At 41.5% G+C, this 72089-nt stretch overlaps 1 protein-coding gene across 1 annotated transcript; it reads left to right on the plus strand.

The window, feature by feature from the left end:
* Positions 1–6247: 6247 nt before the first annotated feature.
* prpf4bb (pre-mRNA processing factor 4Bb) lies at positions 6248–47763 on the plus strand. The gene is made up of 19 exons (XM_080752396.1): positions 6248–6326; positions 10367–10442; positions 11725–12532; positions 16072–16333; positions 19722–19847; positions 20736–20960; positions 22070–22258; positions 24058–24219; positions 26272–26353; positions 27152–27365; positions 28907–28980; positions 30773–30863; positions 34794–34941; positions 36407–36544; positions 39143–39296; positions 42012–42126; positions 44738–44889; positions 46465–46551; positions 47076–47763. The coding sequence occupies exons 1-19, from the start codon at positions 6265–6267 to the stop codon at positions 47277–47279; spliced, it is 3369 nt and encodes a 1122-aa protein (XP_080608522.1). The 5' UTR covers positions 6248–6264; the 3' UTR covers positions 47280–47763.
* The last annotated feature ends 24326 nt before the right edge of the window (positions 47764–72089 follow it).

A 72089-nucleotide genomic window follows, 5' to 3' on the forward strand; every position in this document is an offset into this window, starting at 1 on the left:
TGAATGTGCTATTCATAATAAAATGTAAGCTTTATACAGTGGTGAAAAAAATACTCAAATTCATTGCTTAAATAAAAGTATCAATACTGAAACATACAAATACTTTGTTAAAAGTAACCTTTTTAAATAGCAGATCTACAAGCTCACAACGTGTCGCATGGTGGCACGCTGTGAGCTTGTAAATCCATTTTTCACCAAAAAGCAGCAGGTACTCTGCCCTTCACCCGATGACACCTCCAAAAGAACTACATGGCCAAATACCATATCTGCTTCCTCCTCAAGCAGAACCGCCCACTTCCGCAAAGCATTGTGGGAAATGTATTCTTTTTTGGAACAGACTTTGACTGAACACACAACTTTGACTGAACTTGTGCGTAGGAGTGCGTTCCAGTGTGAGTGCAGCCATAAAGACACTCCCAGGTAAACACTGTGTTTGAGCTCCACACTGGTGCTTTTAGGCTGCAATCAGACTGGAACGCACAAGTTGAGTGAGAGTTGTGTGGGGGAGGCGGGGGGCAGAGACAGCACAATGCATTGCGGATGGAAGTCCAGTGGTTTGAAGTCTAGTGCGAGTCGTGAGCAAGTTGGACGCAACCACACAACACCACACGACTCGCACTCGACTTCAAACCACTCGACTCCCATCCGGAATGCATTGCGCTGTGCCTGCCCCCCGCCTCCCCCACACGACACGCACTCGTTTTTGTGCCTTTAGGTCTGTAGCCGGCCTTAGGGGCACCATACCATAGCTCAGGGGTAGAGAGACCGTCATTAGAGCACAAAGGGTTCCCAGTTCGATCCCGTGTTTTCAGATATGTAACCACTTGATCTGTCAATACTTAATAAACTTGACCTTTCACTCTGTACTTGGTCTGCACTTTTTTCCCCCTCTACACCAAACTAACCTCGCCTCACCAGGCTTTCCCCTCAGAGAAAGCCTGGTCTTCGTTTACTAAACGGGCCGTTTGATCCGGTCGGGAGCGGAAGAGCTCCTACGTTTTTCTGTAGTCCAAAACGGACTACACTTTGGCCGGAAACAACGACCGGAAACAGTTTCAACCCAGTTTAGCGCATGCGCAAGTAGTTAGCGCATGCGCAAATACGGGTTAAAACTGTTTCCGGTCGTTGTTTCCGGCCAAAGTGTAGTCCGTTTTGGACTACAGAAAAACGTAGGAGCTCTTCCGCTCCCGACCGGATCAAAAGCCCGAAATTGGAAGCCAGCCCAGGCTAACACCAAACCTCTTTGCCGAAAATAGCCGATCTACAAGCTCACAACGCCTCGCAGCGCGAGGCGTTGTGAGCTTGTAGATCGGCTATTTTCGGCTAAAGTTCTCCGAATATGGACACTAGGGTTCAGGTTGTTAATATGAAAAGGATTGGAAGATTTGGTCATTTGGAGGACCCCCTGTAGTAACTCTGAGGACCCCCTAGGGGTCCCGGACCCCCTGTTGAAGACCCCTGGCCTACTTTCCCCACCACTGACATTACAGTACCTCTCCGGTCCAGCAGGGGTCAGTCAGCCTCCACCCTCCTAACGCTCTGTGTTTGTTTGTCTGCTCGGTCACAGAAGAAGAGCAGGTAGAGATGGGATTTATGGCTCTTTGAAGTGAGCCGGATCTCTGGGATCCGTTCCTTTCAAAGAGCCGTTCAAAAGGGCTCATTCTAGCCTATGAATGTGCTATTCATAATAAAATGTAAGCTTTATACAGTGGTGAAAAAAAATACTCAAATTCATTGCTTAAATAAAAGTATCAATACTGAAACATACAAATACTTTGTTAAAAGTAACCTTTTTAAATAGCAGATCTACAAGCTCACAACGTGTCGCATGGTGGCACGCTGTGAGCTTGTAAATCCATTTTTCACCAAAAAGCAGCAGGTACTCTGCCCTTCACCCGATGACACCTCCAAAAGAACTACATGGCCAAATACCATATCTGCTTCCTCCTCAAGCAGAACCGCCCACTTCCGCAAAGCATTGTGGGAAATGTATTCTTTTTTGGAACAGACTTTGACTGAACACACAACTTTGACTGAACTTGTGCGTAGGAGTGCGTTCCAGTGTGAGTGCAGCCATAAAGACACTCCCAGGTAAACACTGTGTTTGAGCTCCACACTGGTGCTTTTAGGGGCACCATACCATAGCTCAGGGGTAGAGAGACCGTCATTAGAGCACAAAGGGTTCCCAGTTCGATCCCGTGTTTTCAGATATGTAACCACTTGAACTGTCAATACTTAATAAACTTGACCTTTCCAGTAATGTCATTACGTGCGCATCCCGCATCAAAAACTCATTCAAGTCACCCAGGGACTCATTCATGTCATGGTCCTGGGGTCCCGGGGATGCACCTCCATTGGAGTCCATGTTAAAATAATTTACTGCGTTGCGGTAAAAGAAAAAAAAATCGAACCTCTGTTCGAAGTGGAGCTGTGTGTGTGTGTGTGTGTGTGTGTGTGTGTGTGTGTGTGTGTGTGTGTGTGTGTGTGTGTGTGTGTGTGTGTGTGTGTGTGTTGCAGTTGAAAACAGCGCCCCTCCCTAAACATGTGTGGTCATAAAAGGTACTACACCACATTCTTGAGGCTACATACAGACCCACCCACCCACAAACATACCTACACACACGGCCACGTATAGGGTAGCTTGTGTTCCACACAGCTCCAAAAAGAAATTCCACAGACACCACCATTGTTCATGGGTGAAAGCATCCTACTTTACCCTACGTTAAAGGGGAGTTTCGGTCAAAAACGACTTTCCTACCTTTGAAATGATGATCCAGGAAGGCTCTGGGCTGATCCAGGTGTTGTTTTACCCAAAGCAGCATTTTGTTCATTTTTCGATTTTCTCCCCTGCACCCCACGGCTCCAAAACGGCACCTTTTGGGTCAACCCGTAATCCGGTTATTATTCTCGCTCAAAATTCACTTTTTTCGCTCGGTCTCAGTCCCTCATACTGTAGTTAGCATATCCGAGCTACATCAGCTCCTGGTCGCCGCCATGTTTGTTTACAACAAGCTCAACTCTGAACTCTCAGCCCAGGAGAGAAACTCTGGGAAATCCCGTTCCCGTTGGGAAACGCGCGTTCACGAGCTGCTGCTGCTGCTGCTGCTGCTCTCACAGCTCCACCTCCCTCCCCCCACAGCCTGTTACCTGTTGAGGCAGACAAGAGGCTACACCATACATCACTCTGCAGACTTTGTCGACATAGTTACATCTTTTTTCTTTGGCTAAGAGCATTTTTGTGTTTTATTGTTCGTCGCGCGTCGGGGAGTCACGCGATACAAAACGGGATTTCCCAGTGTTCTCTCCTGGGCTGAGAGTTCAGAGTTGAGCTTGTTGTAAACAAACATGGCGGCGACCAGGAGCTGATGTAGCTCGGATATGCTAACTACAGTATGAGGGACTGAGACCGAGCGAGAAAAGTGAATTTTGAGCGAGAATAATAACCGGATTACGGGTTGACCCAAAAGGTGCTGTTTTGGAGCCGTGGGGTGCAGGGGAGAAAATCGAAAAATGAACAAAATGCTGCTTTGGGTAAAACAACACCTGGATCAGCCCAGAGCCTTCCTGGATCATCATTTCAAAGGTAGGAAAGTCGTTTTTGACCGAAACTCCCCTTTAACACAAATAAAATCCACGTAGAAAGTCTTAAACAGGCGATAGAAACGTCAATGTTTTGATTCCACCGACGTCCGACGCCATTTGGCGCGCGTAAACTTTATATTGAGGACTCATAAAACTTTTCTGGGACCCATTTGAATGACCACCTGTGGGTCCCGGGACCCATTACATTGAAAACCTAGTAACATCACTGCCTTTCACTCTGTACTTGGTCTGCACTTTTTTCCCCCTCTACACCAAACTAACCTCGCCTCACCAGGCTTTCCCCTCAGAGAAAGCCTGGTCTTCGTTTACTAAACGGGCCGTTTGATCCGGTCGGGAGCGGAAGAGCTCCTACGTTTTTCTGTAGTCCAAAACGGACTACACTTTGGCCGGAAACAACGACCGGAAACAGTTTCAACCCAGTTTAGCGCATGCGCAAGTAGTTAGCGCATGCGCAAGTACGGGTTAAAACTGTTTCCGGTCGTTGTTTCCGGCCAAAGTGTAGTCCGTTTTGGACTACAGAAAAACGTAGGAGCTCTTCCGCTCCCGACCGGATCAAAAGCCCGAAATTGGAAGCCTAACACCAAACCTCTTTGCCGAAAATAGCCGATCTACAAGCTCACAACGCCTCGCAGCGCGAGGCGTTGTGAGCTTGTAGATCGGCTATTTTCGGCTAAAGTTCTCCGAATATGGACACTAGGGTTCAGGTTGTTAATATGAAAAGGATTGGAAGATTTGGTCATTTGGAGGACCCCCTGTAGTAACTCTGAGGACCCCCTAGGGGTCCCGGACCCCCTGTTGAAGACCCCTGGCCTACTTTCCCCACCACTGACATTACAGTACCTCTCCGGTCCAGCAGGGGTCAGTCAGCCTCCACCCTCCTAACGCTCTGTGTTTGTTTGTCTGCTCGGTCACAGAAGAAGAGCAGGTAGAGATGGGATTTATGGCTCTTTGAAGTGAGCCGGATCTCTGGGATCCGTTCCTTTCAAAGAGCCGTTCAAAAGGGCTCATTCTAGCCTACTAGTTACTTGTTTGTAGATTTTGATTATAATTACAAACAACTTCAACCCTATATACATTTATTTCGGACATTTAGGTAGCCTACAAACCTGCCATTTGAAAATAGCCGATCTACAAGCTCACAATGCGTTGCGACGCATTGTGAGCTTGTAGATCTGCTATTTTCAAATGATTTTTCTACATTTTACTCATTGGAAAACCGTTTTTTGCTGAAATCCTGCTGGCACGAAACCGCTTCACTCTCATTGAAATGCATTGGCGGAACGTGGATTCCACTCTCATAGGTATTTTGGCGTGAGGGCACCCCTAAGTAAGGTTTTCAAATACCGTATGTAGTGGCGTGAAAATACAATATTTGGATCTGAGATGCAGTGGATGAGTAGAAGTAAAAGTATTGTAAAGTGGAAATACTCAAGTAAAGGTACAAGCAAATACCTCAAAAGTGTACTTAAGTACATTATTCAAATAAATGTACTTAGTTACTTTAATTACACCACTACTTTTTACCATTTGTAATGCTTTTTCCCAGTGGCGTCAGTTCAGAAAAAGCTAAGGTATGGCAACATGACTGGTGTCTTCGCGCGTGCAAGACACCAGTCTTGGGCTGCATATGGCAGCCTGGAACGGTTGTTCAAGTGCAGCTAAACTTGGCATGTTAGTAAACGTGCCACAATTAACAACAATGCATTGCACCTGTGCAGCTGATCTGCGGAACCTGGGAATATACCATTCTGTCAAGATGGGGAGAATATAATTATAATACCTTGCTAAAGTGACCATTATGTTAAATTTTGCATTTGTAGTTATTTTATTGTAATTTAACAACACAATAACCATACACAAAGAGACATTCTGATGGATCCTGTTTGGTTAATATTATTAATATAATATATAGTAGTGTGTACCAATTTGTGTATAACGGTCAAATACTGTTACAGCCTTGACACTGTACAAGGCCTGATATTTAACTGGCAAACCATCTTTAAGTAAACAATCTTTAGCCTTATGGAGTGACGGCAGGAAGCTGTCAACAACAAGATTGAACTCTGTCAACAACTCTGTTGTGTTCTGACCACTGATAAAGGTCAGGTCAGCCGATGAGGTGACCACGGTCACCTATTACATCATACTGTTTTACAGTAACTATATAAAACCATGTCAACTGTCTAGTGTCTATTAGCCAGAGAGACGGCACTATGGGTGAATGGCTGTAGCCTACTGTACTGTACTGCTGTACTGTACTGTACGTTGACCTCTGCACTATTCTTTCAATACAACTAACAGAAAACGGACTTGCACTGTGTGTGGACTCATTTCTTGTGTGCGAGTACTTTAATATTTTGGGGGAAACTGTCTATTCATATTATGGAATATAACTGTCTTTCCATCACATTCATGGATTTATATTTAAAAGTAACTTTTATTCCCCCCCCCCCCCCCCCCCCCCCCCGGACCCAGGGTATGGCAGCTGCATACCCCTGCCATACCCAATTGACGCCCCTACTTTTCCCCCCCCCACACTATTGACATTACAGTACCCCTCCGGTCCAGCAGGGGTCAGCCTCCACCCTCCTAACGCTCTCTGTGTTTGTTTGTCTGCTCGGTCAGAGAAGAAGAGCACAGCAGGCCTCCATTGAAAGCAAAATGGCGGACGTGGAGATGGAGCTGAGTTCCAGCAGGATGAATAATGGACAGGAACACACGATGTAAGAACACTTTAACCTCATCATTACATCCTCTAATACAGCACAAACACCGCTCTGTCTCTGCTTTATCCCCCATTAAACTGTAGGCACCGTTTATTAGATGCTTCAGGCGTTAGCATTGTGGAAGCTAACGGGCTAGTTAGCACGTTAGCTTCCATAATGCTAACCAACCAACCAAGCGCTCGAGCCGTTAGCTTAGAAAGCCTCTTTTCCACTGTAGCTTTTAGCACCACACCACACCGCACCACGGGAATACACCACTCGTTTCCCAACGGGTCTGTGGCCTTAAGCTAGATGCAGAATAGACCGAAATCTAATCTTTACTTCTGGGGGTCCCTGGAACAAAATATTTTGCGATGGGGGTCCGTGGCCAAATACATATCATTCTGGGGGTCCCTGGAACAACATATTTTGTGATAGGGGTCCATCCGTGGAACAGAATATTTTGAGATGGGGGTCCACGGCCAAGAAAACACATTTTGGGGGTCCTTAACCACTGATAGGCACATTCTACAAATGTCTTCTAAATCGTAACAGTTATCCTAAAAAAACTTATGTTGCTATCAGTGTTTCTCAAACTTTGTCATGTGAAGGACCCCCAGAATGATATGTATTTGGCCACGGACCCCCATTGCAAAAATATTTTGTTCCAGGGACCCCTAGAAGCAAAGATTTCGATTTTTTCCCCCCAGAAAAGTAGATCGGCTATTTTCGGCAAAGAGCTTTGGTGTAGAGGGGAAAAAGAGCAGACTAAGTACAGAGTAAAAGGTCAAGTTTATTAAGTATTGACAGTTCAAGTGGTTAAATATCTGAAAACACAAATTGACATGAATCCAAAATACACTGATGATTGTGCTGTCAAACAATGAAACTATATGGAATCTATGAACAGGTTGTGGGGGTCCCTGCTTCATCTCTCTCTCAGCTAGGGGGTCCTTGGCCTGAACATGTTGAAGACCCCTGCTATAATGGATTATAACTGTGATTATAATAAACTATAAAGTATTAATGTATTACAATAATGACTATAATAGATTATAATAGTGGTTATAACACAATAGAATCTATTATCATGTATTACAACTATATCCTGGTGGTCTAAATGAAAAGTCAGTGAGTGATCAGTCATTATGAAGTGTTTGGCCCTGTTTGGCCCAGCTCAGACCTACTCTAGATTGGATACTTTTTTAGTACCACATTTAGTACCACTTTCACACCACTCTACCCAGGTCCTTGTAGTGGGAAAACCTGGCACAAGTGGGCTGTGTGGAGTGGTGTGGTGTTGGTCCATGTCAGTGGAAAAGGGGCTTTATTAGCCTAGCCTAGCCTAGCCTGCTTAGCGGTAGCTGCCTCCGGGAGCACACCGTGTACCGGAGGCTGGAGCCCGGCTCTCCGGGGGCTTCGCCCCGGGTGCCGCCGGACCACCGCTCCGTGAGACCCGGGCTGGTCCCGGCACGGTGTCCGGTGTCTTTATCCGCGTTAGAGCATCCTTATCCCGGTCAGACAGACAGTCTCCTCCTGTGAGGCTAACCAGGCTAGCTTACAGCTGTAGTTAAGCTGGAAGTTTGCCTTGCTAAATTAAACGGCTAGCTGGTCCTAAGATGCTCTCTCACGCTATAGGGCAGTGGGTTTCAACCTGTGGACCCCCCCAGGCCAGGAGGGGTCCCCACATTATTTTGGGGGGTCCCCAGATAATTAACTTAATGTGCAACATTGTTTTCTCCCTCAACAAGTAAACAAACCAACATAAAGTTTAAGTGTATGGAGGGTATCTGCACATTTCTAAAGTGAAAATTTAAGGACTTTTTAATACGTCTAAAATGACAAATTAAACATTGGCCAAATTGTCAAATATTAGAGGCAGAAATTGTGAAAATAGCAGATCTACATGCTCACGCGAGGCGTTGTGAGCATGTCGATCTGCTATTTTCACAATAGAACCGTCTTATACCAAATTCAATGTAATGCCTCAACTCTTAGTGCTCGTCAGGGTGGGGGGTCCCCAGTTAAAATATGATTATTTTGGGAGTCTGAAAAGGTTGAGAACCACTGCTGTAGGGACCAAACAAGAATAATCTAGTCAGTGTCTACTAGAGCAGGGGTTCCCACACTTTTTTGTCTCAGGGCACCCCATGAATATATTTTTTTAATTCAAGGCACCCCTACATTATCATTTTCACTCCCAGCACCTTATATTCATAGCATATCGTCGTTGTCAGGTGGAAACCTTGTATGTTCAAAACTGTTTTGTATTTATCATCTATTGAATGTACAGCCGATCTACAAGCACACAACGCCTCGCGACGCGAGGCGTTGTGTGCTTGTAGATCTGCTGTTTTCACTAGTTTTGTGCGACAGTCTAGTATGATGAAGCAGGGCTTTGCTTTACCAAAAGACGTACACATTTGAAGCTTGGAGATACAAGGTTTCTGCCTGACAGTGACGATATTTTAGTGATTATGTTGCGAGGAAAGCGTTGAGATAACAGCCATTTTGGTTAGAACTGACTGAAAATAACTTTTTACTTCAAGTTTAAAATTATACTATATATTTTTTCAAGTCTCCAAATAAATTCCAAATATTATCACATTATCTCGCGGCAATCCCTGGACTGCCGTCACGGCACCCCAGGGTGCCCCGTCACCCACTTTGAAAACCGCTGTACTAGAGATTAAACATAACTAGTTTAAATGACATGGCCAACAAGTTGTTAAAACACACAGTTAACATTCACCAAGCTCATCCACTACATGAGCTGTCTTGTCTTGTCTTGTGTGTTGTCTAGTGAGTTTACTAAAGCAATAAGCCACAAGAGGCGAGTGGTTACCGGGGTAGTATACACCTGCTGAGAGGCGTTGGGAAACACGAGGCGCCAGCCGAGTGTTTCCGACCCTCACGGTGATCGCGACGCACGGCCGCGGCGCGCATTTGTGTTTGTGTGTGTCTCTGTCTGTGCCAGTGACTGCTTCCACACAGAACTGTGACCAGAAACATGTAATCAACATTAACAGCTTGGTGAAATCGGCGCGCGCGTGTGTGTGTGTGTGTGTGCCTGGTGTGTGTGAACTTAGTTTGAATCGTTTCAACTGCTGCGTGGATTGGATATTCGTTAGACCCCTGCGCTCACTGGAGGAGCCACAGTTTTGTATCCAGATCCAGACCAGAGAAACGGTCCACTCTGAGAGTGGGCGGAGTCTATGGGCTGGAACCAGGCTAGTATGACGGGAGCATTTGCAAATCGCGGAGTCAACAGTCTGGCCACACGAGACTAAGGCCGGATTTTGAAAAACCACATTTGGTTCTCCGATTTGGTTCTCAAATCCGATCTTTTGGCCCGACTTTTCACACTGCATTTGCAAGTGACACAGATCTGATCTGTGCGTTCAGACTGATTTTAACAGCGTCAGCCCAAAGCTGCCCTGCGGCGACATATCTGCTTTAACAAAAACAAACACACGTTACAATATGTTTTTTCTCTCTTCTTTTCTTTACTCTTGTGTTTCGCTCTTCTCTCTGATTTTATCTATTTAGCTCACATGTTTTCTCTCTCCTCTCTTGTTTTTCTCATGTGCTCAGTGCACTGTAATCAAATAGTAAATACTTGCGCTCTGTAATGACGTCATTACAGCCGCGCTCGGGTCGCACAGCAAGTGACGCTTGGCCAGTTTGATGTGACTTGCATGTGACTTGCGTATAACTCTATGGGGTGGATGTGGTTACTGCTTTCAGACTGAGACAGACTGAGTCCTGAAATCCGTTATGGATCGGATTTGAAACCACCTCTGGATGTGGTTTTTCAAAATCGGATTTCATGTGACCTGCATGTGACCTGTCTGGATTTAGACTATTTAAAAAAAAAATCGGATTCCACTTTTGATGTGACTCAGATCTGATTCAGGCTAGATTTCAGTGGCAGTGTAAAGCCGGCCTAATAGACCTCGTATCGGAATTGTACTGTAATTTATTTTCCTATGGAAACTTCTAAAAGTATTCAATCAATCAATCAATCAATCAATCAAACTGTTCTTCTGTCTGCTCAGGAAACAGGACCTGGAGAGCCACGAGAGGAGCAACGAAGACAGTGGAGATGTTTCTGAGGAGGGAGAGGAGGAGGAGGTGGGATTTAAACTATCAATCATGTTTATGATTAGATTTAAACATATCAATAATGTTTATGATTAAATTTAACCCATTTAGGCCTAGAATTATTGAATGCTTTAACTATTGAAAAACAGCAGATATACAAGCTCACAGCGCGGCACTGTTATCTGCTATTTTTTTTTAAACCGTGATATACAGTATATATAAATATATATATTTTTTTTGGGCAAGTCTTTGAATATATCTTTTTGAAAGCGAACATTTGTAACTCAAATATTTGCTTCTGGGGGGTCCCTGATACAACCTATTTTGAGATGGGAGCCCGTGGCCAAATACATGTAGTTTTGGGGGTCCTTGGCATGAAACATTTTGAGAACCACTGACAGAAACATGGTTAAAAAAAAAAAGAAGAAAAAAAAACAAAAAAACGTAGGAATAAGAAGACACTTATAGAATCGGGTCAAAATATTCAAAGATTTGCACAAATTTTAAAGATTTTTCAAAAATAGCAGGTCTACAAGCTCGCAGCGCTATCTGATATTTTCTTTTCATATTTAAAGCATAAAATATTGCGTTATAATGTGTTCAGGCCTAAATGGGAATGTTTATGATTAGATGTAAACATATCAATAATGTTTATGACTAGCTGCTGTCTAGAGACACATTGTACAACACTCATAAAATATACCTGCCATGCCTCTGTTGATCTAAACAATGTTTGGTCACATGGGTTTAGATTCAGATTGATAATTCTTTAAAGATTTGTTTGATAGAGATCATCACTGATAGTGCAAGACAGAGTCAAGCAATTGGCGTTCTTTAGATATACCTTTCAGGGCATGACTTTAAGGCTTGTCCTGTTGTCCGGGACAACTAATACGTCTTCATGGACAAGTTCATTAAAAATGTACTTGTCCGTTGGACAAGTGGCTCTTTCTGTGACGCTCCTAGCAGCTTTGTCGTGTATGCAGACTGTAGAGTGGAGGGGGCCAAGGGGCGTCTTATTTATTTGTCAAATAAATAAAATAAACAGAAAAAAAAATGACTGTCAAATGGCAAATGTATATTCTCGACTTTTTGCCTGGGCAAGTGAATGGGAAATGTAGTGAATGGGAAATGTACTTGTCCAGAGGACAAGTGCCTCAAAAAGTTAATGTCAAGCCCTGCCTTTGCTACATTTAGAAACATTTAGAAAATTAATCTCACCATCATAGATTAAAACAACTGAACCGATGCATCATGTGGTAGCATAATAAAGAGCTGTCATACCTTTTTTTACGTTGTTTCTTAACTCCAGGAGGAAGCCGAGACCAACGAGACGAACGGCGGTAAACCCGAGTCGGCGTCCAAACACCACAGCAGCGGCGGCGGCGGCAAACACAAGCGCAAGAAACACAAGCACCGCAGCAAGCACAAAAAACACAAGCACGCGTCGGCCGGCGGCGACCACGACGACAACACCAAGGAGCGCAGCACCAAGCGCAGCAAGCACCGACACAAACACAGGAAACACAAGCGCAAGGAGTCCTCGTCCTCCTCGCCACCGCACGGAGGCGCCGCTGCCGGCACCGGCTCCACCGGGGGCGTCTCGACGGCCGCCGCGGCCGCTCTCCTCCTGGGCCTCAGAAAGACTCATGAATCGTCGCCCGGGGGGTCCTCGGGACATCCCAGCCTGGACGACCGGGCGCTCCTGGAGGACCTGGAGAAGCAGCGGGCGCTGATCAAGGCGGAGCTGGACAGCCAGCTGATGGAGGGCCGGGTGCAGTCGGGCATGGGCCTCATCCTGCAGGGGTACAACTCCGGCTCCGAGGAGGATGGAGGGGGAGGGGGAGGGGGGGAGGCCCGGGTACGCAACGGGGAGCAGAGGAACCAAAGGGGGGGAGGTGGGGGAGGGGCGGCAGGTAAAGCTGCAGCCGCGGCGTCAGCGTCGTCGGTGTCGCCCCGAGCCGGGAGGAGCAGCGGCGGCAAGTCAAGGAGGGACTCGACGACGGAGGCCAGCGGCGGGAAGAGTTCGTCTTCTAAAACGCAACGCCAAAGCAGGAGCAGGTCCAAGGACCGGACGGCAGCCAAGGAGGCCAAGCAGGTAGGCCACCGCAGTTTTCCCGGTGAACCTGATAGTCCAGTTCAATGTGTCCAAACCTGAAGGTTCGTTCAAATTTTCGGGGGATTTGTAAAACTATACATTTTTGGAGAGTATAACAAATCAGAAAATCCATGATTCCATTTGCAAAATCCCAAGGGGCATTTTTGACAGCTGCTGAAAGTTTGGGTCCCATCCACTTACTATACACTATACTATAAAGGAAAGAAATACCCCCCAAAAAATCTGCTTTAAGTAGCATGTGAGGGGTCAAACTAGTTTTTTTTTAAATTATTCTGAATCCATTGCAAGCATTTGTTTTGCACAAAAAACTTTAATTCTGCAAAAAACTGCCCCAACTAAACTATGGTTTGGTGATGAGTCATCACTTTTCACAGTCTTGTGGAGGCCTTTGTTTTACCCAAGGAATGTTTTTCATGCAAAACGGATGCTTGCAATGGATTCAGAATCATTAAAAAAAAAACCTAGTTTGACCCCTCACATGCTACTTAAAGCAGATTTTTTGGGGGTATTTTTTTCCTTTATAGTATAGTAAGTGGATGGGACCCAAACCTTCAGCAGCTGTCAAATGGAATCATGGATTTTCTGATGCGTTATACTCCGAAGTCTCCAAAAATATATAGTTTTCATAATCCCCCAAGAAATTGAACAAAATTACACAAGCGACTTGACTATGAGCGCAACGGTGGGGGTGCGGCAGTGTGGGGAACACACACCACTGACTGTTACCGATGATGGAGAGGTTATGTATAGCTTTATGTATTGAGAGGAACTCTTGCCAATTTCATAAGAGACTCGTTGCCAATTGTAAGATATTTAAAAGTGATTTGGGCCATGATGATTGATAACCCCTTCTTCCCACTACTAGACTAATAAGGATTTATATTGTTTGTGTTAAAGTTGTCACACATGTCAGTAATTTCTTTTTATATTTAGGTTATGTGTCATAACTGCCATGTGCAACTTCAGAGCCTAAAAGCCAAACAGAAATGTAATTGTCAACAACAAAAACACAATTAAATCGCTAATCGCAATTATTTGAGTGACAGTTAATCGTGACAGCCCTAGGTTCCCTGCCGATTGATAGTGCTGAAAGGTTTTTTAAAAGTTTTGGAAATTCCTTGGTAAAAATGTGTGGGAACCCTGTATGTAGCTCTGGTCCTGACAGGTGGCTGTCTCAAAGACTACACCAGGATTTCTCTACCCCAGGGGTTTTCAAAGTGGGTGACGGGGCACCCTGGGGTGCCGCGAGATGATTTGACAATATTTGGAATTTATTTGGACACTTGAAAAATTATTTAGTATCATTTCAAGTACAAAGTTATTTTCAGTTCTAACCAAAATGGCTATTATCTCAACGTTTTCCTCGCAACATAATCACTAAAATATCGTCACTGTCGGGCAGAAACCTCGTATCTCCAAGTTTCAAATTTGTACATTTTTTCGCAAAGCAAAGCCCTGCTTCATGTTACAAGGCCGTCGCACAAAACTAGTGAAAACAGCAGATCTACAAGCACACAACGCCTCGCACCGCGAGGCGTTGTGTGCTTGTAGATCTGCTGTTTTCACTAGTTTAAATCATTTTTTAAATGATAAATCCAAAACAAACGGTTTTGGACATACACGTTTGTGAGCTTGCAGATCGGCCACCTTCCAGAGGACGCTGAAACTTGCAGGATGAGCACTGTGCAGCGACGCGACCGCGGTTTTCCCGGTGAACCTGAGCGCAACGGTGGGGGTGCGGGAGTGTGGGGAACACACACCACTGACTGTTGCTGATGATTGAGAGGTTATAATATAGCTTTATGTATTGAGAGGAACTCTTGCCAATTACGTAGGAGACTCGTCGCTAATTGTAATATATTTAAAAGTTATTTGGGGCCATGATGATTGATAACCCCTTCTTCCCACTACTAGACAGCGACCGAGTCACAGCAGTCAGCCGTGCAGTGCTCAGGTTCGGTCTGAAAAAATCAGCCCGATCAACTCATGCGACCGTCGCTAATTCGAATGACACCCGCAAATGGAAAAAGGCTAAAGTCGCTTCCCTAATTCGAATAAGTTTATGGAAACATGGCTTTATACCAGGGGTCTTCAACGGGGGGTCCGGGACCCCTAGGGGGTCCTCAGAGTTACTAAAGGGGGTCCTTCAAATCTTTGTGTGATAGAAACCTTTTTTTCTCCTTTTTTATGTTAACCACTTGAACCCTAGCGTCCATATTCGGAGAACTTTAGCCAAAAATAGCCGATTTACAAGCTCACAACGCCTCGCGCTGCGAGGCGTTGTGAGCTTGTAGATCGGCTATTTTCGGCAAAGAGGTTTGGTGTAGAGGGGGAAAAAGAGCAGACTAAGTACAGACTGAAAGGTCAAGTTTATTAAGTATTGACGGTTCAAGTGGTTAAATATCTGAAAACACACATTGGCATGAATCCAAAATACACTGATGATTGTGCTGTCAAACAATGAAACTATATGGAATCTATGAACAGGTTGTGGGGGTCCCTGCTTCATCTCTCTCTCAACTAAGGGGTCCCTGCTTCATCTCTCTCTCAACTAAGGGGTCCCTGCTTCATCTCTCTCTCAACTAAGGGGTCCCTGCTTCATCTCTCTCTCAACTAAGGGGTCCCTGCTTCATCTCTCTCTCAACTAAGGGGTCCCTGCTTCATCTCTCTCTCAGCTAAGGGGTCCCTGCTTCATCTCTCTCTCAACTAAGGGGTCCCTGCTTCATCTGTCTCTCAACTAAGGGGTCCCTGCTTCATCTCTCTCTCAACTAAGGGGTCCCTGCTTCATCTCTCTCTCAACTAAGGGGTCCCTGCTTCATCTCTCTCTCAACTAAGGGGTCCCTGCTTCATCTCTCTCTCAACTAAGGGGTCCCTGCTTCATCTCTCTCTCAACTAAGGGGTCCCTGCTTCATCTGTCTCTCAACTAAGGGGTCCCTGCTTCATCTCTCTCTCAACTAAGGGGTCCCTGCTTCATCTCTCTCTCAACTAAGGGGTCCCTGCTTCATCTCTCTCTCAACTAAGGGGTCCCTGCTTCATCTCTCTCTCAACTAAGGGGTCCCTGCTTCATCTCTCTCTCAACTAAGGGGTCCCTGCTTCATCTCTCTCTCAACTAAGGGGTCCCTGCTTCATCTCTCTCTCAACTAAGGGGTCCCTGCTTCATCTCTCTCTCAACTAAGGGGTCCCTGCTTCATCTCTCTCTCAACTAAGGGGTCCCTGCTTCATCTCTCTCTCAACTAAGGGGTCCCTGCTTCATCTCTCTCTCAACTAAGGGGTCCCTGCTTCATCTCTCTCTCAACTAAGGGGTCCCTGCTTCATCTCTCTCTCAACTAAGGGGTCCCTGCTTCATCTCTCTCTCAACTAAGGGGTCCCTGCTTCATCTCTCTCTCAACTAAGGGGTCCTTGGCCTGAACACGTTGAAGACCCCTGATTTAGACTGTTATTTGTCTCAGGTGCTCATATGGTGATATTGTATCTTTCCGTATCCTCCCATCCCTACAACCAGGACAAGACGGTGAAGAGTGGCAAGGAGGGCTCTGGCAGGGACCGGAGCGGCGGCGGCGGCGGTACGCGAGGCAGGAGCAGATCTAAGGAGAGGAGGCGCTCGTCACGAAGCCCTGGAGGGGGAGGGGGAGGGGGAGGGGGGGGGGGGAGGAGGAGGAGGAGGAGGAAGATCCAAAGACCGAGGCGGGAGGTCCGGTTCCCCCTCTGGACGCAGAGCAGAGCGCACCGCCAGCCGCTCTGACAGCAAGCCTGACGACACCAAACCCAACCAGGACAGAACCACAGCAGGACACAGGTCCAGGTCAGTGTTGTTTTTGACAGCAAATTCTGATTTAGATTTAGTCATAGTCTTTTGAATAAAATGCCATTTAGTTTTAGTCTAATTTTTGTCCACTAAATATAAGATTTTAGGTGACTAAATCTACGGTTAATTTAGTCAACTGAAATGTATTTTGGCAGGACTTGATGGCATCGTAATGACTGATTTTAGAATTGGTTGTGTGCTGAAAATAGCGGATCTGCGACACGTTGTGAGCTTGTAGATCTTGCTATTTTCAACACATAACACCTGAGAGCAACCAAACATAAAATGACTCTCTTCTCCACCAGTCCCTCCCTAACGTTTTAGTCTAGTTTTTATTTTGTTGACGAAATTGTCAATATATTTAGTCTTAGTCATCACAGCTTAGTTTTTATTTAGTTTTCGTCAGTGAAAAAACGCAGTCGACAAACATTTTTCGTCATCGTTTTAGTCGACGAAATCAACACTGGTCCAGGTCAGTGTACATTTAGACCAGGGGTTCCCAAACTTTTTTGTCTCGGAGCACCCGATAAAGATTGTTTTAATCCGAGGCACCCCTACATTATAATTTTTCACTCCCAGCACCTTATATTTATAGCATATCGTCGTTGTCGGGTGGAAACCTTGTATGTCCAAAACCGTTCGTTTTGTATTTATCATCTATAAAATGTACTAAACTAGTGAAAACAGCAGATCTACAAGCACACAACGCCTCGCATCACATGGATATTTTAGTGATTATGTTGGGAGGAAAACGTTGAGATAATAGCCATTTTGGTTAGAACTTGTGTGTCCAAATAAATTCAAAATATTATCAAATGATCTCGCGGCACCCCTGGACTGCCGTCACGGCACCCCAGGGTGCCCCGTCACCCACTTTGAAAACGCCAAACCAGGAACAAACCAGAACAGCAGCGGGACTTAGGTCCAGGTTAGTGATCATTTAGACCAAGGGTTTTCAAAGTGGGTGACGGGGCACCCTGGGGTGCCGCGACGGCAGTCCAGGGGTGCCGCGAGATCATTTGATAATATTTGGAATTTATTTGGACACTTGAACAAATATTTAGTCTCATTTTAAACTTGAAGTACAAAGTTGTTTTCAGTCAGTTCTAACCAAAATGGCTGTTATCTCAACGTTTTCCTCACTAAACTATTGTCACTGTCGGGCAGAAACCTCGTATCTCCAAGTTTCAAATGTGTACGTCTTTTGGTAAAGCAAAGCCCTGCTTCATCATACAAGACTGTCGCACAAAACTAGTGAAAACAGCCGATCAGCGATGCGAGGCGTTGTGTGTTTAAATCTGACTCATCAAATGTAGACCAATTAACCTGTACAGCAAGTGTGTGCAAAATGCGAATCAATTTGGGCCTGCACTTAGGCATTACACTGTGATTGTGATTTAATTCTGGCGAGGCTTTTACAAAGCTGTTACGAGCCGTAAAAAACAATAAAACTGCGTCCCCGGCCGCTCCTCCTCAGTCAGTCAACGGCAGCATAAACCACCGACGCACTGACTGCAGTCACACAGCAGGCAGGCTGGCTAACTAAACATGCTTAAAAAGTTTGTTTCAACCGATCTGATCAATTACTTTTTCTAGACGGTCGGAACAGACACATGTACCATACGCATCCCGGGACTATATTCCTTTTGATACATACAGAAAAAGGTGTTCACTTTCGTTTCAACACAGGACCGGAGTCAATGCCTATAGTGCAGCTTTAGCTTAGCGCTCTGGACGGGATGATGATGATGATCACACAGATGGCGACTAGATTATAGATGTTGGATCGTGATAAACATTATCTGCTATTGTCACTATTTTCAGTTGTCGGCTATTTTTGCAGTTGCCGGTTATATTCACAACGCCTCGCGACGCGTTGTGAGCTTGTAGATCGGCTATTTTCGCATCGCAACGTGACGCGTTGTGAGCTTGTAGATCGGCTATTTTCGCATCGCAGCACGACGCGTTGTGAGCTTGTTGATGGACTATTTTCAAATAACCACGGTATAAAATAGGGCTAAAGTTTGCAAGTAAATGTACTTATAATTTACTTTACACCACTGAACTGATGTTCAAAAAGCAATTCAATTGCTCTTCTAAGGTGTACAGTATGAGTATTATCAAAGCTCATCATAGTGGCAAAAAAAAAGAAAAAAAGACAATATATTCGTCAATCGCGATTATTTTGTATGGCGATTAATCGTCTCCAGAAATTCCTAATCTCGACAGCCCTAGCCTGGTCTCACAACCTCTGCTGTCAAGTCTGGATACTAAAACTTGTGTCTGCAATATGTTTAGATCACCAGTCAATCAATGACATTTGAAACGTGAGTTCATTCACACTCGCTACCTGATGTGCCCACAGCGACAAAATGCATCTAATTATCAGAATATAAAAAAGAAAGGGGCACGGTGGGGCAGTGGTTAGCGCTTCGCCTCACAGCTAGAAGGTCCTGGGTTCGATTCCCGCCGGGGGACGCTGGGGGTGTGTTCTTCCCTCCGCGTCATCAGCGCCCACACCCTAGGTGGGGTTGGCGATAGCCAGGGCCTTTCTGTGTGGAGTTTGCATGTTCTCCCTGTGTCTCCTAGGGTTGATACCCTGACAAAAACATGCAGTAGTCCTGGTTTCTATACTACCTCCCCCTAGCCAGCCAAGTGCTCCCCAATTCCCCTGGCGCGGCAGGGGGAGAGCGGAAACCAGGACTACAGGTTAGGTAGTTGGTACTGGGTGAGAAAATGGGTGGCAAAAAACGTGGGATAAAAATATTTTAGAAAAAAAAAAAAAGAATATAAAAAAGACTGTCTATAAAAAAAGTAAACTTCGATGTGTGCGTTTCGCTTACCAGGCTAGTGTTTCGCCACATCCTTGGTGAAAACCGAGCTGGGCTAGTAACTGTCTGCTTCAACTATTTTTGAAAAATCATGATTTGTTTTTGCAAGTCTTTGAATATATCTATTTAAAAGCGAACATTTGTAACTCAAATATTTGCTTCTGGGGGGTCCCTGGAACAACATATTTTGATATGAGGGGGTCCGCCGCCAAATACGTGTGATTTTGGGGGTCCTTGACATGAGAAGGTTTGAGAACAGCTGATTTAGAGGAAGGATTTTAGAAGTCGGGTCAAAGATCGGGTCAAAGATATTCGAAGATTTTTCAAAAATAGCAGATCTACAAGCTCGCAGCGCGGCACTCGGTGCCGTGCTGTGAGCTTGTTTATCTGCTATTTTTCAATAGTTAAAAGCATAAAATAATGATACACATGATACACATGTGTACCCATTCTGAATGGCTTTAATAGTCCTCAAATAATATCCTATGGAATGGAAGTGATGAACTAAAACCTTTCTGACTAAAACGTAATGACACATGTTGCTGTGTCTCCAGGTCACCTGGACCCGGCGGTAGGGAGCGACCGGGCCGGTCGGAAGGTGCAGAGCGGGGAGACAAGCGACCGGCCAAGTCCCCGTCCAAGGATGCCTCGTCTGGGAAGGAGAACCGCTCCCCTCACAGGTAGGGATGTTAACAATAAATCTAAAATCGATGAATTGCCGGTAAGAAATATTCCAATAAAATTAAACAATTAAGAGATTGTTACAGTTATGGTGTGTGTGATTGTGACCATCAGGTCGCAGTTACTATCAAAACCTCCACCGCCTGTCAGTATGTCCGCCACGTCACACTTTTGCCCTACTCAAATCTCCGCCACCGTTGGCCCGATCCATGCCAAACTTTGCACACACACTCCTTGGCTGCCAAACCACAACCTCCACCCCTCATCTTCTAGTGCCACCATGAGGCCGATTCTGGCAAAACACATTTTTGGACACTGCTCCTACAGATTCTGCACACACAGTATGTCTAGAGTCATGTCATCAACATGGATCTGTCCCATTTCCATATTCCCTCCTGATTGGCTACGAATGGCTTGTAAAGGTTGTGTATGCGACCTGACGGTCGCTTATCTCCCTATTAGGGAGTCTTACTGGTATCAAATGTGAGCTTACCATAATCCCAGTAATGCTTAATCATATGTTATGAGGTTTAGTTATGATGGTCAAAATAAAAGTTTTGAGAACCACAGTCGCTCTGAATTAAGAACATCTGCTAAATGCCTAGATTGTAAACTACTGAACTCATAAAATGCCACAGTCTGGTAGTAAATCAGTATCATACATATCCTGAAGCTGGAGACGTAGGCCTACCGATATTCAGTGATTGGGTCTAATGATCAAAACGAGAACATTATAATGGTGTAAAAAATCTATAAAAACTAAACATTTCCATGCTGTGACAAGATGACCCCTGGCCACTTTCATTATCACTGAATACACCTTTAGTCGATACGTTTATCAACTTTCAATGAATGAATTAACAGTTGATTTTCCTCTCTGCTCTCAGGCGAGGGGTCCACGGCTCCCAGAGCAGACGCAGCGCCTCCCCTCCCCCTCCTCGCCACAAAGACCCCGGGGCCCACCCGGGGGGGGCCACGGGCTCCTCTGAGAGGGAGAGGACCTCCAACTCCTCCAGGACCAGGTCTCCTGCTCCCCCAGGCTCCAGGAGGCCTCGCAGCCGGTCCCCGGACCCCCGCAGGAGAGACCCCGACAGGATGGACTCACCACAGAGGTGAGGTGCTGGGACTGGACTCTAAAGGGATATTCCACTTAAAAAAAAAATTAAGAAAAAAAAACTTTTGGTCATTTTATTGTCTATTCAGGCTTTTATCAAGGTTCATGGTTGTACTTTATTGTTACGTCTTTTGTACAGGTACATAATAGTAAAAGTTTTAGTTTGGCATCCTTCAGACAATGCAGTCGTATATCAAAAAACAATATAATAACAGCAAACCACATCTAAAAATAATAATAATCTAAAAAGGTGTACATAATAGTAAGACGTAAAAATGAAAAAATAAAGGAGTGCAAAAGGCAAAAAGAGCAACACCCTTTATGAACACCCTGAACAGTTTTTCATTTGCTTGATTCAATATTTAGATATTTGATGTAAATGTAAACTCCATTTTAACCATGATAGATTCATTAAAAACACTCATACCTTTAAAGATGGGTACCCCTTTTTAACGCATACCTTGCCATTTTTAAATGGCTCCAAAGTGCCAGGCCGCCACAAGTCTCCATAGACTTCCATGTAGTGCACGGATCATGCATAGAATAGAGGGTGCACGTGGGTGCACGCTGTTCACAGCTTTCAAGCAATCCGTTCAGGCATTCATGAGATAGAAGCCATTATGTTTTCTTCATATGTAAACAACCATGGCTGCCATGTTTGAAAGATGGGGTTGGTATGGGGGTTAAACATGCAACTTCGGGGTCGCGATCATGCCTAATAGATAGAAGGAAGTCCAAAAAAACATTTTCAAAAAGAAAAACTCGGGCGCGGCAGGGGGAGGGGGGGAAAACGCTGTTAAAAGAATGGGTCGTAGAACAACAGAAATGACTGAAATGGAAACAAGTTTGAAGTAAAATAGTAAATTTATTAAATTCGAGTAAATTTACCCCCATTGATTCCGGATGGGGACCCGTTTCGAAACGGGTCCCCATCTGGAATCAATGGGGGTCAATTTATTGTTATCACATTTTTGTCAAAAAACTAAAAATATTATTGAACTCTAGTCTCCATGGCATGACTAATCAATAGAAAAAAAGTCATTTTGGGGGTGAACTACTCCTTTAATGAGTTCATGTTTTCTTCTCTCTCCTCTCTCGTCCCTCCAGGAAGCGACTGCGTCCAGACCTGGGTGCGGGGGGTCCGGGGGGTCCTGGCCGGTCGCGGGAGGCCAGCCCGGGACCCCCGTCCCGCCGCAGGATGAGCCGCTCCCCCCTCAGGAGGCGGTCCCCGCTGTCACCACGACGACGCTCACGCTCCCCCATACGCAGACGGAGCCGATCTCCCCTGGGACACAGGTGAGAGAGGCAGGAAGCACTACCATATATGGCCCTTTCCTCCTAACGATGCAGGAACACTACCATATATGGCCCTTTTCCTCCTAACAATGCAGGAAGCACTACCATATATGGCCCTTTCCTCCTAACGATGCAGGAACACTACCATATATGGCCCTTTCCTCCTAACAATGCAGGAAACACTACCATATATGGCCCTTTCCTCCTAACAATGCAGGAAACACTACCATATATGGCCCTTTCCTCCTAACAATGCAGGAAGCACTACCATATATGGCCCTTTCCTCCTAACAATGCAGGAAGCACTACCATATATGGCCCTTTCCTCCTAACAATGCAGGAAACACTACCATATATGGCCCTTTCCTCCTAACAATGCAGGAAGCACTACCATATATGGCCCTTTCCTCCCAACAACCAAGTCATGTTTATATTAACTCATTGTGACCGTCAGGTTGCAGTTACTATCAAAACCTCCACCGGCCGCCAGTCTGTCACACGTCACACTTTTGCCCTACTCATATCTCTGCAACCGTTGCCCCGATCCATGCCAGATTTTGCACACACACTCCTTGGCTGCCAAACCACAACCTCTCAACCCATCAATTCTCACATGACCCTCTTCTAGTGCCACTATAAGGCCGATTCTTGCAAAACACATTCTTGGACACTGCTCCTACAGATTTTGCTCTAAAATCATGCTGCGAACTGACGGTCGCTTATCTCCCGATTAGGGAGTCTTACTGGTTGTATTTAACCTGTGGTCCATATCATACAGGTCAGGGGACAGACTGTAGAGATGGTATTGTCTTTAACGTGTGGTTCATATCATACAGGTCGGGGGACAGACTGTAGAGATGTTATTATGTATTTAACGTGTGGTCCATATCATACAGGTCTGGGGACAGACTGTAGATATGTTATTGTATTTAATGTGTGGTTCTTATACAGATCAGGGGACAGACTGTAGATATGTTATTGTATTTAATGTGTGGTTCTTATACAGATCAGGGGACAGACTGTAGATATGTTATTGTATAACGTGTGGTTCATATCAAACAGATCAGAGGACAGACTGTAGATATGTTATTGTATAACGTGTGGTTCATATCAAACAGATCAGAGGACAGACTGTAGATATGTTATTGTATTTAATGTATTCTACATACAGGTCTGGGGACAGACTGTAGATATGGTATTGTATTTAATGTATTCTACATACAGGTCTGGGGACAGACTGTAGATATGTTATTGTATTTAATGTATTCTACATACAGGTCTGGGGACAGACTGTAGATATGGTATTGTATTTAATGTATTCTACATACAGGTCTGGTGACAGACTGTAGATATGGTATTGTATTTAATGTATTCTACATACAGGTCAGAGGACAGACTGTAGATATGTTATTGTATTTAATGTATTCTACATACAGGTCAGAGGACAGACTGTAGATATGTTATTGTATTTATTGTATTTAACGTGTGGTCCATATCATACAGGTCTTGTGGACAGACTGTAGATATGTTATTGTGTATTTAACGTGTGGTCCATATCATACAGGTCTTGTGGACAGACTGTAGATATGTTATTATGTATTTAACGTGTGGTTCACATCATACAGGTCTTGGGACAGACTGTAGATATGTTATTGTATTTAACGTGTGGTTCACATCATACAGGTCGGGGGACAGACTGTAGAGATCTCATTGTGTTTAATGTGTGGTCCATATCATACAGGTCGGGGGACAGACTGTAGAGATCTCATTGTGTTTAACGTGCGGTTCATATCATACAGGGGTGGGGACAGGGACCGCTACGGCAGGCTCAGGCAGTACGGCAGACGCTCGATGTCCCGGGACCGCGAGAGGAGGCGGAGACGCAGCCGAGACGAGGACAAGTTCAAGGGCAGCCTGTCAGAGGGGCAGAAGGTCGACCAGGACTCCTCGGGGTCTGAAGTGTGAGTAGAAATAAACACCATGACTCCTCGGGCTCTGAAGTGTGAGTAGAAATAAACACCAGGACTCCTCAGGGTCTGAAGTGTGAGTAGAAATAAACACCAGGACTCCTCGGGGTCTGAAGTGTGAGTAGAAATAAACACCAGGACTCCTCGGGGTCTGAAGTGTGAGTAGAAATAAACACCAGGACTCCTCGGGGTCTGAAGTGTGAGTAGAAATAAACACATGTTAGAGACCAGGGGTCCTCGGGCTCTGAAGTGTGAGTAGAAATAAACACCAGGACTCCTCAGGGTCTGAAGTGTGAGTAGAAATAAACACCAGGACTCCTCGGGGTCTGAAGTGTGAGTAGAAATAAACACATGTTAGAGACCAGGGGTCCTCGGGCTCTGAAGTGTGAGTAGAAATAAACACCAGGACTCCTCAGGGTCTGAAGTGTGAGTAGAAATAAACACCAGGACTCCTCAGGGTCTGAAGTGTGAGTAGAAATAAACACCAGGACTCCTCGGGGTCTGAAGTGTGAGTAGAAATAAACACATGTTAGAGACCAGGGGTCCTCGGGCTCTGAAGTGTGAGTAGAAATAAAGACATTGCAGGGGTTGACACTAAAGCCTCTATCAGAGTCCAGGGTGAAGAGCTATCCACCGCAAATTTTAGGTGTAAAGCTTTCCACCTCAAGTCAGAAAATAAGTGGAGGCCATCATAGTCAGTCACGGTGAAGTCCTAACACCGTGACTGACTGGTCTAGATTGACCAATCAGTGAACGGGGTGAAGAGCCTGTCTGTCTGATAGTAAAAACAGAGAGATGTGTCGGGACTCGCGGTGGATAGCTCTTCACCGCGGTACCGACTCTGATAGGCGCTTAAGGTATCAGAGGCACTTGCCCAAAAAGTAAATCGGACATTATAAAATGACAGGTAAGATTTTAATTACCGCTCAATTTAACATTGATTTCTTTACTTTCTGGGGCTGTGCGATAAAAAAAATCATACCTCAATACCACCAAATACCTACAGTACATACTGTAGCTATGATTGAATACCTGGTTTCACACTTAGTGATTGAATATGTCCATGGTTTCACACTTGCTATTTTATATGTTTAAGTGTAGCAACAGTAAAAAAATGCACATTGTAGTTAAACAGTGCTATTATTTTACATTCCACAGACCAGCAGACAGAGCGCTCTGGCCACGTTCAGGTGTTTAGACAGATATCTGGTGTTGTGTTTATAGACGGTTGCGTCTCCTCTCAAATGAGCACTTGTCCGGTCAGGCAACCTGAAAGCAAACTCCACGTTAACCCGAACGTTTTATTTACTTGCCGAGAATGTTAGAGAGGCAGGGGCTGAGATTCCTAAAAGTGCCTTTTGGTGAAAATATCTAACATAGCAGACCAGGTCTGCTATTTTCGGTGCTTGATACCACACTGAACTAAGCATAATCAGGTGTTTCACTTTTTCATCCCCATGTTTATGCCAAATCTGGGGGGAATGAGATCAGTGGAGCTGACCTTAACTCATATGCTGCCATTTAACAATACCTTCGTACTCTTTAACTGCCATTCGTCTCCATAGACTTCCATGTAATTCATAGTGCACGGATCATGCACACCCATGCCTAGATAATGCACCACGTGTGTCCACATTGCTCACAGCTTTCAAACAAAAAAATCCGAATGGAAATCCGTTCAGGCATTCATGAGATAGCAGCCATTATGTTTTACACTGTTGTGAGCTTGGAGGTCTGCTACCTGAGTTGTATGGGGGTTGTATGGGGGTTAAACAAGCAATTTCGCGATCGCTATCATGCCTACTAACGTTTTTGGGGTCCAAAAAAAAATTGAAAAAAAAAAAAAAAAAAAAAAAAAACATTTTTTTTTTTTTTTTTTTTTTTTAATTTACGGGATTCACGGGCGTGGCAGGGTGGTACAACGGGATTTTTAAGGGATTCACGTTTTTGGCAGTTAATGAGTTAATAAACAGGAATCAAAGATGAGGCGAAGTGTCGGCGTGTTTCCTAAAAGACATTTCTTTGTGTCTTTGTGCACGTGAACAGGCTGGACTTTGACGACGGTGAAGAGGTCGATGAAGAGGCTCTGATCGAACAGCGACGCCAGCAGCGCCTGGCCATCGTACAGGTCTGTTAAAATAATTACATTACACACCATCATACAGGTCTGTTAAAATAATTACATTACACACCATCGTACAGGTCTGTTAAAATAATTACATTACACACCATCGTACAGGTCTGTTAAAATAATTACATTACACACCATCATACAGGTCTGTTAAAATAATTACATTACACACCATCATACAGGTCTGTTCACTCCTAGAAAAGACATTACACATCACCATGGATTAAAGTTCTGATTTACAAGTCCTCCTAGGTCTCCTAGAGCTCCTACAAGGAGCTTGTAGATCGTCTGTTTTCGGTCAATTAAAGATCATTTGAAGTGGTCAACATAGCGATAGAATACAAGTTTATAAGCATCTTCCACAACCATATATGGTCTCAGAATTGTCGTAAAAACAAGGTTTAAAGGACAACTTTTACAATAAGTGTTCATATTTTAGATTGTAATTAGAGAAAAGAAAAGATGAGTTTTAGCCATTTGATTTCAGTGGGTGGGGGCATGCATACAAGTGGCTAAATATGATTTTTTTAAGTCATGATAAGCCAGCAATGTCTTTGTTACCATTTACACCAGCCCCCATAAGTCACATCTGCCCATGAAAGATTGCGGTGCTTCTTGGGAATGGGCTTATTCTTTCTAAAAAGACCCAACCTGGGGACATGCATACAAATCTAGATAGTTAAAATCACTAAAACAATAGAAAGCAGTACATGAAATATTTTAACACTCATCTTTTGAGGAGGACCCCGACACCAACATGCTCTAATAATCTTCCTTTCGGTCCATCCCTAACAGAAATACAAGGCTGGGGGCGGCGAGTCGGATCCCGGCACCAACATGCTCTCAGAGCCCAGCAGCCCACAGAGCAGCACCCGCAGCCGCTCCCCCTCCCCCGACGACATTCTGGAGCGCGTGGCGGCCGACGTGAAGGAGTACGAGAGGGAGAACCTCAACACCTTCGAGGCCAACATCAAAGCCAAGCACAACCTCATCTCCCAGGAGAAGGATGGTGAGGGAGCCACACCTTTACTAACAAACCTTTTACGTAGGGGCAGTGATGTCATTACGTGCGCATCCCGCATCAAAAACTCATTCAAGTCACCCAGGGACTCATTCATGTCATGGTCCTGGCCTGGGGTCCCGGGGATGCGCCTCCATTGGAGTCCATGTTAAAATAATTTACCGCATCGCGGTAAAATAAAAAAATAAAAAAATTCCACAGACACCACCATTGTTCATGGGTGAAAGCATCCTACTTTACCCTACGTTAACACACATAAAATTCACATAGAAAGTCTTAAACAGGCGATAGAAACGTCAATGTTTTGATTCCACCGACGTCCGATGCCATTTTGCGCGCGTAAACTTTATATTGAGGACTCATAAAACTTTTCTGGGACCCATTTGAATGACCACCTGTGGGTCCCGGGACCCATTACATTGAAAACCTAGTAACATCACTGTAGGGGTGGGTGATATGGTGATAAATATCGTTGAGACGATACCATGTCTCCACGATAGGCCTTTTCAGAGGTATCGTTTGTATCGTGATACAATTGAGGGAGCCTTGTAAATACAGAGATTCATTGCAGAATTCAATTCAAACCTGCATTTTAGTCTAAATCGGTAGTTCTCAAACTTTAAAATGTCAAGGTCTCCCCTTAACTCTGACAGTGTACACGGGTCCATTTGGTTTCATTTGTACACTGTTAGAGTTACATACTTGTAAAGTTCAATTTAGACCTCCCAAAAGGAACCCAGAGAGTCTAGTTTGTGTCAAGTAACTTGAAAAATAACCATAAAAACCAACGTGAAAAAGAATTGTGATAAAATCGTGTATCGTGATACAGCTTGGGAATAAACAAACCTTTTAACGTAAACTGGGTCTTTAGCCGTATGAGCGTTTTCCCCGCAGTGTCTTAACCAGTGGTGTTTTTGACCGTAAAATTTGATTTAGTTTTAGTCATAGTCTTTTGAATAAAATGTCTTTTAGTTGTAGTCATAATTTAGTCACCAGAAAAGTTTTAGTTCTAGTCTAATTTTAGTCGACTAAATATCATATGATTTTAGGCGACTAAATCTACAGTTGATTTAGTTGATTTAGTCAACTGAAATGTATTTTGGCAGGCCTTGATGGCATCGTAATGACTGGTTTTACACTTGGTTGTGTGCTGAAAATAGCCGATCTACAAGCTCACAACGCCTCGCAGCGCGGCGCGTTGTGAGCTTGTAGATCTGCTATTTTCAGCACGCAACACCTGAGAGCAACCAAACATAAAATGACTCTCTTCTCCACTAGTCCCCCCCCTAACGTTTTAGTCTAGTTTTTATTTTGTTGACGAAATTGTCAATATATTTAGTCTTACTTTTAGTAATCACAGCTTATTTTTTATTTAGTTTTTGTCTGTGTAAAAAACGCAGTCGACACACATTTTTTTGTCATAGTTTTAGTCGATGAAATCAACACTGACTGTTAAAAAACTGTGGTGTGAGCTGAACACTCATCTTCACATGGTTTCTCCTCTTCTCCTCTGTTCTTCTCCTCTCCAGGAGCAAACCCAAAGAAACCCTCGGCTCCCGACATGTTCACAGAGTCAGACGACATGTTTGCTGCCGACTTCGACGTAAGTCACTGAGGGACTGGTCTGGACACCTTTTTCTTTACGTTTACATGCAGCACTCCCTTGTAAAAAAAACTAGCTGGACTTTAGTTTTATGTAGTGAGCGACCGATATAACATGTAACATAATGTTCTTCATACAGAGTAATGAGAATGATAGTTAATAGTTAACTGTAGCGTTGTGTTCCTTCATACAGAGTGCCAGGATGAGGATGATAGTTAACTGTAACATAATGTCCTTCTTTCAGAGTGCCAGAATGAGGATGGTAGTTAACTGTAACATAATGTTCTTCATACAGAGAGATGAGAATGATAGTTTACTGTAACATTATGTTAATTCATACAGAGTGATGAGAATTATGGTTAACTGTAGCGTTGTGTTCATTCTTTCAGAGTGATGATAATGATAGTTAATAGTTAACTGTAGCGTTGTGTTCATTCTTTCAGAGTGCCAGAATGAGAATGATAGTTAACTGTAACATTATGTTCTTCATACAGAGTGATGAGAATGATAGTTAACTGTAACATAATGTTCTTCATACAGAGTGCCAGAATGAGAATGATAGTTAACTGTAACATTATGTTCTTCATACAGAGTGATGAGAATGATAGTTAACTGTAACATAATGTTCTTCATACAGAGTGCCAGAATGAGAATGATAGTTAACTGTAACATTATGTTCTTCATACAGAGTGATGAGAATGATAGTTAACTGTAACATTATGTTCTTCATACAGAGTGATGAGAATGATAGTTAACTGTAACATTATGTTCTTCATACAGAGTGATGAGAATGATAGTTTACTGTAACATTATGTTCTTCATACAGAGTGATGAGAATGATAGTTTACTGTAACATTATGTTCTTCATACAGAGTGATGAGAATGATAGTTTACTGTAACATTATGTTCTTCATACAGAGTGATGAGAATGATAGTTTACTGTAACATTATGTTCTTCATACAGAGTGATGAGAATGATAGTTTACTGTAACATTATGTTCTTCATACAGAGTGATGAGAATGATAGTTTACTGTAACATTATGTTCTTCATACAGAGTGATGAGAATGATAGTTAACTGTAACATTATGTTCTTCATACAGAGTGATGAGAATGATAGTTTACTGTAACATTATGTTCTTCATACAGAGTGATGAGAATGATAGTTTACTGTAACATTATGTTCTTCATACAGAGTGATGAGAATGATAGTTTACTGTAACATTATGTTCTTCATACAGAGTGATGAGAATGATAGTTTACTGTAACATTATGTTCTTCATACAGAGTGATGAGAATGATAGTTTACTGTAACATTATGTTCTTCATACAGAGTGATGAGAATGATAGTTAACTGTAACATTATGTTCTTCATACAGAGTGATGAGAATGATAGTTTACTGTAACATTATGTTCTTCATACAGAGTGATGAGAATGATAGTTTACTGTAACATTATGTTCTTCATACAGAGTGATGAGAATGATAGTTTACTGTAACATTATGTTCTTCATACAGAGTGATGAGAATGATAGTTAACTGTAACATTATGTTCTTCATACAGAGTGATGAGAATGATAGTTTACTGTAACATTATGTTCTTCATACAGAGTGATGAGAATGATAGTTTACTGTAACATTATGTTCTTCATACAGAGTGATGAGAATGATAGTTTACTGTAACATTATGTTCTTCATACAGAGTGATGAGAATGATAGTTTACTGTAACATTATGTTCTTCATACAGAGTGATGAGAATGATAGTTTACTGTAACATTATGTTCTTCATACAGAGTGCCAGAATGAGAGCAGCAGGTGTTGGGAAGGACTTCAAAGAGAACCCCAACCTCAGGGACAACTGGACCGATGCTGAGGGATATTACAGTAAGAATTCATTGATTTATACAAATGTACTGAGGGCTATTACAGTAAGAATTCATTGATTTATACAAATGTACTGAGGGCTATTACAGTAAGAATTCATTGATTTATACAAATGTACTGAGGGCTATTACAGTAAGAATTCATTGATTTATACAAATGTACTGAGGGCTATTACAGTAAGAATTCATTGATTTATACAAATGTACTGAGGGCTATTACAGTAAGAATTCATTGATTTATACAAATGTACTGAGGGCTATTACAGTAAGAATTCATTGATTTATACAAATGTACTGAGGGCTATTACAGTAAGAATTCATTGATTTATACAAATGTACTGAGGGCTATTACAGTAAGAATTCATTGATTTATACAAATGTACTGAGGGCTATTACAGTAAGAATTCATTGATTTATACAAATGTACTGAGGGCTATTACAGTAAGAATTCATTGATTTATACAAATGTACTGAGGGCTATTACAGTAAGAATTCATTGATTTATACAAATGTACTGAGGGCTATTACAGTAAGAATTCATTGATTTATACAAATGTACTGAGGGCTATTACAGTAAGAATTCATTGATTTATACAAATGTACTGAGGGCTATTACAGTAAGAATTCATTGATTTATACAAATGTACTGAGGGCTATTACAGTAAGAATTCATTGATTTATACAAATGTACTGAGGGCTATTACAGTAAGAATTCATTGATTTATACAAATGTACTGAGGGCTATTACAGTAAGAATTCATTGATTTATACAAATGTACTGAGGGCTATTACAGTAAGAATTCATTGATTTATACAAATGTACTGAGGGCTATTACAGTAAGAATTCATTGATTTATACAAATGTACTGAGGGCTATTACAGTAAGAATTCATTGATTTATACAAATGTACTGAGGGCTATTACAGTAAGAATTCATTGATTTATACAAATGTACTGAGGGCTATTACAGTAAGAATTCATTGATTTATACAAATGTACTGAGGGCTATTACAGTAAGAATTCATTGATTTATACAAATGTACTGAGGGCTATTACAGTAAGAATTCATTGATTTATACAAATATACTGAGGGCTACTATGGTACGAATTCCTTTATTCATACTGACACTGAGGGCTATTACAGTAAGCATTAACTAATACAATTTATTTGACATTTATTTATACTGAGGGCTTGTGTTGGGGTAATACAGTCGGTAGAGCTCTCACATACGCCAGCTGAGCGTATGAGTAGCACGGCTATCGGGGCGTGTCAAGCCGTGCGGTGAAGTACGGGGAGCTGATATGGTAGGTGTTGAGCTCCACCTCAGCAGACAATAAGCCACTCCCGTCCTACTTGATGTTAACTCATATGCTGCCATTTAACAATACCTTCGTACTCTTTAACTGCCATTCGTCTCCATAGACTTCCATGTAATTCATAGTGCACGGATCATGCACACCCATGCCTAGATAATGCACCACGTGTGTCCACATTGCTCACAGCTTTCAAACAAAAAAATCCGAATGGAAATCCGTTCAGGCATTCATGAGATAGCAGCCATTATGTTTTACACTGTTGTGAGCTTGGAGGTCTGCTACCTGAGTTGTATGGGGGTTGTATGGGGGTTAAACAAGCAATTTCGCGATCGCTGTCATGCCTACTAACGTTTTTGGGGTCCCAAAACATTTTTTGAAAAAACATTTTTTTTGAAAAAACATTTTTTTTTTTCAAAATGGCGGAAATTCTCGGGTTCCTCGGGCGTGGCAGGGAGGGACATCGCGAAATTCTCGGGTTCCTCGGGTTTGGCAGGGTATGAGTTAATGACCTCATTTATTTTACATTCATGCTTTTACTGAACGTAGCTGACACAAAGTATCAGGGTTTCTACTGGGTGGGCAAAGATGTGGATATACTTTATGGTCCTGCTTTGTTAACCCATTCAGGCCTAGAATTATTGAATGCTTTAACTATAGAAAAATAGCAGATCTACAAGCTCACAGCGCGGCACTCGGTGCCACGCTGCGAGCTTGTATATCTGCTATTTTTTTTAAGTTGTGAAAATGTGTGCAAATCTTTGACTTTTATGTATTTTTGGTGGTCCCTGGAACTAAATATTTTGAGATGGGGGTCTGTGGCCAAATAAATATCATTTTGGGGGTCCTTCACATGAAAAGGTTTGAGAACCACTGACATAGTAGTCTCTCAAGAACAGACTAACTGAGCTCCAGTTGAAGTGAAAAGGACCTTTTCTTTGACGATGGCTGGCCAGATTGCTGACATTATAGAAACATAGGGTTTTTCAAAAAACCTTAGAAGGATTCAAAAGACACTTATAGAATCGGGTCAAAATTCAAATTGTCATGATTTTTCAAACATAGCAGATCTATAAGCTCGCAGCGCCGCACTCGGTGCCATAAAATAATGATACACAATAATCCTGGTCTCTATAAAGCCTCCCCCTGGCCAGCCGGGGCGCCTGATGGAGGGGAATGGAACTGGTTGGAATAACGTGTTCCTTCCACGCGCTACGTCCAACCGGGGAAGCTCCCCCTGTCAGGTGATATAAGAAGCGGCCTGCTCACTCCTCATGCATTGAAGGAAGCATGAGCTCAGTTCGGGGCCCTCCCCAGGTTGGCAGAGGGAGAGCAGAGCCCAGGATCACAGCTTAGGCAATTGGCACCGGGTGAAAAAATGGGTTACAAAAATCGTGGGATAAAAATTTAGTAAAAAAAAAATAATGATACACAATGATGTCTACCCGTTCTGAATGGGATAAATTACACTTCTCACTTCTACACACTGTTTTACCAACTCCCCAAGTACTGTTGGTCTGTGCTGCTGTGCAATACGTCCTTTAACTTCATACCGTTCCCATAACACCACTGTGATGATGTTGCGACTGCCAGGTCGCAAGTTACTGTGAAAACCTCCACCGGCTGTCTGTCAGTCAGTCAGTCATGCATGCCCCTCTTCTAGCGCCACCATGAGGTTGCTGACCTAGTCTCGCGTAGCCAGACAACTATTCCACAATCTCCAAAGGCAGCTCCCAAACGGCGAGTATCGGAAGTAGCCACTGCTGCACTGAACTGTAGTCCCATTGGAAACATAACAGAAACACAATAGCTCAGACAGAGTCATTATAATGAACTGTAGTCCCATTGGAAACATAACAGAAACACACTAGCTCAGACAGAGTCATTATAATGAACTGTAGTCCCATTGGAAACATAACAGAAACACACTAGCTCAGACAGAGTCATTATAATGAACTGTAGTCCCATTGGAAACATAACAGAAACACACTAGCTCAGACAGAGTCATTATAATGAACTGTAGTCCCATTGGAAACATAACAGAAACACAATAGCTCAGACAAAGTCATTCGAGGGGCCTATTCTTGTTATGGGTGTTTAGTTTAAGAAAACATTTGAAAACATCATGGAGGTAACACCAACAACACCAGAGAAAGACGAAATAACGCCCCCAGAAATATTGAAAGGAGACATAACGCTTCCAGTAGGACATGTTATTGTTACTGCACCAAGGGAGCGGATGCGTCACATCCACTTTATCTCGCACTCATCGTTTCTATTTCCGTGCCCCAGACTGTTGACAGGAGCATTTCCCAAATCGCGGAGGCAACAGTCTGGCCACGCGAGACTACTGCTGACCTGACGGTTGCTTATCTCCCGATTAGGGAGTCTTACTGGTATAGTTATTTCGTAAGTAGTTTTCAGAATGACCGTCATTGTTTTTGACAATCTTGGGAAGATTCAAATGGATTACAATACAACAATAAAAGAAAGAAATCTATAAACTAGCTGGCAATTCAGTGATTTCATAGCACATACGGTTTGCAGTATTGAATGAATGAATGAATGAATGAATGGATGAAAACAGGGTGAACTAAGATCTGTGTTCCTCTCTAAGGGGTGAACATCGGGGAGACTCTGGACAAGCGCTACGACGTCTACGGATACACGGGCCAGGGGGTGTTCAGCAACGTGATCAGAGCCAGGGACACCGCCCGCGCTGGCCAGGAGGTGGCGGTAAAGATCATCAGGAACAATGAGCTCATGTGAGTCCCAGAGAAATCTCTTTTCAGCAGGGTAATGGAAACACATGTTTGACTTCAGTAAATACATAGAGCAGGGGTTCCCAAACGTTTTTGTCTCAGGGCACCCCATAAATATTATTTTTTTAATCTGAGGCACCGCTACAATATAATTTTCACTCCCAGCACCTTATATTTATAGCATATCGTTGTCAGGTGGAAACCTTGTATGTCCAAAACCGTTCATTTTGTATTTATCATCTATAAATTGTACTAAACTAGTGAAAACAGCAGATCTACAAGCACACAACGCCATGCGAGGCGTTGTGTCCTTGTAGATCGTCTGTTTTCACTAGTTTTGTGTGTCTTGTATGATGAAGCAGGGCTTTGCTTTACCAAAAAGACGTACACATTTGAAACTCATCACCGACAGTGACGATATTTTAGTGATTATGTTGCGAGGAAAACGTTGAGATAACAGCCATTTTGGTTAGAACTGACTGAAAATAACTTTGTATTTCTATTTTAAAATGATATTAAATATTTTTTCAAGTGTCCACATGAATTCCAAATATTATCAGATGATCTCGCGGCACCTCTGGACTGCCGTCGCGGCACCCCAGGGTGCCCCGTCACCCACTTTGAAAACCCCTGGACTGGTCGATAGCAATTATTACAATATAGAGCTATTTAAAGGACTTTGTTTTTTTACAACAAGGGTTCATATTTAATTGTAATTAGAGAAAAGAAAAGATGAGTGTTAAAATGTTTTCATTTGCTTCTTTCTTTTGTTTAGCGATTTTAATGACCTTGATTTCAGTGGGTGGGGGCATGCGTACAAGTGGCTAAATATATCTTTTTAGACACAATAAGCCGGTGTTTTCCTTACAGTAACACTACTATAAGTCACATCTGCCCATGAAAGATTGTGGTGCATTTTGGGAATGGGCTTATTGTGTCTAAAAATACATATTTAGCAACTTTAACGCATTCCCCCACCCACTGAAACCAAAGTCATTAATTTAAAGGAGTTCACCCCCAAAATGACTTTTATTCTATTCAGCTTCAAAATATTACAATTGGGGCTGGGATGCGATTAAAAAAATGATCGAATTAATTACAGGCTTTGTAATTAATTAATCGCATTTTAATCGCATATTAATATTTGACCTGAGAAGCATTTTTTTTTTTCAAGTAAAACACATTTTGTTGTACGAGTGAATCAACGAGTGAGTTTTTTTAATCTAAATTTCTCATCCACTGGGCCAAGCAAAGCACTCTGATCGGCTACTTCTCCCTTTGCGTTTGTTGTCTCTTCTTGGTTGGTGCATCGCTATGATCGGTATGCCCCAAACTGAAGGTTCTGTGGTGCAAAAACTAAGTGTGATTAAAATGCGTAAATTTTTGTAATCGCGTACATATCCTGTAATTAATTAATCGCAATTAATCAGTTAAAGTCCCAGCCCTAATTCTTACATGATCCTTCCAGGCAGAAGACTGGCCTGAAGGAGCTGGAGTTCCTCAAGAAGCTGAACGACGCTGATCCTGACGACAAGTTCCACTGCCTGCGTCTGTTCAGACACTTCTACCATAAACAGCACCTCTGTCTGGTGTTCGAACCGCTCAGGTACGTTAGGGTAGAGGGACCAGTGTCAGGTGTTCGAACCCCTCAGGTACGTTAGGGTAAAGGGACAAGTTCCACTGCCTGCGTCTGTTCAGACACTTCTACCATAAACAGCACCTCTGTCTGGTGTTCGAACCCCTCAGGTACGTTAGGGTAGAGGGACCAGTGTCAGGTGTTCGAACCCCTCAGGTACGTTAGGGTAGAGGGACCAGTGTCAGGTGTTCGAACCCCTCAGGTACGTTAGGGTAGAGGGACCAGTGTCAGGTGTTCGAACCCCTCAGGTACGTTAGGGTAGAGGGACCAGTGTCAGGTGTTCGAACCCCTCAGGTACGTTAGGGTAGAGGGACCAGTGTCAGGTGTTCGAACCCCTCAGGTACGTTAGGGTAAAGGGACCTCAGGTACGTTAGGGTAGAGGGACCTGTTGTTTTGTTTCTATGAGAAGCTCCACCGGCTAGCTGTCAGTCAGTCTGTCACGTCACACTTTTGTCCCTACTCATATCTCCGCCACCGTTGCCCCTATCCATGCCAAACTTTGCACACACACACTCCTTGGCTGGCAAACCACGACCTCCGCCCCTGATTTCTCACATGGCCCTCTTCTAGCGCCACCCTGAGGTTGCATGTGACCTAACGGTCGCTTATCTCCCGATTAGTGAGTGTTATTGGTATAATTGTGTCCAGGTGGTTCATTGTTATTGATAACGAGCACCTTATCGATCCTGCTTATTGAGCCAGGCTTTTATTCAGCCCACTATTGAGCTTTTTATAATATTTTGAGGAAACATTTGAGACGACAAATTCTGAACAGAACTGGTATCTTTTATTATTGTCCAGTTGTTGTGACTGTGAGTTTGTGGCTGACCACCATCTGTGAAGATGACAACTGACAAAACTAACAGATATTATCATTAAATATCATCAAACCAATCATTCATTAGTGCAGTGTTTCTCAATCTTTTTTTTGCTTGAGTACCCCCTTAACATGATTTCTGAATCCAAGTACCCCCTTTACCCGGCAACAACATTTTGCTTATAAAACTGCAATTAAAATATAAATAAATAGTGGTATATGAACCCCCCATTTCAAGAATATAAAATAACAAATAAGAAATGGGGTGAAAGAGTTTCAAACGGTGCCTCCTTTTTCATTTTCAACACTGTGGTCCTAACATTTCAGTCAGGTTTTCATGTCAATAACTTCCAAACAACTTTAAAACACATCCCAGTTGCCTGGTACCATGTACATTGGCTAAACAACTCAGGCTCATATCACGTTTCTCCATGTGTCTTCATTAAACATAAAAGTAAATGTTTTTTACCCTCCTAATTCAATTGTAGTTAATTCTTTAACTATGAACAAGCATGATTTATACTAGTTTTCCTTTTTGAGGGCATTTTCTGAGTACCCCCTGCAGTACCTCCGCGTACCCCTAGGGGTACGCGTACCCCCATTTGAGAAACACTGCATTAGTGTGCAATAAGTGTTAAATGGCTTTATATTATGGATAATACTGTAATAATGTCTTGATGGCCTCTTGTCTTGATTGTTTAAACATGACATCATGGGCCGCTATGCTGGATAACAAGCTTGATAAGCCCAAAGCTTATTGATACCAGGGTAATCAATAAATGTGTTATCAGGTTATGGGGCTACCCTTGTTTAGCGCTCCATCCCTAGAAATATCTGATCTCCAAGCCCCCTGCAGGGTTCCCACGGTCATGAAATTCCTGGAAATATTTTGAAATTAGAAAAATATTTTTTCCAGTACTGGAAAAGTTTTGGAATCCTGGAAGGTCCTGTAAAAAATAGCTATGCATTGTCTTTGGTTATTGATTTTGTTAATACCTCTGAAATGACAAATTAAACATTGGACAAATTGTCAAATATTAGAGGCAGAAATTGTGAAAATAGCAGATCTACATGCTCACAACGCCTCGCAGCGTGAGGCGTTGTGAGCATGTAGATCTGCTATTTTCACAATAGAACCGTTTTATACAAAATGTAATGCCTCAACTCTTAGTGCTCGTCAGGGTGGGGGGTCTCCAGTTAAAACATGATCATTTCGGGGGTCACGGCCTGAAAACACTACCCTACCTGTCTTTGGGCATTGAGCATAGGAGTAAAGGGAAACACACACCGGACGCGGAGGCGCGTCAAAACATACGGCCCCGTTATTTTCAATGAACTAACCCACACCGGCGGCGTCAGACGCGCGCATCCGCGGTTCTGCCGCCTCGCCTGCCGCGCCGATACGCCGCTGTTCTATTTTTCCAGCGTTGCCGCGCGGTGAACATGTTCTCCCATGGTTCTCCCCACCGGGGGAAATGGATGTTCTGTGTGGCAGCGCGCCGCATCCAGTTGGGGTTACCGCGCGGCACTTGACGTGCGTCGATACCGCGACGCGATGCTGCGCAGCCGCCCGCGTCCAGTGTGTGCTCCCCTTCTGCGACCTGTTATTGAGCTGAATTATTGTTATGTAGTCCTGGAAATCGGGTTAAATATTCTGGAAAAGTTTTGGAGATTAATTGGTAAAGATGTGTGGGAACCCTGCTTCTCCTGTCCCCCCCCCCCCCCCCCCCCCCCCCAACCCCCCCATACAGCATGAACCTGCGTGAGGTCCTAAAGAAGTACGGTAAAGACGTGGGCCTCCACATCAAGGCGGTGCGGTCCTACAGCCAGCAGCTGTTCCTGGCCCTCAAACTGCTGAAGAGATGCAACATCCTGCACGCTGACATCAAACCTGACAACATCCTGGTGAGAAGAACACAATACAGCTTCTACTGCAGTTTACAAGCTAGTTTAGCAGACTGTTAATCCAGACCTCCAGAGCCACTTACACTAAAGCAAGGACAACAGCAGGTCAAATGCATAGAAGGATCACCAGGTAAAACCCAAGAACCATCAATCATCAGTCTTAACGATATGATACCGAAAAATAAATGATATGTGATACTGCCAGGTCAACACATGATCTAGAATCAGTCTACATAACCTGCTATCTAAATGACATTTTAATAACCTTTGCATAAGCCTGCAAAAGGTGGTCAAGGCTACTGATTGTCCTGCCGACACAACCAGAGATGGTGTTGTGTTCTGTCATAAATGAGAGTTTTAACCAGTGTATTTATGCTAAACGATTCATGCTACACTAGTGGTTCTCAAAGTGGGGTCCTTTGAGGGGAGGATACCAGGGGGTCCCCGGCTAAATTGTTAATATCAAGAACGTGGACGTCTTACAAAACCTGAAAATAACATGGCGACCATGTGCATTGGCTGCATTGGAGAAGTGGCACCCTGTTGTTTTCGGTACCTCAAGCTGTCACTACAATCTGAACCACTTTATCCATAGTTTGTGCTTTGGCTGTTCAAACATAGATTACACGTGTTTCCTAAACCCACCAGGCTTGAGTTAAGACCCGCCTTGCGGAAACGCGAGAACTTCTAGGAGTGGCTGAAATCCTTGCCGGACACATGGAGGGTGGATAAAGTCAGTAAAGGCATGAAGACAATCTTAAAACTTGTACTGAGAAAACAGAAAAGCCTCCATTTGCACAATGCATGCACAACTCATATGCTGCCATTTAACAATACCTTCGTACTCCCACCTGCCATAAGTCTCCATAGACTTCCATGTAATTCATAGTGCACGGATCATGCACACCCATGCCTAGATAATGCACCACGTGTGTCCACATTGCTCACAGCTTTCAAACAAAAAAATCCGAATGGAAATCCGTTCAGGCATTCATGAGATAACAGCCATTATGTTTTCCTAAAATGTAAACAAAGATGGCTGCCATGCTTGAAAGATGGGGTTGCTATGGGGGTTAAACATGCGATTTCGCGATTGCTATCATGCCTACAACATTTTTTGGGGTCAAAATTAAAAAAAAAAAAAAAAAAAAAAATGATTTTTTTTTTATTTTTTATTTTTTTTTATTTACGGGATTTACGGGCTTGGCAGGGAGGTACAATGGGATTTTTTCGGGATTTTCGGGCTTGGCAGCAAATGAGTTAAAATAAACTGTGCTAAAAAAAAAAAAGAAACCTACTTTGTACTGTGCTTAAAAAAGGTAAAACTTTGTAACTTTGCTAAAGAGAAAAACATACTGAGAAAGCTATTAATTTGACACTAATGTGCTCAAAATAAAACTCATTATCAGTTACATTGATTGTTATAGTTTGGATATGGCTTTGGGCGTATTATGCTGCGTGTATTATTGTAATGGATCAGTATAGGTAGTAGGCACAGTATTGCTTTGCACTAAGAGCACTAACGTTCATTTATGCACTTTCATACTTAAGATTATTGAGAGGGTCGTTTCCGCGAGGCGGGTCTTAACTCAAGCCTGGTGGGTTTAAGAAACACGCATAGATTAAGGTCACTTTGTGACGCGCTGTGAGCTCTGCTATATTTCTCAAGTCTTAGAAATGTTTTAGACGTTTTGTGATAACCATAGACTTTTGTTTAACACACATCTTCTCTTCTGGCGGACCCTGGCACTAAACCTTTTTCAGATGGGGGTCCCCGGGGGTCCTCCACATACATTCAGTATCAATGCGGAGGTTCTTGACATGACAAGGTTTGAGAACCACTGAGCTGCAAACCCTACAATCCTGGGTGTGAAACCTGACTCTGTGGTCCGTTGTTACTCTGAGTCAAATGAACACCGAGGATTGTAATAGTCAGGGAGCCACACGCCCAAAAGCTCAAGGAATAGAGTTGAACCTGTGATGTTCTGCCGCACTTTTTATTTCTGTTTTATCTATTAGTTTGGTCATTAAGGTCCACAGAATGAGAGGCCTGCTCTGACGGAAACATTGCGAAAAGAAGTTATGGCCATTTGTGTATTCTCTGTTCCATTGACTCCACTAGAAATATTTAAAAAAATATAAATAAAGAAAGACATGCTTTGGGTAGCATGTGAGGAGTCAAACTAGGGGTTCTTCATGATTCTGAATCCATTGCAAGCATTTGTTTTGCACGAAAAACATTCCTTGGGCAAAATGTCGGCCACCCAAAACTGTGAAAAGTGGGGAAAAACAATTTTCTGGGGCTGGAATTTTGCCCAAGGAATGTTTTTAATGCAAAACAAATGCTTGCAATGGATTCAGAATCATGACGAACCCCTAGTTTGACCCCTCACATGCTACTTAAAGACTATTTTTTTTCTTTCTTTTTTTTTATATATTTCTAGTGGAGTCAATGGGACAGTGAATATACAAATGGCCATAACCTTTTTTTCCACAATGTTTCCGGCAGAGCAGGCCTCTCATTCTGTGGACCTTAATGACCAATCTAATAGATAAAACAGAAATACAAAGTACGGCAGAACATCACAGGATCCTCTCAGATTTTGGTGACTGGGTCCCTGACTATAACTGTATGTGGATGATGATCATAGTACATATAGTAATAACTAGACCCAGATAACGTGGTCTTAATGAACAGTGTGTCTTGGCTTGCAGGTGAACGAGTCTAAGACCATCCTGAAGCTCTGTGATTTTGGCTCGGCGTCGCACGTGGCCGACAACGACATCACACCGTACCTCGTCAGCCGGTTCTACAGAGCACCAGAGATCAGTAAGTAGTTCACTTAGATCAGCCAACACAGGGAGGCTGACAGAACCCTCGCTAAAAACTCCAGGGCAAAAATCCACTCGTCCGAGACAGTTTGCCCTCCTGGCCCCCAAGCTGTGGAATAAACTCCCTGTCGCACTTAGAACAACGGACTCACTCGCTAGCTTTCGCCGTGGACTGAAGACTCACCTTTTCAGACTCCACCTAAACCCTTAGCACTACAGAAAATCAATGACCATACATGAAGATAGTTAGCATTTGTTTTTAGTTTTTTTTATAACTTTGATTTTATTGTGTTTTTTTCTAGATAGATATCCATTTGCACTTGTTATATTGCTGTTGATGTACTGACATATTATCTTGTGATGTTTTGTATCTGCTTATTGTAAGTCGCTTTGGATTAAAAGCGTCTGCTAAATGCCTAAACTGTAAGTAGAGGAACTAGTCTGGGGCCTTGGGGGGATAAAATGGTAATTTCACGATGGTTTATTGATGAGTCATCACTTTTCACAGTTTAGTGGGGGCCATTTTTAGCCCAAGGAATGTTTTTTTGTGCAAAACAATTGCTTGCAATGGATTCAGCATCATGACAACCCCCTAGTTAGACCCCTCACACACTACTTAAATACCCAGAAAAAAGTGTTTTTTTGGGGTATTTTCCTCCAGTATAGAAAGTCGATGGGAGCCCAACTTGATTTGGCCGCTGTGGTGACCCCGAAGGTCGCCGACTCGGGCGCCCTAGCTGAATCATTAGAGCATGCCCTGGGCGCAAAATTCGCCGCTTTTAGACTAATTTGCCCAAAAAAAAAAAAATCCCCCTAAGGCCCCAGACTATTACAACAACGTACTCTTTCCTTCTACACCAAGGGCTCCACCATGTCCGTCCATCCCTTGCCCCTTATCCCTAAACTCTTAAAGGGATATTACACTTTCAAAAAACTTTTTGTCATTGTATGGTCTAATCAGGCTTGTATGAACACCCTGAACAGTTTTTAATTTTCTTCATTCAGTATTTAGATATTTGATGTAAAAGTTATCTGGCCCTCCAGGCCCAGGGCCTCTCCCCACACACACTCATTGTAACTTCAAACTCCATTTTAACCATGATAGATTCATTAAAAATACCCATTATTTTTTCTGGTGACTCAAACTACCCTCCTAATACGTGAGCAGGCCGTGTTTTTTCCATAACGTTTTTCATGTATTTTTAATAATTCTTTGTGAAAATGAAAAAAATTAAATACAATAAAAATATATAAAAAAGACATGAAAAACGTTATGGAAAAAACACGGCCTGCTCACGTACTAGGAGGGTATTATGAGTCACCAGAAAAAATAATGGGTATTTTTAATGAATCTATCATGGTTAAAATGGAGTTTGAAGTTACAATGAGTGTGTGTGGGGAGAGGCATGGGCGTGTCGGGCCTGGTAACTTTTACATCAAATATCTAAATACTGAATCAAGCTAATTGAAAACTGTTCAGGGTGTTCATACAAGCCTGATTAGACCATACAATGACAAAAAGTGTTTTTGAAAGTGGAATATCCCTTTAAGTATTTCAAATAGCTGATCTACAAACTAGCAACATGTAGATGTAGATGGGCCAGTTGAAGTATTTCATAATGTTTTTCAAAATGGTAAACAAAAAAAACAAAAAAACGTTTAGGGATAAGGGGTGAGGCATGGACGAAAAAAAATATAGCTCCTAATCGCTTTGCCCCCAAAAAGCCAATCTTACAAGTAGATAGCTTGTAGATCTTCTATTTCTGGCGAACCCACCCCTGAATAGGCATACTAGGGTTCAAGTGGTCAATAATATCACCTGTACAGCTTTCATTTTGTTATGTAATCCTATTCAAGATTTAGCGTACTGTAAATATTATTCCGTCTGAATTCTGAAAACCGTTACTTTGCAGAATTCAAAAACAGCAGATCTAACAAGCTCAAATGTGGCTTCGCAAAACACAATTTGAGCTTGTAGATTAAAAATGTTTTGCTACTTTGTATGACACTGTAGTATGATGACCACGTAGGGCATTAAACATGAAAAGTAAAAAAATATGTATTGCAATGGTTTGTTCTGTCTTTTGATACTTGTCTGTTATTTGTGTAATTTAGTTATTTTGCTGACAAACTATTTGTTACTAGTCCTTACCCGTTCAAAGATATGAGCTCCGAAATGATGTGCAGTGTGTGGGTTATGGGGTGTGCACTGTGCACACAGTATATGAGGGATGGAAAGTAACTTTCTGGTGCTTGCATGATAATATGTAGGAGCATCAATGTAAGAAATACCCGTTTCGTTTAAAGGCTACAGAGATACTGTGTACCGATACATGACAACATCTGAAAGAGGGCCAGCCAACACCCCCCCCCCCCCCCCCCCCCCCGCCACTGAGGAGAAACGCTGTGACAGACAGACACTCACTCAGACAGACAGACACTCAGACAGACAGACAGACAGACATTTGGAAAATTATATGTTTGATGACCACGTAGGGCATTAAACATGAAAAGTAAAAAAATATGTATTGCAATGGTTTGTTCTGTCTTTTGATACTTGTCTGTTATTTGTGTAATTTAGTTATTTTGCTGACGTGTGTGTCTCTCAGTCATAGGTAAGCCGTACGACTACGGCATCGACATGTGGTCGGTGGGCTGCACTCTGTACGAGCTGTACACGGGGAAGATCCTGTTCCCAGGGTCCTCCAACAACCACATGATCAAACTGGCCATGGACCTGAAGGGGAAGATGCCCAACAAGGTACCCACCTACTGCTGCATCATCACTAGGGGTGGTACCCACCTACTGCTGCATCATCACTAGGGGTGGTACCCACCTACTGCTGCATCATCACTAGGGGTGGGCCGTGGGCGATATGGTGATAATTATCGTTGAGACGATACAATGTTTCCACGATATGCCTTTTCAGAGGTATCGTATACATCGTGATACAATTCACCCTTTGTCAAGTCTTGCCCGTTGTCCCGCCCCTCTTCACACCCATTGGTTGCTGTGTCTTGGTGGGACATTCGGTGGGACACTCCATCCACTACCATTCTAATTCAGTTGCTTTGTATTGTTATTCTGTGTATTCAATTCTAATTTCAAACTTGGTTTCAGTAAAATGGAGCTGGTCACTGGCAGTATAGTGACTCAGCATGTTTATAAATGTTTTTATTTCTCCAAAAACTATGTTTTAGCAAATTCAACATAAAAAGGGTGGAACCAGGGAGGAACAAGGCATATAGAGCCTGCTGGTTGGTTAGTCATTAACCAACCAGAAGGCTAACAAAGGGTAAATTGAGGGAGCCTTGTAAAAAATCCTGTTTAATTGTTAATACAGAGATTCATTGCAGAATTCAATTTAAACCTGCATTTTGGTCTAAATCAGAAGTTCTCAAACTTTAAAATGTCAAGGTCTCCACTTAACTCTGCCAGTATACAAATGAAACCAAATGGACCCCGTAAGGGTCCATTTGGTTTCATTTGTATACTGTCAGAGTTACGTACTTGTAAAGTTCAATTTAGACCTCCCAAAAGGAACCCAGAGAGTCTACTTTTTGTCAAGTAACTTGAAAAATAACCCCAAAAAAAACATGAGGGTCCTCCAACAACCACATGATCAAACTGGCCATGGACCTGAAGGGGAAGATGCCCAACAAGGTACCCACCTACTGTTGCATCATCACACAGTCTCTCTGCGTTCACCCCAGGGGCATAGTTCCGCTGATTAAAAAAAAAAAATCATTACGGAACTAAAACTTCCTATGTTTGGCCGCTAGTTGCGCTGTTTTCCCAACGCGAGGTACCAAAAAGAATGTGTCTACATTGGACCCCATTCGTTTTCCCCTTTGATTTTCTAACCTTCATAAACGTTGTCATAAATACGTTATGGTTCCTGTCGCTAGTGAAAAACTGCCTTTAAATTACCATGATATGCGTTTTGTGCAAATATGGTCCCATTTATGTTAAAATTGATGATAAAGTTGCGTGGGGCGTGGCCAACTAAACTGATACCAGCCGGCTGTGTTCTTCTTCGTGTGCTGTATTTCGGGAGGCTCCGACCACATTCTCCCATGTATCCCTGTGGTTGCACGTGACCGTTGGCAGCCAATAGCATTCCTTATGATTCCTGGGGTACCATTCAAACAATGATGGCCACACCCATACAAGGGACAACAAAAAAAACGTCATTTTTGCAGCATAGAAAGCAATGGCTTCGCTTCGTCCATATTTTTCTACAGTCTATGGTTCACCCCCAAGGTCTAGTTCCTCTTGCCTTTGTTTAAAGATCTCCCAGATGATGCAACACTGTGTCTCTGTCCTCCTCCTCAGATGATCCGTAAAGGCCTCTTCAAAGACCAGCACTTCGACCAGAACCTCAACTTCCTGTACATTGAAGTGGACAAAGTCACAGAGAGGGTTTGTTGCTGCTTCTGATCTCCACTGAGCTTTTCACTCACCTTAAGGACAGTTACTATCAAAACCTCCACCGGCTGTCTGTCTGTCAGTCAGTCAGTCACACGTTACACTGTTGCCCTACTCATATCTCCGCCACCGTTGCCCCGATCCATGCCAAACTTTGCACACACACTCCTTGGCTGCCAAAGCACAAACCATCATTTAGGCCGTTATCGGGCCGACACTTTGTTTACATCCTAGTCTAACACTATCAAAGAATAGACTAGAATGAAAACAAAGTGTCGTTCTGACAAAGGCCAAAATGATTATTTTATCATTATTTTTGCGCTTTTTGTGGACATTTTTGAATATAAACACATGTATGAAGCTTATCTTTTTATAAAATATTTTCGAAACATTATTTTAGCATCTGTTTTTCAAGAAAAAGTTGACTATAGCTCCTTTAAATTAATTCATCTCCTGACCTATCATTATGTGTTTTCCTCCACCTTGTTGGCCCATCACCTCCTCCTCCACCTCCACAGGAGAAGGTGACGGTGATGAGCACCATCAACCCCACCAAGGAGCTCCTCACGGACATGGTCGGCTGCCAGAGGCTGCCCGAGGACCAGAGGAAGAAGGTCATGACCCTGAAGGACCTCATAGACGGGACGCTGATGCTGGACCCTGCTAAACGCATCAGCATCAACCAGGCTCTGCAGCACCCCTTCATCCAGGAGAAGATCTAAGACCAGGCCCTGAGGCACCCCTTCATCCAGGAGAAGATCTAAGACCAGGCCCTGAGGCACCCCTTCATCCAGGAGAAGATCTAAGACCAGGCCCTGAGGCACCCCTTCATCCAGGAGAAGATCTAAGACCAGGCCCTGAGGCACCCCTTCATCCAGGAGAAGATCTAAGACCAGGCCCTGAGGCACCCCTTCATCCAGGAGAAGATCTGAGACCAGGCCCTGAGGCACCCCTTCACCTAGCTCTGGTCCATGGCGTCACCTCCAGTGACGCTCTGACAGACCCGTCGGCAAATGACTAGACCGCGTTTTCTCAGCCCCTCCGAGCGCTCAACTTCAGTCAAAATAAACAAAGCTACTTCACTACTCACCAAACCAAAGGTAGTTTTGTGTTGTTGAAAGTCTCTTCTCCGCGGTGGTGAGCCCCTCAGCACCCCACATACTCTGTAAAATACAATGCTTTTGTCATGAAATAAAACGCACCCACCTCGAGCCACCTAGCGGCCACCGCAGATACAACGGTTCACAACCCGGAAATAAGCGGCGGTCGAGTTGGATGCACTTTATGTCATGACAGAAATAGTGTATTTTACAGAGTGGGTGGGGTGCTGAGGGGCTCACCACCGCAGAGAATAGACTTTAAACAACACAAAACTACCTTTGGTTTGGTGAGTAGTGAAGTAGTTTTGTTTATTTTGACTGAAGTTGAGCGCTCGGAGGGGGGGCTGAGAAAACACGGTCTATTCATTTACAGACGAGTCTGTCAGAGCGTCACTGGAGGTGACGCCATGGACCAGAGCTACCCTTCATCCAGGAGCAGATCTGACACCACACATACAGAGAGACACTTCTAGTAGTGGGTTGGCTTAAACCCATTCAGGCCTAGAATTATTGAATGCTTTAACCAGTGAAAAATAGCAGATCTAACAAGCTCGCAGCGCGGCACTCTGGAAAAAAGTCGGGAAAATGTGTGCAAATCTTTGAATGTGTATTTTCAAAGCGAACGTTTGTAACTCAAATTTTGCTTCTGGGGGGGGTCCCTGGAACTAGATATTTTGAGATTGGGGTCCGTGGATTCAAAAGACACTTATAGAATCGGGTCAACATTCTAATTTTCACGATTTTCAAAAATAGCAGATCTACAAGCTATTTTAGAAAATTCTTGAACATTTGAATTTTGTCCCGATTCTATAAGTGTCTTTTGAATCCTTCTAAGGTTTATTTGAAAAAAAAAATAAAAAATAAAACTGGAGCTCAGTTAGTCTGTTCTTGAGAGACTACTATGTCAGTGGTTCTCAAACCTTTTCATGTGAAGGACCCCCAAAATGATATGTATTTGGCCACGGACCCCCATCTCAAAATATCTAGTTCCAAGGACCACCCAGAAGCAAAATTGGAGTCACAAACGTTCGCTTTGAAAACACATATAAGATTTGCACACATTTACACGACTTTTTCAAAAATAGCAGATCTACAAGCTCACAGCGCGGCACTTGGTGCTCGCTGTGAGCTTGTAGATCTGCTATTTTTCACTGGTTAAAGCATTCAATAATTCTAACCCTAAATGGGTTAACAACAAAACAAGGCAGCCAACAACACAACACCACAGACTTCAGTTTGAGAATGTTAAGGATTCTTATTTCTCAATTTTTTTGAACCTTTGTTTTATTGTGTAAATAGGCCATTGAAAAATACATAGCCATCGGAAAACTCATTTTTGTGTGTGTGTGCGTGATAATCGTCGTGAAAACCCGGCCGCATTTCCCTCCCTTAGTCCATGGGCCAAACGAAAGGTGGCAAAGGTTACCATGCATTTTTGAAAAGCTCTAAATCTGTAGATTATATTTTGGTATGATAACCCTTTCTGAGACACAGCTACATTGGTGTTATAAGCCGCTAGAGTTGGTGTCCCATTAACTTTACATTACAGGGGGGGGGGGAAATCTGCTTTAAGTAGCATATGAGGGGTCAAACTAGGGTTTTTTCATGATTCTGAATCCATTTGCAAGCATTTGTTTTGCATGAAAAAAATACCATAGTCTTGTGGGGGCCGTTTTTAGCCCAAGGAATGTATTCTTTTTCTTCTTTTTTTCCCCGTGCAAAACAGATGCTTGCAATGGATTCAGAATCATGAAAGAAAACCTAGTTTGACCCCTCATATGCTGCTTCTTTTTTTCTGTATGGGACACCAACTCTATAGCGGCTGATAACACCACTTTAGCTGTGTCTCAGAAAGGGTTATCATACCAAAATATAATCTACAGATTTAGAGCTTTTCTAAAACGCACGGTAACCTTTGCCACCTTTCGGAGAGAGCGACATCTCGTATGGTCAATGGACCCTCCCTCCCTCCCTCCTCCCCCTTTCGACGACGCGGTTGTGATGGACTGTTTTTCTATTTAAACTGGCATTGAAGTGGTTAATGTTATAAAGAAACGGAAGGACAAGGAAGAATTCCTGTACATATGTCTATTATTATTATTATTGCATAATTAATGATAAGTGTCAGTTTAGCGTTTTGTTTTTTCATTGTAGTTCATCGCGAATATCAAAAGAAAAAAAGAAAAATAAGGGCACATCATCTGTTGTATCCTCCTCTCCTCTTCATCCTGGTTTGGTGGTCTTGCTTCTGAATGTGTGAAAGCCCTTCTGTGTAAGCGCTCTGTATGTGCATTATTTTATGCTTTAACTATTGAAAAATAGCAGATATACAAGCTCACAGCGCGGCACCGAGTGCCGCGCTGCGAGCTTGTAGATCTGCTATTTTTGAAAAATTGTGAAAATTAGAATTTTGACCACGATTCTATAAGTGTCTTTTGAATCCTTCTAAGATTTTTTTTAAAAAACCCTACGTTTCTATGTCGGCAATCTGGCCAGCCATCGTCAAAGAAAAGGTCCTTTTCACTTCAACCGGAGCTCAGTTAGTCTGTTCTTGAGAGACTACTATGTCAGTGGTTCTCAAACCTTTTCATGTGAAGGACCCCCAAAATGATATTTATTTGGCCACGGACCCCCCATCTCAAAATATCTAGTTCCAGGGACCACCCCGAAGCAAAATTTGAGTTGCAAACGTTCGCTTTGAAAATACATAATATTCAAAGATTTGTCACACATTTTCACGACTTTTTCCAAAATAGCAGATCTACAAGCTCGCAGCGCGGCTTGTAGATCTGCTATTTTTCACTGGTTAAAGCATTCAATAATTCTAGACCTAAATAACGGAACAGAACCTTCTATTGGAATCACTTTGCAGCGCCCGTGCAAGAAGTAAGAAAGAGGACCCAATTTATTTTCCAACGTGGCTGCTGCGTTGTGCATCAAACCCGGAGCTAAAGAAGGAATATAGAGCCGTTGGGTGTCGCTGTATTTCCCCTCAACAGAATCTCTACATTTGTTTTATTTGTTAAATGCGGGGCAGTTTGTTCTGTTGGTGAACAGGACTCCACCAGTCCTCTCTCTCTCTCTCGTTTTCCCCTCTGGTCTTTTGGCTCTTTTTAGGCTCTCAGATTTTAAGTGCCTCCCGTTGAAGAGCCTAGTCTTGTTACAACCAAGCAACCCACCGTATGGCAGCCTGTTGACGCAGCATCTCTATCCCCTCTCTTAGTTAGGGAACGTTAGACTCTGCTAAGCAAGCAACCCACCGTATGGCAGCCTGTTGACGCAGCATCTCTATCTCCTCTCTTAGTTAGGGAACGTTAGCAGAGTCACATCTCTATCCCCTCTCTTAGTTAGGGAACGTTAGCAGAGTCTAACCAAGCAACCCACCGTATGGCAGCCTGTTGACGCAGCATCTCTATCCCCTCTCTTAGTTAGGGAACGTTAGCAGAGTCACATCTCTATCCCCTCTCTTAGTTGGGGAACGTTAGCAGAGTCACATCTCTATCCCCTCTCTTAGTTAGGGAACGTTAGCAGAGTCACATCTCTATCCCCTCTCTTAGTTAGGGAACGTTAGCAGAGTCACATCTCTATCTCCTCTCTTAGTTAGGGAACGTTAGCAGAGTCACATCTCTATCTCCTCTCTTAGTTAGGGAACGTTAGCAGAGTCACATCTCTATCCCCTCTCTTAGTTGGGGAACGTTAGCAGAGTCACATCTCTATCTCCTCTCTTAGTTAGGGAACGTTAGCAGAGTCACATCTCTATCCCCTCTCTTAGTTAGGGAACGTTAGCAGAGTCACATCTCTATCTCCTCTCTTAGTTAGGGAACGTTAGCAGAGTCACATCTCTATCCCCTCTCTTAGTTAGGGAACGTTAGCAGAGTCACATCTCTATCCCCTCTCTTAGTTAGGGAACGTTAGCAGAGTCACATCTCTATCCCCTCTCTTAGTTAGGGAACGTTAGAGTCACATCTCTATCCCCTCTCTTAGTTAGGGAACGTTAGCAGAGTCACATCTCTATCCCCTCTCTTAGTTAGGGAACGTTAGCAGAGTCACATCTCTATCTCCTCTCTTAGTTAGGGAACGTTAGCAGAGTCTTTGACCAATCTAAATGTTTTATCAATAGCTTTCTCCACAAAATGTGTTCATAAACTCCCAACTCGGGAGCCGATCAAACTTATTGTGCAACATTGTTTTCTCACTCAACGGTAAACAAACCAACATACAGTTTAAGTGTATAGACTCAGAGGGTATCTGCACATTTATAAAGTGACAATTTAAGGACTTTTTAATACCTCTAAAATGACAAATTAAACATTGTCCAAATTGTCAAATATATAGAGGCAGAAATTGTGAAAATAGCAGATCTACATGCTCACGCCGCCTTGCAACGCGAGCTTCGACTTTCTCTGGTGGGAGTCGACTTGTGTAATAAAGTCGACACATAGTCGACTTTTTCGTTAAATGCCCTAGTTTCCAGATTGGTCAAGACTTGGATAACTTCCCCTATTTTCACAATATATTTTCTTTTTTACTTCGACTTTCGACTTTCTCTGGTGGGAGTCCACTGTAATAAAGTCGACTGAGTCGGCTTGTCGACTTTTTCGTTAATGCCCCCTGTTCCCCGATTGGTCAAGACTCGGATAACTTTCCCTAACTATCTTCTCCTCCTTATTGCTTATTGTCAAGGACAGAATGATCCAATATTACAGTGCTACATTGCATTTGGTATAACATGGTTCTAGTGTGAGGCGTTGTGAGCATGTAGATCTGCTATTTCCACAATTCCTGCCTTTATATATTTGACAATTTTGACAATGTTTAATTTTAGAGGTATTAAAAAGCACTTAAATTGGCACTTGTGCAGATACCCTCTATACACTTAAACTGTATGTTGGTTTGTTTACAGTTGAGTGAGAAAACAATGTTTCACGTTAAGTTAATCATCTGGGGACCCCACAAACCCCCCCCCCCAAAATAATCGGGGGGTCGTGTGTGATGCGATGACGCCATCAAACGATAAAGTCGACTTCAACTCAACTTTTTACTCAGTCGAGTCGACTTGCAAAAAAATCACAAGTCGTTAATGCCCTAGTGGACACCTTTAGTCACCTTTAGACACCACTTAGTTCCCAGATTGGTCAAGACTCGGATAACTTCCCCTAACTGTCTTCTCCTCTTCCACCCACCACCGAATGGCAGCCTGTTGATACAACACCATCCTGTATCTTCTCTCTCTCTCCTCTTGTCCATCCATGGTATGACAGCCTGTTGAAGCATCATCTGTATCTCTCTGTCGTCCTCCTCACAACGCTGTACATATTCAATTGTTGGCATCGTTTCATGTTTGTTTTCTTTTTTTCCCATTAAGTGGTAAAACATTGTGATTTCAATAAAGATCTTAGTTGTGAAATGAAGCTGATAAAAAAAAGAGAAGCTCCTTCAGTGTAACACAACTTTTAGTAATAAAAAAAAGCATTTAATATTCTACACCCGCTGTTTGATTTGTAAAAGAAATTATATAATGCAAGCCGCAAGCGGTAACTCTATATGCCAAAATATCGAAATGTTCAAAAATAGTGAAAATTAGCGGCTCTACGCACTAATCTCACAGTCGAAGCCTATCCAGCATGCCTCGCAACGTGAGCTTGTACATCTGCTATTTTGAATTGTGAACTTGACTTGTATATTGAGTACTTTGTAGGGCATTCACCAAATATTTGAATATCAAAGTCACTATTCGCCGTTGTTCACCGAAGTCGAATTTTCACTTTTTTTTATTGTTTTCTCAAAAAAAGATATACTTTATAAAACTTGGCTAGATAGGAAGTCATAAGAATGAGTTGTCAATGCCCCTGGTGGATGAATTTGTTAATGCTCTATACCAGGGGTTCTCAAACATTTGTAGGTTGTGACCCCCAAAATAAACATATTTGAACTGGGGACCCCCACCCTGACAAGCACTTGGAATTGTAGGTATTACATTTAATGTGACTCGGTTCCGCAGATAAATATTTTGAAAATAGCAGATCTGTTGCGAGGCGTTGTGAGCATGTAGATCTGCTATTTTCACAATGTTCTCCTCTTGCTTACTTAATATTTGACAGTTTGGCCAGTCCTGTCGAATATTCATACTATAAAGGAAAAAACACACCAAAATAAATATGCTTTAAGTAGCATATGAGGGGTCAAACTAGTTTTTTTTTTTCATGATTCTGAATCCATTGCAAGCATTTGTTTTGCACGAAAAAACATTCTTTGGGCAAAAAAAAAGCCCCCACAAAACTATGGTTTAGTGATGAGTCATCACTTTTTACATTTTTGTGGGAGCCACCTTTACCCCAAGGAATATATTTTGTGCAAAACAAATGCTTGCAATGGATTCAGAATCATTAAAACCCCCTAGTTTGACTCCTCACATGCTACTTAAAGCATATTTATTTTGGTGTGTTTTATCCTGTATAGTTAATGTAATGGGATCCCAACTTTCATCAGCTGTCAAGGATTCTCCTAGTCAGGGAAACTGAATTTCAGTCTTTGTGAGATGTGTTACAAACACATGGGTGAAGAAATCATTTGGTAAGGAATTTATACCAGGACTTTTTTAAGATATCCCCCGACTACAAGCGGAGCCTGCAGCACCACCTTGCCCAAGTGGAGCTTGTTGCAGTACAACCACCGGCCAACCCTCGCGGCCCGACCACCTGCAGCAGCTGAATGGAATGTTTCCATCGCAGTCATTGCACAGGTTCTGGACCTGGTGAGAGCAGGAGAGGACCTGGTGAGACGTAGGAGGAGCCCGGCCAGGAGTCAACCCATATAGAGCCTAGTTCTTCCACGGGCACTGAGAACTTCAGCCAAAAATAGCGGATCTACGAGGCGTTGTGAGCTTGTAGATCCACTATTTTTGGAAAAGAGGTTTGGTGTAGAGGGGATTGCACTGCATGTGTTCTATGCAATATAACATTGAATAGAACACAGTGCTTTATGTATCTCATATAACATTGAATAGAACACAGTGCTTTATGTAGCTCATAACATTGAATAGAACACAGTGCTTTATGTATCTCATATAACATTGAATAGAACACAGTACTTTATGTATCTCATATAACATTGAATAGAACACAGTACTTTATGTATCTCATATAACATTGAATAGAACACAGTACTTTATGTATCCCATATAACATTGAATAGAACACAGTGCTTTATGTATCTCATATAACATTCAATATAACACAGTGCTTTATGTATCTCATATACATTGAATAGAACACAGTGCTTTATGTATCTCATATAACATTGAATAGAACAGTACTTTATGTATCTCATATAACATTGAATAGAACACAGTACTTTATGTATCTCATATAACATTCAATATAACACAGTGCTTTATGTATCTCATATAACATTGAATAGAACACAGTGCTTTATGTATCTCATATAACATTGAATAGAACAGTACTTTATGTATCTCATATAACATTGAATAGAACACAGTGCTTTATGTATCTCATATAACATTGAATAGAACACAGTGCTTTATGTATCTCATATAACATTGAATAGAACAGTGCTTTATGTATCTCATATAACATTGAATAGAACACAGTGCTTTATGTATCTCATATAACATTGAATAGAACACAGTGCTTTATGTATCTCATATAACATTGAATAGAACAGTACTTTATGTATCTCATATAACATTGAATAGAACACAGTGCTTTATGTATCTCATATAACATTGAATAGAACACAGTACTTTATGTATCTCATATAACATTGAATAGAACACAGTACTTTATGTATCTCATATAACATTGAATAGAACACAGTACTTTATGTATCTCATATAACATTGAATAGAACACAGTGCTTTATGTATCTCATATAACATTGAATAGAACACAGTACTTTATGTATCTCATATAACATTGAATAGAACACAGTACTTTATGTATCTCATATAACATTGAATAGAACACAGTGCTTTATGTATCTCATATAACATTGAATAGAACACAGTACTTTATGTATCTCATATAACATTGAATAGAACACAGTGCTTTATGTATCTCATATAACATTGAATAGAACACAGTACTTTATGTATCTCATATAACATTGAATAGAACACAGTGCTTTATGTATCTCATATAACATTGAATAGAACACAGTGCTTTATGTATCTCATATAACATTGAATAGAACACAGTGCTTTATGTATCTCATATAACATTGAATAGAACACAGTGCTTTATGTATCTCATATAACATTGAATAGAACAGTACTTTATGTATCTCATATAACATTGAATAGAACACAGTGCTTTATGTATCTCATATAACATTGAATAGAACACAGTACTTTATGTATCTCATATAACATTGAATAGAACACAGTACTTTATGTATCTCATATAACATTGAATAGAACACAGTACTTTATGTATCTCATATAACATTGAATAGAACACAGTACTTTATGTATCTCATATAACATTGAATAGAACACAGTGCTTTATGTATCTCATATAACATTGAATAGAACACAGTACTTTATGTATCTCATATAACATTGAATAGAACACAGTACTTTATGTATCTCATATAACATTGAATAGAACACAGTGCTTTATGTATCTCATATAACATTGAATAGAACACAGTACTTTATGTATCTCATATAACATTGAATAGAACACAGTGCTTTATGTATCTCATATAACATTGAATAGAACACAGTACTTTATGTATCTCATATAACATTGAATAGAACACAGTGCTTTATGTATCTCATATAACATTGAATAGAACACAGTGCTTTATGTATCTCATATAACATTGAATAGAACACAGTACTTTATGTATCTCATATAACATTGAATAGAACACAGTACTTTATGTATCTCATATAACATTGAATAGAACACAGTACTTTATGTATCTCATATAACATTGAATAGAACACAGTGCTTTATGTATCACATATAACATTGAATAGAACACAGTGCTTTATGTATCTCATATAACATTGAATAGAACACAGTACTTTATGTATCTCATATAACATTGAATAGAACACAGTACTTTATGTATCTCATATAACATTGAATAGAACACAGTGCTTTATGTATCTCATATAACATTGAATAGAACACAGTGCTTTATGTATCTCATATAACATTGAATAGAACACAGTACTTTATGTATCTCATATAACATTGAATAGAACACAGTACTTTATGTATCTCATATAACATTGAATAGAACACAGTGCTTTATGTATCTCATATAACATTGAATAGAACACAGTGCTTTCATGGGGAATTGTCAGTAAGAAAAGGGGAAAAAGAAAAACAATTATATGTAGCCTATATATATATATATATATATATATATATATATATACATATACATACACACAGTGTGTGTGTGTGTGTGTGTGTGTGTGTGTGTGTGTGTGTGTGTGTGTGTGTGTGTGTGTGTGTGTTTTTATTCATGGTATTTCTTACATTTGTTTGTTCGTTTGTTTGTTTAAAAATATATGAACAAAACAAACAACAAAAAAAGACACAGGAACAACTATATTTTTGAAATGTACATGTATTTTGTGGCCCACAAATGGGTCCAGACCCACAATTTGGGAAACGGTGCTCTAATATATTATCATATCAACAGACCGTGCGTGCATGTGCGTGTCTTTGACCACACACACACACGCACGCGCACACGACGTCTTCCAAGCGAGCGGACCGGAAGCAGTGGGCGGGGCTTAGGACCGGACGTCCTTAAAAGGAACACGGGAACAGCCATGTATGGTTTGAACATTCTGCGGGTGAAACGCGTCGCCACGCCGCTCTGCAGCAGGTAAATGTTTGATTCATGTTTTATATCAACATGAGACGTTTTAATCCAACAGTACTTTAACACTGTTATGAGTTAAGCTCTGGGTTTGGTTTTACACTGAGTTATTATGACAGCAACACGGACAAAACCAGGATAAACAAACACTAGTTTTCCAAATCACAATGAGTCGCCAAAAGTTGAAACGAGTGGTGGAAAACATACATTTTCTTACTTGAGTAAAAGTATCAATACTGCAATGTGGAAATACTCTGTTACAAGTAAAAGTCCGTAATTCAAAATGTACTTGAGTAAAAGTACGAAAGTATTGGCATCAAAATGTGCTTAAAGTACCAAAAGTAAAAGAACAAATGTTTGAAAATAGCAGATCTACAAGCTCACAACGTGTCAGCTTGTAGATCGGCTATTTTCAAATATCCAAGGTATAAATTAGGGCTAAAGTGGATTAATGTATGTTTTATAATATAATAATTTATGTTATAATATCTGCAAAGTAACTAGTAATTCAAGTTTTCAAATAATTGTAGTTAAAATTACAATATTTGGATCCGAGATGTAGCTGAGTAGAAGTAAAAGTAATGAAAACTCAAACTGTACTTAAAGGGATAGGCTATTCCACTTTCAACAGGGAAACAGTGGAAGGACTTCTCTCCACACACACCCATTGTAACTTCAAACTCCATTTTAACCATGATAGATTCATTAAAAACACACATTATTTTTTCTGGTGACTCATATATTACACTTTTACATTTAGACTTGATACATTTAGGAGTTAATAATAATAATAATTATTAATAATAAACCTTATTTTTATAGCGCTTTTCATATTATATAACATTGATAAAGCATTCATTAAACGCGTTTCACTTAAAAAAAAAAACTTTTGGTCATGTTATAGTCTAAACAGGCACCGAGTGCTGCACTGCGAGCTTGTAGATCTGCTATTTTTGAAAAAGTTGTGAAAATTTGTGCAAATCTTTGAACATATGTATTTTTTTTTTTACTCAAAAACTAACTTAACTCTACGACCATGCGTGAGCTACGATGGGCTGAAATCGCTTTGGGAAACTCGGCCATTATCTTTCTGCAATATATCAAATTAAATGTTGGTGTGTTTGTGTGTGTGTTGCAGGTGACCTTCTGCAGAGTGGACTTAACTTCATGCAGCCAGTTTAAAACGCTGAGTCATGGCTTTTTCTAGCTACGACTCAGGGTTTGACTCGCTGTATGGATTCTTCAACCATAAGGTCCTCCATGGACGGAGTCATCAGAGAGGCGGAACACCCGGAAATGTACGTACCTGGATTACACGCGGCGACTTATACTGTAAACTAGATTTTGTATCGATATATTTTTTATGTTGATTTACCAACACCAACCATTACCCATGCATCCAAACAGAAAAGTCCTGTCTGATTGTATTAAAACATTAAACTCACCAACATTGCAGCTGTATGGAAAAGCTTGTATTATCCTTTCTATCTGCAAAGTTGTGTTTTATAAAAATCAACCTTAGACGTTTTATGAGCTTCTTTCTGTCAAGAAATTCCGTGCCGGAGATGATGTTGAAGTGTTGGAGTTTGGAGGCGCTTGTTGTAAATCACTGGGTGGTCCTGTGTGTAGTCTGTGTACCAACTGTTTCTAAATGTCACATGATGCGGGAGGCAACGGGACGTTGCCTCATTGAAAAAGAGCGCTTCCAAACTCCAACACTCTAACACCAGTAAGACTCCCTAATCGGGAGATAAGCGGCCGTCAGGTGCAGCGTGATTTTAGGGCAAACTGTGTAGGAGCAGTGTCCAAAACTGTGTTTGAAAAAAAATGGCCTGATGGTGGCGCTATATGGGACAGATCCATGTTGATGACATGAGTGTAGACATACTGTGCTGCGATTTGCGTGATTTTAGGGCAAAATCTGTAGGAGAATTGTTCAAAAATGTGTTTGAAAAAATTGGCCTGATGGTGGCGCTATATGGGACCGATCCATGTTGATGACATGAGTGTAGAGCCAGTGTATACCGATTTGCGTGATTTTAGGGCAAAATTTGAAGGAGCACTGTCTAAAAATGTGTTTTGCAAGAATGAGCCCCAATGTGGCGCTAGAAGAGGGGCATGTGAGAATTGTTGAGGGTTGAGTAGGGGTGGGGCGGTATCAACATTTTGTTACCGCGATAACCGTCTTCCCATTTACCGCCGGTATTGCGGTAATTACCGCACCCCCGTATCTATCAATTAAAGTTCGGCGATAAGCCAAAATATTCCAATCATCTGCCCAGAATATGCCGCTCCACAGCCCCGAGTTATACATCCCCGTACAGCACAGCGGGTTTGGCTTTGAAAGGAGCAGATCTACAAGCTCACAACACGTTGCATCCACGACGCATTCTGAGCTTGTAGATCTCTGCACTGTCGGGTTACTATAGTAACGTAGGCTACAGGGGCTTTTCAGCAGTGGCGTCAGTTCAGAAAAGGCTAAGGTATGGCAACATGACTGGACACCAGTCATGTTGCCATAGAGAGACGGAGACGGGTAATCAGATCGTGTACAGTGATTAACTCACGTCTGAAATCGCAGCGATTGAGTGCTGATATATACAGGTTTTAGTGACAAGACTTGACAGAAAAGGTTATAAAATCGGCGACGGGGCACAACGGGAGAGTCGGCGCGACGCGATGGGAAAAGTAAAAGATAGTTTCATTTTCGCTTTTAGTCCACGCGGTCCGCGCTCCGCCTGTAATCCGTATGAATAAAAAACAAAATGCCACAAGGTACTACTGCCACAACACAAGGTATGTATTAACATACTTGTGTTGTGTGGATTAGTCAGAGAAAGTTTATGCTTCTCCGTGCTCAGGCTGCTGCTGTGTGTAGAGTGTGTCTCCGAGTCGAGTGACGTATGTGGCTTCCAAACCATAGACGTTCCAAACCTGTGGTACGCGGCCCAGAGCAGAGCGGCATGGAGCGCATGCGGTCCTCGCCTCTCCCCCGTTTTAAAACTCGCTTGTTTTCAATAAAAAAATAGACTATTTTGACCGCGGTAAGGACCCTGACACCGCGGTAGGCCTCGGTATACCGCGGTACGGCGGTACGGCGGTTACCGCCCCCAACCCTAGGGTTGAGGTTGTGGTTTGGCAGGCAAGGAGTGTGGGTGCAAAATTTGGCATGGATCGGGACAACGGTTGCGGAGTTATGAGCAGGGCAAACGTGTGACGTGTGACAGACGGACAGCTGGTCGAGGTTTTGATAGTAACTAATCTCCTGCACTGAGTTTTATTGACAGAAAGGAGCTCATAACATGTTTTATGGTGGGTTGCTATGAAACAAATACTTTGCAGATAGAAAGATGATAATACAAGCTTTCCGTACAGCTGCAATGTCGGGGAGTTTAACGTCGTTTAATAGTGGTTCCCAAACTTTTTATCTCAAGACCCGAAAAAGAAATTGGACATTTCTTTTTGAATGGGATGTTTTGATTATCGTGATAATATCTTAAAGAGATATTTCACTTTCAATAAAACTTTTGGTAATTTCATCGTCTTCAAAATCCTTCTTCTAAATCAGTGGTTCTCAAAGTTTTTCATGTCAAGGACCCCCAGAATTACATGTATTTGGCCGTGGACCCCACATCTCAAAATGTGTTGTTCCAGGGACCCCCCAGAAGCAAATATTTAAGTTAAAAATGTTCGCTTTTAAAGAGAGATTCAAAGAATTTTCAAAGTTTGTTTTTTCTCAAAATGGTAGATCCACAAGCTCACAGTGTGGCACTCAGTGCCATGTTGTGAGCTTGTAGATCTGCTATTTTGTAATAGTTAAAGCAGGGGTTTTCAACGTTTTCAGGCCTGTTTGACAGCACAATCATCAGTGTATTTTGGATTCATGTCAATTTGTTTTCAGATATTTAACCACTTGAACCGTCAATACTTAATAAACGTAACCTTTCACTCTGTACTAATCTGCTCTTTTCCCCCTCTACACCAAAAATAGCCGATCTGCAAGCTCACAACGCCTCGCAGCACGAGGCGTTGTGAGCTTGTAGATCAGCTATTTTTTGCTAAAGTTCTCAGAATATGGACGCTAAGGTTCAAGTGGTTAATATAAAAAAAGTGAAAAAAAAGTTTCTATCACCCAAAGATTTGGAGGACCCCTGTAATAGCCCTGTTGAAAGACCCCTTTTTTAGATTATATTTAGAGAAAATAAAAGGTGACTGTTAAATTGTTTTCATTTATTGCTTTTTATTGTTTAGCCATTTTAGCGATTTTGATTTCAGTGGTTGGGGCATGCATACAAGTGGCTAAATATGTATTTTTAGACACAATAAGCTAAATGTTGCCTTTTCTTTCTCCTGTCATTTCAGAACACAACTTCTGGCAGCCTGTGGGAGGTAGGAGATAAAGAACACCATGGAGGTATGCCGGCTGGGTGAGCTTTCTGATTCCCGCTGCTGCTGCTTGTTTAAGGAGGCTACATGCTACGTGCTACCGTACCGTGTGTCGTCATTTCACGTCGCTTGCAGCGCGTCGTTTACGAGTCGTACATTTGCAGAGTTGTGCATTTGTCATGACTGCGCGGGCGGGGTGGCGGCCATCATTAACGTCAGTCCACATCACATGCGAACTCAGTCTAGGCCCAGTCTGTGATGTGGAGGGATGTGATGCGGGTCGTCATTCACGCCGTGTCTCGTGTAGTTTCACCAGACACAGATCCGCGTCGAGTTGTGTTTGGATGGATGGATCGATGGATGGATGGATGGATGGATGGATGGATTGGTAGCATGTAGCCCACTTAACACTGTGATTACAGCCATCTATGCTGTTAGGGCAGTGGTTTTCAACCAGTGGTCCGGGGACCACCAGTGGTCCTTGAGGGGGTTCCAGGTGGTCCCCAGTTAAATGGAGAGTTTGTAACCAAATGATCTTTTAAGTCTTTCCATTTGGTTTCATTTTACGCTCTCAAGTGTTATAATATTAAACATCTACAGTGGTTCACAGAAAATTGAGTCGCCTCAGGTATCTGTAGGTACCTCTGGCCACCCACCGGTCTCTCTGGAGATGGGAGTGTCTAAAAATAGGAGGCCGTCCTTTCAGCTTATCTTCTGCAATACAGTCAAGTGACACTAGATGGCATAGCAGAGCAATTAGTTTAACTATTTTGCTGTTAATGTACAAGAAGGCTCTACAATGAGAGAATGTAGAAGCATTGCTATTTTGATCAACGGTTCCTCTCCTATGGCACCAACATACAGCAATCTAAATGATAACAACATTATCTGGGTCTGAGAGGCTAAATGTCTTTAAATGCTGGTCTGTGGCTCAAATGCTGAATAGATAATGGACATCGATGTGAAAAGGGTTGAAAACCACTGTAGGGCAGTGTGAAACTAACAGGGAATGCAAATGATGATTCTGTCATTTGCTTCCTTGGTTAGTGTGTAGTGAGTAGATTCTGCTGTTGGCCATGTTTATCTGAGGCTGTCTGGAAGAAACCTTGTCTCCATTTTTCAACCTTTGTAAATTAATGTCCTGACTTCCTTACTGCAGTTTCACACACTAAAGTAGAACACTTAGCCGATCTACAAGCTCACAGCGCATAGAACGGCATACATTTCTGAACAATTTGGTAAATTTATGTGTGTTAACGGATTAAGTTTTAATAAGAGCTTGTGTTCCAATGGATTGAATATAATTCTTAAGTTCACAAGTTCTTTTTTATTTTTCCATTTCCTGAAGTATGTTTTTGGACATACAAGGTTTCTAACCCACCTTCAGCCTTTAATTTCTGCCCTTTTCTCTTCTCTATCCTTTGCATAATAAAAGTATCACTTCTCTATCCTTTGCATAATAAAAGTATCACCTTGTCTTGAGGTTCTAAAAAAAAAAAAAAACTTCTTTCTCACCTTGCAACTTGTATTGCACCAGTTCTTCACCAGTAGGTTTTGTGTACAAATGGAACCAATTTGGTTCCATTTGTCACAATATATACAGAATGCTAGGTTGTATAATAGTGACAGGGACAGTATACATATGCTAGGTTGTGTAATATAGTGACAGGGACAGTATACGTATACTAGGTTGTTTATTTTATACAACCTAGTATATGTATACTGATCCCTGTCACTATTAGTTATACTATATTATACACATGCGTGACTGCGTACACTAGGTTTTATAATATAGTGACAGGGACAGTATACATTATACTAAGATAGCGATAGGGTACAGTATACGTACGTTTTATATTGGCGTCATTAATGGTTTCATGGTGTCATTTGCGTTGCGTCATTTTAGCGGGTGGCGGGCCAGCGTTGCGCGTCGGTTCGCGTCGTTCGCCTTCGTTGCCCGTCCCTCGTGAAGACTAAGGTAGGTCCCATGTGATTGCGCGGGGTGGCGGCCATCATTAACGTCAGTCCACATCACATGCGAACTCAGTCTAGGCAGCCCAGTCTGTGATGTGGAGGGATGTGATGCGTGTCGTCACTCACGTCGTTCGTGTCTTGTGTCGTTTCACAAGACGAGATCCGCGTCGTACCGTGATATTTTACCCGCAACTCACGTCGTGTCTTGTGTCATTTCACAGGACAAGAATAATAGACAATAAAAGACAAATCACGATATGCCGCGGGCGTATCGTGATTGACAGATCACGATATCGTGATCTGTGTCTTTTATAATGTCGTGTCTCGTGTCTTGTGTCATTTCACAGGACGAGAATAATGGATTATAAAAGACAAATCACTATATGCCGCGGGTGTATCGTGGTTTGTGTCTTTTATAATCTCGCGCCATTGGCGGGTGAATCATTTCACACATGATTTGATAATTTCTTCCCGATTGCGGCTAAAGCTAGCCTGTTGCGTCTTTCAGGCTAGGTGATTAGGTCAGAACAGGAAGTGATGTAAGGCCAATCATTCACATGCTCAAAGGAAAACCAAGTGATCAAATGATCACTTAGTTTTTTCTCTGCATCCATAGTATGTTGTGTATTAATGTTGTTCATAGTATGTTGTGTATTAATTTCATTCTCAAGTGTTGCTGTATTGTGGTCACTTGCGGTTAAAACTTCATCACGTCAGTTCACATCACATACGGACCAGTATTTGATGTGCATTTATGTGAGAAGTTTGTATTTATTCATTTTTTTCGGACGATGCTCGTAATTTGGCAGAAGAGAAAAGCGAACACTGCTGCATTTGATTTGCCATCAATGCGTTGCGTCATTTGTCATTCTTGCTCGTCATTTTCAGAATAATTTGAAGTCTAAAAGAAAAGAAGGCACATGGTGTCATTCATGTCTTATTATCGTCCATAAATGACGTCAATTATAACATTGCCTCTATATTTTATTTAACATTTAGTTAACCAGTAAAGAAAAAAATATATACATTGAGACCATTGTCTGTCTGTCTGTCTGTCTGTCTGTCTGTCTGTCTGTCTGTCTGTCTGTCTGTCTGTCTGTCTGTCTGTCTGTCTGTCTGTCTGTCTGTCTGTCTGTCTGTCTGTCTGTCTGTCTGTCTGTCTGTCTGTCTGTGTCTCTCTCTGTCTGTCTGTCTGTCTGTCTGTCTGTCTGTCTGTCTGTCTGTCTCTCTCTCTATGTCTGTCTCTCTGTCTCTCTCTCTCTCTCTGTCTCTCTCTGTCTCTCTCTCTCTCTGTCTCTGTCTCTCTCTGTCTGTCTGTCTGTCTGTCTGTCTGTCTCTCTCTGTCTCTGTCTCTGTCTCTCTCTCTCTCTCTCTCTGTCTGTCTCTCTCTCTCTCTCTGTGTCTCTCTCTCTCTCTCTCTCTCTCTCTCTCTCTCTCTCTCTCTCTCTCTCTCTCTCAGGCTAAAATATAATATATCATGTTATGTATGCTGTTGTCAGGTCATTGATGACCTGACATCCTATAGTGTGTAATACTTTGTGTACAAATGATTGTTAATAATAATGATTGTTGAATGATTGTTGTAGTTATTCTACTGATGGGCTTATACTTGGTGTACCTATGATCCTAGATTACTGTATCTATGCATTTGATGTATTTTAGATTACAATTTCTATACTTTTGATGCATTTTAGATTATTATTGCTATGCATTTAATGTATTGCCTCGTTGATGTCCTTGCTTATTGTAAATTGCTCTGGATTAACATCGTTTGCTAAATGCCTTTTGCCTAAATTCTCTCTGCCTAAAGAAAAGCCTTGAGACAAAGACTAAGACAAATGTTTTTATTACATTTGTGTTCCTGTTCATAAAGTGCTCCTAGTGCTCAAAGTGCAGCGGCAAAACGTTTAGGTCATAGGACCACGGTCAGTGCTATGACACCAAATATAATATACGGGGAAAGCTTCATCACGCCAGTCCACATCACATGCGAACATGCATTAGGGCCCAGTATGTGATGTGGATTGATGTGTCGGCGTTGTTTTACGTTTGTGAGTAAAGCTTCGGTCCACATCACATACAAACGTAGGGTTAGGGCTAGGGAGGTTAGGGGTATGTGATGTGGATTGATGTGATACTCATGTCTTGTATATTTTTGCGTCACTTGCGATGCATAATGTGATTTGCGTTTTCTTATTTCATGTCACCTGCGTTGCGTCGTCCGCAGGGAAAGCTCGCCACGTCAGTCCACATCACATATTGCCCATATGCGGCCAGTGTGTGATGTGCATTGATGTGATTTATGCATTATTTGTGGCTAAAGCTTCATAATCCACGGTGGTCAGTAGGCGAGGCAATGACGATGGCCCTACGACCTTAACATTTGCTGCTGCACTTTATCCTTTTAGCACTTAGATCACTTTATGAGCACCAACACAATGTAATAAAAATATATTTCCTAGTTTGTCTAAGGAGTAGGGTGTAAGATCTACATATTTGTGCCTGGTAGCTGGGCATAATAGATTTGCAAGCTCACACTGAGCTTGTTAAGTCTATTTTCACTTCACACATTGTTTCATTTTTTTCTAATTTGTTTATTTTTTTGTTTTTACTTATTCATGAAATGGCACATTCTATTTGTGTTTGCTGCTTGTATTTCATTTTAATTTGAAGTCAAAATATATTAACAAGCTCACAACGAGCCTGTAAGTCTATTTTCACTTTTCTTTTACAAATGGTTTCTAATTTAGTTTTTTCTTTAACTTATTCATGAAATGGCACGTTCTATTTGTGCTTGCTTCTTGTGAGCAATTTGACTACATTTTAATTGTAAAGAAGATATTAAGATGGATTTGCAAGCTCACAACAAGCTTGTACATCTATTTTCACTTTATTTCTTTAAGCAATAAATTCAATTTCTTTTAAAGTACATTTTTTAACTTTATGAAATGGAATATATTCCATTTGTGCTTAGCTGGTAGATCTGCTGTTTTCAATATTCTAATTTGCATTATTTTCAATGGAATTCCTTAGATTATGTTCAAAATAAATGTAAAAAAGAAGAGAATAAAATTGTAAATACATTTTATCTGTCTTGAAATAATGGTACAAAATTATGATTGGGGAAAAGAAAAGCCTTAAGAAAACTAAGATTTTTTAATTACATTTTCATGATTTTGAATGAAATGTCTTGGATTATGTTCAAAACAAATGTAAAAAAAAAAAAGAGAATAAAACTAACTACATTTTATGTCTTGAAATAATGGTAAAAACATATATGATTGGGTAAAAGAAGCCTTAAGAAAACTACGATTTGTATTTATTATTACATGATGTTCTTTTTCATAAAGTGCTCCAAATGCTCAAAGTGAAAAGTGCAGCAGCAAACGTTTAGGTCATAGGACCACGGTCAGTGCTATGACACCAAATATAATATACGGGGAAAGCTTCATCACGCCAGTCCACATCACATGCGAACATGCATTAGGGCCCAGTATGTGATGTGGATTGATGTGTCGGCGTCGTTTCACATTTGTGAGTAAAGCTTTGGTCCACATCACATACAAACGTAGGGTTAGGGCTAGGGCGGTTAGGGGTATGTGATGTGGATTGATGTGATACTCATGTTTTTGATACTTTTACGCCACTGCGATGCGTAATATGATTTGCGTTCTCTTATTTCATGTCACTTGCGTTGCGTCGTCCGCGGGGAAAGCTCGCCACGTCAGTCCACATCACATATTGCCCATATGCGGCCAGTGTGTGATGTGCATTGATGTGATTTATGCATTATTTGTGGCTAAAGCTTCATAATCCACGGTGGTCAGTAGGCGAGGCACTGACGGTGGCCCTACGACCTTAACATTTGCTTCTGCACTTTATAATTTTAACACTTAGATCACCAACACAATGTAATAAAAATATATTTCCTAGTTTGTCTAAGGAGTAGGGTGTAAGATCTACATATTTGTGCCTGGTAGCTGGGCATAATAGATTTGCAAGCTCACACTGAGCTTGTTAAGTCTATTTTCACTTCACACATTGTTTCATTTTTTTCTAATTTGTTTATTTTTGTGTTTTTACTTATTCATGAAATGGCACATTCTATTTGTGTTTGCTGCTTGTATTTCATTTTAATTTGAAGTCAAAATATATTAACAAGTTCACAACGAGCCTGTAAGTCTATTTTCACTTTTCTTTTACAAATGGTTTCTAATTTAGTTTTTTCTTTAACTTATTCATGAAATGGCACGTTCTATTTGTGCTTGCTTCTTGTGAGCAATTTGACTACATTTTAATTGTAAAGAAGATATTAAGATGGATTTGCAAGCTCACAACAAGCTTGTACATCTATTTTCACTTTATTTCTTTAAGCAATAAATTCAATTTCTTTTAAAGTACATTTTTTAACTTTATGAAATGTAATATATTCCATTTGTGCTTAGCTGGTAGATCTGCTGTTTTCAATATTCTAATTTGCATTATTTTCAATGGAATTCCTTAGATTATGTTCAAAATAAATGTAAAAAAGAAGAGAATAAAATTGTAAATACATTTTATCTGTCTTGAAATAATGGTACAAAATTATGATTGGGGAAAAGAAAAGCCTTAAGAAAACTAAGATTTTTTAATTACATTTTCATGATTTTGAATGAAATGTCTTGGATTATGTTCAAAACAAATGTAAAAAAAAAGAGAATAAAACTAACTAAATTTTATGTCTTGAAATAATGGTAAAAACATATATGATTGGGTAAAAGAAGCCTTAAGAAAACTACGATTTGTATTTATTATTACATGTTCTTTTTCATGAAGTGCTCCAAATGCTCAAAGTGAAAAGTGCAGCAGCAAACGTTTAGGTCATAGGACCACGGTCAGTGCTATGACACCAAATATAATATACGGGGAAAGCTTCATCACGCCAGTCCACATCACATGCGAACATGCATTAGGGCCCAGTATGTGATGTGGATTGATGTGTCGGCGTCGTTTCACATTTGTGAGTAAAGCTTTGGTCCACATCACATACAAACGTAGGGTTAGGGCTAGGGCGGTTAGGGGTATGTGATGTGGATTGATGTGATCTCATGTTTTGGATAATTTTACGCCACTGCGATGCGTAATGTGATTTGCGTTGACTCTTATTTCATGTCACTTGCGTTGCGTCGTCCGCGGGGAAAGCTCGCCACGTCAGTCCACATCACATATTGCCCATATGCGGCCAGTGTGTGATGTGCATTGATGTGATTTATGCATTATTTGTGGCTAAAGCTTCATAATCCACGGTGGTCAGTAGGCGAGGCACTGACGATGGCCCTACGACCTTAACATTTGCTTCTGCACTTTATAATTTTAGCACTTAGATCACTTTATGAGCACCAACACAATGTAATAAAAATATATTTCCTAGTTTGTCTAAGGAGTAGGGTGTAAGATCTACATATTTGTGCCTGGTAGCTGGGCATAATAGATTTGCAAGCTCACACTGAGCTTGTTAAGTATATTTTCACTTCACACATTGTTTCAATATTTCCTTTTTTTTTTTTTTTACTTCATGAAATGGCACATTCTATTTGTGTTTGCTGCTTGTATTTCATTTTAATTTGAAGTCAAAATATATTAACTCATTAAGTGCCAAAACCGAAAAAGTTCGGTTTTTAAAACGTATTAGGGAGTGCCAAAACCGAATAAATTCGGTTTTTGAAAAAAAAAAAAAAAAAAAAAAAAATTGAAAATTTAAAAAAAAAAATTTTTTTTTGGACCCCATTTTTTTGGACCCCATCAAATCTAGTGAACATGATTTCAATCGCGATTTTGCATGTTTAACCCCCATACAACCCCCATACAACTCAGGTAGCAGACCTCCAAGCTCACAACAGTGTAAAACATAATGGCGATTATCTCAAGAATGCCTGAACGGATTTCCAATCGGATTTTTTTGTTTGAAAGCTGTGAACAAACTGCACAAATCCACTTCAATGCAATCCAGGATTGCATTGGATTTTTTACAGCTCATTCTTCTCTGTTTTTTTCCCATGCATGAGGTGTGCAAGGTTTAATCATGGCTAAGTTGACGAAAATAAGGCTTCTAAAATGCTTGGTAGCCAATAGCTAACTTCAAGCTACCTTCATCCTCTTCCTGTATATGCAAAAAGGAAAGTGTTCAGGCAAGTCATGGCTGCAGGGCTTCTGCATATACCAGCATATCTCTATGGGAAAGTCTCTGGCCACTGGGATGCCCTCTAGTGGTGAAAGGGTGGCACTAGATGAGTTAACAAGCTCACAACAAGCCTGTAAGTCTATTTTCACTTTTCTTTTACAAATGGTTTCTAATTTAGTTTTTCTTTAACTTATTCATGAAATGGCACGTTCTATTTGTGCTTGCTTCTTGTGAGCAATTTGACTACATTTTAATTGTAAAGAAGATATTAAGATGGATTTGCAAGCTCACAACAAGCTTGTACATCTATTTTCACTTTATTTCTTTAAGCAATAAATTCAATTTCTTTTAAAGTTACATTTTTTAACTTTATGAAATGGAATATATTCCATTTGTGCTTAGCTGGTAGATCTGCTGTTTTCAATATTCTAATTTGCATTATTTTCAATGGAATTCCTTAGATTATGTTCAAAATAAATGTAAAAAAGAAGAGAATAAAATTGTGAATACATTTTATCTGTCTTGAAATAATGGTACAAAATTATGATTGTCTTGGATTATGTTCAAAACAAATGTAAAAAAAAAAAAAAGAGAATAAAACTAACTACATTTTATGTCTTGAAATAATGGTAAAAACATATATGATTGGGTAAAAGAAGCCTTAAGAAAACTACGATTTGTATTTATTATTACATGTTGTTCTTTTTCATAAAGTGCTCCAAGTGAAAAGTGCAGCAGCAAACGTTTAGGTCATAGGACCACGGTCAGTGCTATGACACCAAATATAATATGCGGGGAAAGCTTCATCACGCCAGTCCACATCACATGCGAACATGCATTAGGGCCCAGTATGTGATGTGGATTGATGTGTCGGCGTCGTTTCACATTTGTGAGTAAAGCTTTGTTCCACATCACATACAAACATAGGGTTAGGGCTAGGGCGGTTAGGGTTGTGTGATGTGGATTGATGTGATACTCATGTCTTGTATATTTTTGCGTCACTTGCGATGCGTAATGTGATTTGCGTTTCTTATTTCATGTCACTACGTTGCGTCGTCCGCGGGGAAAGCTCGCCACGTCAGTCCACATCACATATTGCCCATATGTGGCCAGTGTGTGATGTGCATTGATGTGATTTATGCATTATTTGTGACTAAAGCTTCATAATCCACGGCGGTCAGTAGGCGAGGCAATGACGATGGCCCTACGACCTTAACATTTGCTGCTGCACTTTATCCTTTTAGCACTTAGATCACTTTATGAGCACCAACACAATGTAATAAAAATATATTTCCTAATTTGTCTAAGGAGTGGGCTGTAAGCTCTACATATTTGTGCCTGGTAGCTGGGCATAATAGATTTGCAAGCTCACAATGAGCGTAAGTCTATTTTCACTTTTCTTTCACACATTGTTTCAATCTTTTTCAAATGTATTGCTTATTTTTATTTTTTTTACTTATTCATGAAATGGCACATTCTATTTGTGTTTGCTGCTTGTATGTAAATATATTTACAAGCTCACAACAAGCCTCTATATCTATTTTCACTTTTATTTTACAAATTGTTTCTAATTTATTGCTTAGTTTTTTTTTTCTTTAACTTATTCATGAAATGGCACGTTCTAATTTATGTGTGCTTGCTTCTTGTGAGCAATTTGAATACATTAATTGTAAAGAAAATATTTAGATCGATTCGCAAGCTCACAACAAGCTTGTACATCTATTTTCACTTTATTTCTTTAAGCAATAAATTACACTTCTTTTAAAGTTACTTTTTTTTACTTCATGAAATGGAATATATTCCATTTGTGCTTAGCTGGTAGATCTGCTGTTTTCAATTTGCATTATTTTCAAAGGAATTCCTTAGATTATGTTCAAAATAAATGTAAAAAAGAAGATAATAAATCTGTAAATACATTTTATTTGTCTTGAAATAATGGTACAAAAATTGATTGGGGAAAAAGAAAAGCCGAAAGCTAAAAGATTTTTTTTATTACCTTTTCATGATTTTGAATGGAATTTCTTGGATTATGTTCAAAACAAATG

The sequence above is a fragment of the Nannobrachium achirus genome, assembly GCF_963921795.1.
Source record: "Nannobrachium achirus genome assembly, chromosome: 21".
Lineage (NCBI taxonomy): Eukaryota > Metazoa > Chordata > Actinopteri > Myctophiformes > Myctophidae > Nannobrachium > Nannobrachium achirus.

Coding starts and splice junctions, on each gene's coding strand:
- prpf4bb (XM_080752396.1), top strand. CDS start 6,265: ATGGCGGACGTGGAGATGGAGCTGAGTTCCAGCAGGATGAATAATGGA. Junction 16,334..19,721: donor ACAGCAGGACACAGGTCCAG/GTCAGTGTTGTT, acceptor CTGTGTCTCCAG/GTCACCTGGACCCGGCGGTA. Junction 42,127..44,737: donor CTACAGAGCACCAGAGATCA/GTAAGTAGTTCA, acceptor TGTGTCTCTCAG/TCATAGGTAAGCCGTACGAC.